General features: G+C 39.5%; 4 protein-coding genes and 1 non-coding gene across 16 annotated transcripts; 4 read left to right on the top strand and 1 right to left on the bottom strand.

Annotated features, from left to right (window-relative positions):
* The first annotated feature begins 1,575 nt into the window (after positions 1 to 1,575).
* ltv1 (LTV1 ribosome biogenesis factor) lies at positions 1,576 to 10,854 on the top strand. The gene is made up of 11 exons (XM_008122799.3): positions 1,576 to 1,916; positions 2,500 to 2,631; positions 3,367 to 3,558; positions 3,809 to 3,896; positions 4,387 to 4,531; positions 4,662 to 4,911; positions 5,339 to 5,466; positions 6,578 to 6,711; positions 8,505 to 8,557; positions 9,282 to 9,482; positions 10,494 to 10,854. The coding sequence occupies exons 1-11, from the start codon at positions 1,914 to 1,916 to the stop codon at positions 10,605 to 10,607; spliced, it is 1,440 nt and encodes a 479-aa protein (XP_008121006.2). The 5' UTR covers positions 1,576 to 1,913; the 3' UTR covers positions 10,608 to 10,854.
* A 132-nt stretch (positions 10,855 to 10,986) lies between these two features.
* zc2hc1b (zinc finger C2HC-type containing 1B) lies at positions 10,987 to 37,315 on the top strand. 12 transcript variants are annotated; one of them, XR_010005258.1, is made up of 10 exons: positions 10,987 to 11,649; positions 13,301 to 13,365; positions 13,752 to 13,868; positions 14,165 to 14,303; positions 16,755 to 16,885; positions 18,991 to 19,063; positions 19,653 to 22,227; positions 32,115 to 32,173; positions 32,685 to 32,754; positions 32,844 to 37,315. XR_010005258.1 is itself a non-coding variant. In XM_062977852.1 (8 exons), the coding sequence occupies exons 1-7, from the start codon at positions 11,646 to 11,648 to the stop codon at positions 19,056 to 19,058; spliced, it is 630 nt and encodes a 209-aa protein (XP_062833922.1). In that variant the 5' UTR covers positions 10,987 to 11,645; the 3' UTR covers positions 19,059 to 19,063; positions 24,951 to 26,281. The 12 variants fall into 12 exon arrangements, 5 of the variants coding, with proteins under 5 accessions (XP_062833922.1, XP_062833920.1, XP_062833925.1 ...); XR_010005257.1 differs by having other exon boundaries at positions 32,685 to 37,315; XR_010005253.1 differs by having other exon boundaries at positions 32,115 to 32,754.
* On the bottom strand, positions 21,048 to 21,834 carry sf3b5 (splicing factor 3b subunit 5). The gene has a single exon (XM_008122808.3). It carries the CDS (start codon positions 21,832 to 21,834, stop codon positions 21,574 to 21,576), a length of 261 nt encoding a protein of 86 aa, XP_008121015.1. The 3' UTR covers positions 21,048 to 21,573.
* A 3,126-nt stretch (positions 37,316 to 40,441) lies between the features above and the next one.
* stx11 (syntaxin 11) lies at positions 40,442 to 52,508 on the top strand. The gene is made up of 2 exons (XM_008122813.3): positions 40,442 to 41,278; positions 50,457 to 52,508. The coding sequence occupies exons 1-2, from the start codon at positions 40,946 to 40,948 to the stop codon at positions 51,327 to 51,329; spliced, it is 1,206 nt and encodes a 401-aa protein (XP_008121020.2). The 5' UTR covers positions 40,442 to 40,945; the 3' UTR covers positions 51,330 to 52,508.
* Positions 52,509 to 57,694: 5,186 nt separating this feature from the next.
* trnal-uaa (transfer RNA leucine (anticodon UAA)) lies at positions 57,695 to 57,777 on the top strand. The gene has a single exon. It is a non-coding gene; the product is annotated as a tRNA-Leu (tRNA).
* The last annotated feature ends 3,171 nt before the right edge of the window (positions 57,778 to 60,948 follow it).

Raw genomic sequence — 60,948 nt, 5'->3', positions numbered from 1 at the left:
TTGCAGCTGTTTCAAAGAACATCAGGTCAGGTCATGAGCTTGGAGGCCCAGAAAAGATCTGTTTTTATAACTACAAGTAACACATTTCCACCACAGCTGTTCGCTATAATTGTTAATAAACAAGAGCATTCAACATGGAAATATTATGTTGTTGTAGGTCCGACCTATGTTTTCTAATAGCTAACTCTGGCTGCTGTGTTTTATTTTCACTAGTATATGTACTCAGCGTTGCCTGAGTCTATCACCCTGCTTTCATCCCTTCTTTCTCTTTCTTTCTTCTCCTCCCATCTCCTCATACCTTTTCCCCTTTCCTTGTGGCACTTTCCTCCCACTCTTCCCTTCATATACAACCACCATCTTTCTTTCCCAGGACTTTACAGAGGGCCACTTTGCCTATTTCACATCATCTCCATTGCAACATTGCTCTCTATGCCTTAGAACAGCATTTCTCAATCTGGGGATCAGGACCTCTGGGGGGGGGGGGGGCGTTGCGAGAGGGTGTCAGAGGGGTCTCCAAAGACCACCAGAAAACACATGTATTTCTGATGGTCTTAGGAACCCCTCTGGCAGAGAAGGCTGAAGATTTCTCCGCCTATCATGGGGGTTCTGTGTGGGAAGTCTGGCCCAATTCTATCGTTGCTGGGGTTCAGAATGCTATTTGATTGTAGGTGAACTTCCAAATGTCAAGGTCTATTTTCCCCAAACTCCACCGGTGTTCACATATGGGAATACAGTAGAGTCTCACTTATCCAACATAAGAATTTTGGATAAGCGAAAAGGTTGGGTAACAAGGAGGGATTAAGGAAAAGCCTATTAAATGTCAAATTATGTTATGATTTTACAAATTAAGCACCAAAACATCATGTCTTACAACAAATTGACAGAAAAGGCAGTTCAGTGCACAGTAACGTTATGTAGTAATTACTGTATTTACGAATTTAGAACTAAAACATCGCAATGTATTGAAAACATTGACTACAAAAACATTGACTACTAAAAGGCAGACTGTGTTGGATAATACAGAACGTTGGATAGCGAAGTGGGCTGAGGGAGAAAAGGAAGGGGGCTGAGGCTGTTAGGAATGGTGAGAGTTGAAGCCCAAAACATCTGGAGGGAGGGCCCAAGTTTGCCCATGCCTGCTCCAGAGGCCCCCAACTTCCCTCAGTCAATTCAAGCACAGTTGAGGGATTGTGGGAATACGAGGTCCCTTATCTGGAATGTTGGCATACGATGACTGACTGCCCCTTTGTGGTGAAATGCTGTATAGGAAGCGCCTGGAAGTAGGCTTGGCTTCCTCAAAAGCCATAGAGTCGGCCACCAAGGCTGGTCTTGTCCCTTCCGGCGAATGTCCGACATCTATTTCGTATACTGAGAAGCTACGGGAGAGAGCGACACTTCTCTAACACACTGGTCCGAAACATAAATCCAGGACTTCGGCTCCCAGAATTCCTGGCTGTTAACTAAGCCAGAGAGCGCTTCTGGGAGTTGAAGTCCACACCTCTCCCACAGGAAAAACTCGCGTCTGGTTTCACCGGAAATTCAGACATCTCTTAATCACCTTCCCATACCAAGTGGAGTAAACTACCCTTGCGATATTTTTTTTCAGGACAGCCTTTAGCTTTGGGGAAATCTTTCCTTATCATAACTCCAGCTTGATTAAGAAAAAAAAAGGCTGTTAGAAATATTGTTAGCGTGAATTTCCTGTTTCCTCTCCCCCCCCCCCCAGTAATCATTGGTTTCTCCCAAGACGGCGGCAGTGAAGCAACAACACACCGGAAGTTGGGGGGCGTGATGTTTTTTCTCCCGGAAATGCGTGAAGCCGCAGGTTGTTGGTCTAAGAAGGAGTCGGGCTCGCGGCATCCTTGAGGGCGTCGGGCGCGTGAGGGTCGTGTTGCTCGTGTTCTCCGGTCGCCATGGTAACTGACGTTGAAGCGGGAGGAAGGGGCGCGTGCGTGCGTTCTTTGGCTAGGCGGTCCAGGCCCTTTGAGAAAAGTGTTTCTTCGAACTACAACTCACAGCTCTCTAGGGAGACCTATAGTCCAAACCAGGTGTCCCCAAACTTTTTAAACAGGGGGCCAGTTCATGGTCCTTCAGACTGTTGGAGGGCTGGATTATAGTTTTTTTTTAAAACTATTAACATATTCCTATGCACTCTACACATTTCTTATTTTGAAGTAGAAATAACAAAATGGAAACAAATACAGCCTCAATGTTAATCATCATCGCCATCATCATAAAAATAATGAAAGGTTGGAAGAGACCCTTTGGGCCATTTAGTCCAACCCTCATCTGCCTTTGTGCACCAAAAGCACAAACATCAAATCTAGTTATATATATTAAGATTTTTTTTTGCATGTGTGCCTTCAAGCCATCTTGATTTATAGTGACTGCATGAATGCCATGCAATCAATGATAGCCCATATATTTTTGCATGCAAAAAACGGTTAACTTCTAGTTGAATAACTGCTCTGGTTCAAGTAACTCTTTCTTGCCTTACAGCCCCACAGGCGGAAGAAACCCTTCATAGAGAAGAAAAAAGCTGTCACGTTTCATGTGGTACACAGAAGTCAGAGGGATCCTTTGACAGCAGATGACACTGCACCTCAGAGAGTCCTGCTGGCTGCACAAAAGGTAATTTAAAAAGATAATGTAAGAAAATAGCTTTTTTTTCTTTTGCAAGTGTGAACCTTCCAGTGGATGACCCCAGGTTCTCCTGTTCAGAGAGAGAAAGAGACTACCTCCTGTTCTCTTGCCAATGTGATGCATAACTTTATATATGTCTGTCCTATGTCTCTTTACCAAAAGGAGGACTGTAGTCTTATACGGCTTACATGAGAATAGACCCCATTGAATTTTAGTGAGGAATGCATCAGATGTGTAGTAGGATTGGAGTTCACTGCCCTAAATCATGTAAATTCATAAAGAATGGAACTATTATTTCTGTACAAGATGACTCTGAAAAAGATTGGTTGTGGGGAATTGGAAGAGGGGCTATTGCAGATGGATATTATTGAAAGGTTAGGTTTTGACCTAAGACAGTCTTTTTTGTCTATACGCTTATTTATTCCTAGAGGCACCCAGTTGTCCACTGCAGCAAACAGGATGTTGGCTGACATCCTATTCAATGGGACCTATTCTCAAGTTGAGTTACATAGATTTTGGTCTGATCTATCAGGAGTCTTGAGTTCTTGATGTAATACTGTGAAATTCTCCTTTAAGAAATTCATTTAACCACAAACACTTGTTAGGAAGTACTATATTCTGCTTTTATTTTTCCTGAAAAAAACTTGTTTTTAACAACTTTAAAATGTTTCTTCCCCCCCCCCCCCCCCCACACACACACACACACATACACACAATCTCTAGGGCGATGAAGAGAAGAGAAGAGAAGAACAGAGAAAATATGGAGTGTTCTTTGATGATGACTATGACTACTTGCAACATCTCAGAGAAGCTTCTGGTCCTTCTGAGCTCGTATCAGCAAACAGACCAGATCTACAAGGCAGGATTGTAGTGACCAGAGAAGGGGAGATAGAAGAAGAAATTCAACATATTCCTGTAAGTATAAACTTGAATGCTTATGTAAGGTATGCTTTCAGTTCTTTATTTTTCTCATGTGGGCATTCTGCAAATATAAAGTGTTTTAATAGTGTGTTGAAACTGTTAAAGCCTTCTAGGAATGTGTTGCTGATGGATATTTATTCTCAGATTTCAAAATAAAGGGAAATATGTCAAACTGTATCTGTCTAGAAAGCAAGTTATGCAGGTACTATTCAGTCTTGTGTTCTTCTCTTTTGCTTGTTTTTAGGCTCCCACAATCAACCTGCCCTCATCAGTGTTTGCATCAGAATTTGAGGAGGATGTGGGGCTACTAAACAAAGCTGCTCCTGTTTCAGGTATTATATATATATACAGTGCGGTCGTCTTCTGTGTATGTATATTCAGATTTTCCACTGTTGTGTGAAGCTTACTCACTAGTGTGCATGTCATGACATAATTTTTTCTTGTAAAGTTGTCATCCATGTGACCAAAGGAAAAAATGTTCAGGTTAACATTACATAGATTTCTTTATTTAAAAATCAAGTTATAAGTATTGAGTGCATGCTTGCTGCAAAACCATGGCAAGTACTAGGTCTCTGGTTTGCTTCTTTTTTTAATAAGCCAGAGATTTAGTGCTAAGCAATGTATATAAGCACTTTCAATAGGAAACAATTCTGTAAGTAAAACTAGCCAAATTGGATAACTCCTTTTGTTTTGTTAAGGGCCAACTATCATTTTGGTTTTGTCAGTTTCTGATTTTGGTTTTCAGTATGTTGTTGCTTACTATTATGGTATGAGTATTTCCATATATAACACATATCTGTTTTGGATTTTTTTTTTCTGTAGGGCCTAGGCTAGATTTTGACCCTGACATTGTTGCAGCACTGGATGATGACTTTGATTTTCATGATCCAGACAATATCCTTGAAGATGATTTCATTCTAAGAGCGACCAAGCCAGGGACTATAGATGAGGAAAAGGAAGCTTATTGGTAATGTAATGAATTGTAGAAGAATAATTCCTTTTTTAATGGATTAAATAATGGCCACTGAATAATAACATGTACCATAGTGGTATAGGAGATTTCAGTACATTTCAGGAATTTTTCTTAATATATATAGGGAGCATAAATCTGGAGATGGAGATGAAGATGAATGGGAAGACATGGAGGAAGATGGAAAAAGCATAGAGGGTGATGAAGAGTATGATTCTGAAGGTCCTTTGTCAGATGACACTGAAGTCAGAGGAAAGATGAAAGAATTCTTTTTCATGGAAGAAGAGACAAAAAGCCGTTTCACAGAATACTCCATGACTTCTTCTGTAATGAGAAGAAATGAACAACTAACCCTACTGGATGAGCGATTTGAGAAGGTTGGTAGCATCATAATAATGATTTTTATTAACCCAAGGTATCCTTGAGAAATATTATTTAGCTTGAATTCATTGATCTTGTTCTCTGATTAATTTGTACCAGGATGGGAGAGCCCCATAAATGGCTCAGGTGGCATATTTTGGGACCACTTGAGCCATTCTAGACCCAGGAGGGCCCTATTTCTAAGTAGGGAATGAACTGGAACTTGGCCTTTAGTAATTGTGTAATTAATAAAGGCTTATCCTGATTTTTTTCCATGTCTTAATGAGCTGTTATCATTGAAAATTTTAGCTCGTTATATAAAGAAAAGTAATTTAGAGGACTGAAATATAAGCATTCTAAAAACAATTCCTCGCTGTAGTTCAAATTTGTCATGGCATTTACCTCATCAGTTTCAGAATTGAAACATTTTTTTTTCATTTTTAGTTCTTTGAGCAATTTGATGATGATGAAATTGGAGCATTGGATAATGCTGAATTAGAAGGTTTCATTCAAAGCGACAGTACTCGGTTACAGGAAATCTTGAATGACTACTATAGAGAAAAGGCAAAAAAGTATGTAAAATATTTTAATGCTATGCCCTTTAAAAAAAAATAAAGTGTGCAGCTTGTCCAGAGGCACATTTTTACTTCTCAGTTCAACACCTTTGCTTTTAACACTCACTCATCTTCCAGCTTATTAATGAGAATCCAATTATGATAGGTAGTGCATATAGAAATTGTGATAGCCAGGTTAATAACGGGAGCGGCTTACAGGGAGCGTACAACCCCCCTGTTAAGCCAGCTCCACTGGCTGCCGATATGCTACCGAGCCCAATTCAAAGTGCTGGTTTTGATCTACAAAGCCCTAAACAGTTCTGGTCCTGCCTATCTATCCGAACGTATCTCCTCCTATGAGCCCGTTAGAACCTTAAGATCTTCCGGGGAGGCCCTGCTCTCGATCCCACCTGCCTCGCAGGCGCGGCTAGTGGGGACGAGGGACAGGGCCTTCTTGGTGGTGGCTCCTCGGCTGTGGAACTCCCTCCCCAGCGATATCCGGCAAACCCCATCCCTCCTGGGATTTAGAAGAAAACTAAAAACTTGGCTCTGTGCCCAGGCATTCAGCGAATAAGCTCATTGGCTGACGTAATCGGGTCGCAAATCTGTAATTGTAGCAGTATTGAATGACTGAGGATGGTGCAACATCGCTGCCTTGCAGTGTTTTAATTTTTGTATACTTTTTATCATGTTTTAATTGTTTTGTTTTATAGTATATTTGTTGCTGGCCCTCGTGGCAGAATGTAAGCCGCTCTGAGTCCCCTCGGGGAGAAGGGCGGGGTATAAATGCATGTAATAAATAAATAAATAAATAAATAAATAGACTTTTGCATGGAATTGAGCTGTACTCATGAGTTGACATAGCTAGACCTGAGCTATGCTTTGCATGCTTAGTAGACTAGCGACACGGCTCCCACTTTGCTTTCGTCTTGTCCACTGCAGAAATGTTGTTCCTGAGACTGTTCCTAAATTAGAATTTTTTCTCTGGATATCAGAAGATTGCTCCCCATGTTCTATTGGATATTAAACTATTGGGGGAAGTGGGGCAGGAAGCTGAAAGTTATATAAAAGTGAAAATTACTTGTTCATATATCTTCTTGTTCATGTACCTTCTTCCTTCCTCCAAAAGCTGTGTAAAACTTAATGAACTTGAAATCAAAGAAGATTCAGAGCTTCCTCCAGACGAGGAAGATGGGAAAGAAGATCTTGTAACATTGGTTATTGAAGAACCCAAAGAAACATGGGACTGTGAATCAATTCTGAGTGGGTATCTAAAGTTACATATGCTTTTGTCCAATTAAAATCAGGGGTAATAGTGATGCTTTTGTTCAGACTAAGTGATTTTTCCTCATGTCTTTTATGCATAATACATACCTTAATTATTCTCAAAGGGGTTAACTAACAATTATTTCACTCTACACTATTATAACACAACTAGCTGTGCCCGGCAAAATGTGGTGGTGTTGGAAATAAAGTACCAAGGCTATTTGTAGAAAATTGCAAACTTGGGCCCTCCAGGTGTTTTGGACTCCAACTCCCACAATTCCTAATAGGGTGTTAGGAATTGTGGGAGTTGAAGTGCAAAACACCTGGAAGACGTAAGTTTGCCCAGGCCTAGAGTAGAGGCACACAATGAGGCTGTTTTTGAAGTGCTTGTGCTTCCCTTATAGGGGACAACACTTGGGGCGGCCTACCTCCCTCCCAAGCTGGTGGCGGCTCCTCCTTCTGTTTTTTGGGGTGGGATTATGGCGCCTAGTCCTCCTCCTGTCCCTCTCCTTCTGTGGGCTGGGCAGGGGGACTTTGAGCAGCAGCAGCAACACCTGATGGATTGGGAGGAGAGGAAGAAGAGCCAGGGAGGAGGGCGCGCTTCAACTTCTCTGTAAGCAGCCTCTCGGCGAAGGACATGAGGGAGCGCTTCCTTGGCCGAGGGTCCTTCCGAGGTTCACAGCAGAAACTTTTCCTCGCACTCCCTGGGGAACCCGCGGCCATGTTGGGATAGGATCCTGCTGCTCGGGGTATCTGTTTCCGTGAGGGGGGAAGAAAGGAGAAAGCGAGGCCGGTTGGTTGAACGACGCTTTGGCCCAGGCATGGGCAAACTTGGGCCCTCCGGGTGTTTTGGACTCCAACTCCCACCATTTCTAACAGTCTACTGGCTGTTAGGAATGTTGGGAGTTGGAGTCCAAAACACCTGGAGGGCCCAAGTTTGCCCATACCTGCTTTTGCGCGGGAGCGACGGTTGTGGGATGTGTTGGGCGTGCGCCTGTCCATGTGTGGCACATGCGCAAAGCGTTCTTTTCTGTATTTTGTGTTTTGTGGGTCCCGGTTTGGATCCAGATTTTTAATTTTGTTTTTCGAACCTAGAGGCAAGGACGGTGGATTTTATTGGCAAATTTCTAGGTTCTGGGGCTTGTACTTTTGTTGTTTAGCGGCAGGGGGCGGCACCATTTGTCTTTTATATATATAGATGAGTCAAACTGCCATAAAAGCATGCTGTCTAGTCCTGAGGTTTGCAGTTTGGTCAGGCACTAAACCTTTCTAAACTGCCAATCCCAGCATTCCATAGGAAAGAGTAGTGGCAGTAAAAATGGAACAGTAGTTCTATAAATACGCTGTGTAAATGGACCTCAAGATGAAAGATTATTAATACAGTAGAGTCTCACTTATCCAACATAAACGGGCCGGCAGAACGTTGGATAAGCGAATATGTTGGATAATGAGGAGAGATTAAGAAAAAGCCTATTAAACATCAAAATAGGTTATGATTTTACAAATTAAGCACCAAAACATCACGTTTTACAACAAATTTGACAGAAAAAGTAGTTCAATAGGCAGTAATGCTATGTAGTAATTACTGTATTTACGAATTTAGCACCAAAATATCACGATTTATTGAAAACATTGACTACAAAAATGCGTTGGATAATCCAGAACGTTGGATAAGCGAGTGTTGGATAAGTGAGACTCTACTGTATATAATTTTAAATCATTAAAAATATGATTTGATGGGGTATCATTAATTCCTCAGTTGGTCAGCCTTGTTTCTTTTTTCTTTTAAGGTACCTATTCAAATTTGTACAATCACCCAAAAGTTATTGAAGTTCCACAAAAGGTAAATATGGTTTTGTTGTAGTTAGGTGCCTTCAAGTTGACTCTGACTAATGGAGACTGTCTCACTGGTTTTCTTGCAAGTTTTGCTCAGAGATGGTTTTCCATTATTTTTTTCTAAGGCTGAGGTTGTGATTTCTGTGGCTTAGCAGCAATTTGAACCCTAGTCTCCCAGCGTCCCAATCCACTATCCCAGCCTGGCTCAAATGGGAGGTATATTTCCATATAATCTTTACTTAAGGAATATAGATGAATAGTACATCAGAACCAAAAATAACCTGATTTAATTGCTTATGGAGATTCTTAACCTAAAGAAAAATCAGTCACTAGATGCTACAGTGTCATAAACTCCTCTTGAAAGGGTTAGGATAGGTCAAGCTAAAGCTAAAGGTTGCATAGAAGATTTAAAATAATTCCAGAGAAAATGTTTAAACAAAGGACTGCACTTTGCACTCCTCCTTAAAGTGTCTCAAGAATCTGTTTCTCATGTTCAGAACACACATTTTTAAAAAGGAGGGGGTGAAACACAATTCCCACATCTTCCTCAATATTCTGCACTGGAAGTGTTCATGGGCCTCTCTATAAAAATATATAGTCTGCTATTATCTACAGCTTTAGGTTTCTATGGGAAGTCATGGAATATATCCCCTATAAATACCGAGAATGTGTTTGTAGTATTTTTCTTTCAAAGTTGGTTTATTAGTTCTTGTGTGTACTTGTTTTTTTAGGCCAAACCAATCAAAGTGTCTAATAAGACAGGAATTCCTCTAGCTGTTTTGCCGCAAAGAGGACTTACAGCCAAGCAAGTAGAACGTATGCAAATGATTAATGACTGTGACCTGCCAAGAGTATCCACACAACCACGGTCTAAAAATGAGAGCAAAGAAGACAGGAAAGCCAGAAAACAAGCAATCAAGGAAGAGCGAAAGGTAATGTTAATTTTCCTACCGTGTTTCCCCGAAAATAAGACAGTGTCTTATATTAATTTTTGCTCCCAAAGTTGCGCTAGGTCTTATTTTCAGGGGATGTCTTATTTTTCCATGAAGAAGAATTCACATTTATTGTTGAACAAAAACATGAACATTTATTATCTACTGTACAGTAGTTGTCATCACAAACCAGCATAACCTGACAAACTCTGAATCCTATCAAGAATTTCTTGTTACTACCAATATTTCTATGTACAACACTCTATGGTACGTACATTTACCGATCCTGGATGCTCTGGTGTTCTGTTTGGCGGGCATGCTTCCAAACAAAAACTTTGCTAGGGCTTACTTTCAGGGGAGGCCTTATATTTAGCAATTCAGCAAAACCTCTACTAGGTCTTATTTTCTGGGGATGTCTTATTTTAGGGGAAACAGGGTATACCAAATGTATTTTTTATTTCATTACAGATTTATTTAACTTTGACGAAAGCAGATATCAGTTGTATATAAGACATAACAGAACAAATTGCAGCAACTTCTAAAGATGAATGTAATGTTATTATGTGTCTTCAAAATATTAATTTTCTTGGTAAAATTTAGAAGTTTGCTTTTATCTTCCTTTGAGGCTGAGAGAATGTGACTTGTGAAGGCCACCTAGTGGCTTCCTGTGGCTAAATTGGCATTTGAACCCTATTCTCCAGAGTCATAGTCAAATGCTCAAACCACTGCATCATGCTAAAAAATATAATAGATTACATGTTTTTTTCTGTCTTATTTAAAGCTTTTACACTGAATTTTTGGCCTAAATACAGGTGCTAGTCCCAACTAAAATAAACACAGTGAATAAAGATTTATACAAGTGTTGAATTACCATTCAATTATACATCCAGTAGAGCTGTGCTAGCCTTTGCTCTTTTTTACTATGATTTAATGTGCATAAATGTTGCGTGTACTTGTGTGAACCCCATGAATTTCATTATAAGTAAATAAATATGCAAATCAATTTTACAGGAACGCAGGGAGGAGAAGAAAGCTAACAAGTTGGCCTTCAAGCAAGAAAAGACAAGGCAAGAAAAAGAACAGTTGAACCTGAAGCGGAATATTCAAGGACTCAAGTTGTCATAACAGAAGAATAATTATTTTGTATTAAAGATACTGAATTCTTGTTGCTACATATGGAAAAGACCATGGACATTGGTTTTCAAAATTCAGATTTATTCATTAATGTTTGCTAAAATATAAACTCGTTTTTGTTGCCACTAAAATAAAATTATATTTTTCTTGCATACAAATTATGGCAGCTATTTATTAACTTATCCTGAATTGGGAAAACATTACTTTAAATAAAAATAAAATCCCCCTTTAAAATGGCTTCAATTTGTTATACATCTTAAACTGAAGTTATACTTCTATTTTTGTTTGCATGAGTGATGTTTGAAATAAATATATTATTCCTGAGCTCAGAAGACAGGTGTAAGCCTTAAAAATATTTTTATAAAAGTCATTATATGGTATTTAATAATTAGAGGCTCATGTTCGTTATGATTTGACAGATTTCGTATGAGTTCATTAAAAAGTATGAGATGAAGTGTGCCATATACTGTTTTCAGTAGCAGCAAGCCAAATTAGTGTAATTTTTAAAAAATATTTTAGTATCCACTAAAAAGGATTGAAGGTGGCTTAATATAGCTATTACTAAGACAATCAAATAGAACTATTTAAAACAGCCCAGTAAAAAGTTTTAAGAAGGATCATGGCTTACCAGTCGCATCTTCTTTTGCCTCACATTTTCTTATATTAATAGCTATCTATGTTGCGGTTCCTATTATATTTATTCCTGTAACTTCTTCAAACTTCTGTTATTCTTTGGCCTCTATAACCAAGACAAATAGAAGTGTTTATGTTGCATTACCAAATGTTAAAGAGACTCATTAGTCCTTGTATAAAAGGCAAGCAGACTTTCATGTGCATCATTAAATGATGCAGGGGGCTATGTGTGTCACAATTGTTTAATCTGCCAGCCAATGACATTTAACCAAGGATATTGGAGCAGGACAACTGGAGGTAAACCCCCTTGGGCTTTAATCTCCGTGAAATTAAAAAAGGGAATTGGAAATCAGTATACTATGAGATCAGTTTGGTTGCTGGAACAAAGCAAGTGCCATGGGTATGTAATATTCACCACAGATATTTTCGACTACAGGCAGCCCTTAGGTTACGAACAAGATAGGTTCTGTAGGTTTGTTCTTAAGCCGAATTTGTAAGTCGGAGCAGGCACATTTTAAAATGTAACTCAAACCCATTGCAGTGTTTGTTTTGCTGTCTGCCCCTCTTCAGAAGATTTCACCTCACTTTCTGTCCTGTGATAATTGGATTTTGAAAAAAATGCCTTGTTGTGGAAACAAGGATTGGTGATACAGCTTCAGTGGAGACACCTTTTCCCCATGATAACTCTTCCAGGAGTGAATTTCCCTTCCAAGGGGTAGATTTCTCTCACTTCCTGTTATCTCACCCCTATTCTTAACTGTGAGTCGTTTGTAAGTCAGATAGTTGTAATTCGGAGACTGCCTGTATAAATAAATTTCTCCCTCTTAGCCTAGGCTTTTTCACTCTTCCTTAAAACTTAGTTGAACATTGAAGAATAGAGGTGTGAATAAAAGGGGAGGAGGAATAAGAAAACTCAGCATTTGATTAAAACCTTGCTTATACCATGCTGAATGGTCTCATTGATTCAAGCTGTAAGGGAGAGACTCACACTGCTTTTAATTTTTTGAAATTGTGGTTTGGATATTGGAAATGTTGCCTGAACTATCCCTGCATGGCCAAATGAGTATACAGCCCACTTTCATTTGCTGCAAAACATAGCTATGTTGAAAATCAGTTTTACTCCCAAAATAACATTCTGGAAATACACTTTATTATATGATGCAAGGAATTAATCTGTTTTCTCAATAGCACTAAAATGAATTAACAGCAAAGTAATGTACTCTACACCTTCCCTGCCTCTTTAGGTATGTGCTTATACATTTAAATGCAGTATTGTTATGAACATTTGTTTATTCATTCAGTCACTTCCGACTCTTCGTGACCTCATGGACCAGCCCACACCAGAGCTCCCTGTTGGCCTTCAAGGTCAAGTCAGTCACTTCAAAGATACCATCCATCCATCTTGCCCTTGGTCGGCCCTCTTCATTTTTCCTTCCTTTTCCCCCAGCATCATTATCTTCTCCAAGCTTTCCTGCCTTCTCATTATGTGGCCAAAGTACCACAAAGTAGGTTCATCTTTGCCGCTAATATTCTTCCCTCCAGTGAGTAGTTGGGTTTGATTTCCTGGAGTATGGACTGGTTGGATATATATACAATATACAATATAATTTACAATAATATATAATAATTATAACGTATTGTATATACATATAATATTCATAATATTATATTGTAATACAATATAATATTAATTATATATTATATTTTACATGTAATATTACTAATAATATTACAATATATTGATACAGTACAATATGGTAATTTATTACCAGTATTGTACTATGCTAATAATATAATATTGTATATAAATATAATTTGTAAGCTGCTCTGAGTCCCCTTCGGGGTGAGAAAGGCGGCATATAAATGTAGCAAATAAATAAATAAATTGGATCTTCTTGTGGTCGAAGGCACTCTCAGAATTTTCCTCCAACACCACAGGAATGAGCATATAATTTATAAACTATTGGTTTTGTGCATTCTAAAAATTAGATTTGTAATTAATTGAAATAAAATAACACTGGATGAATAATATTATTCTTGATTTCACACAGATGCTGGAAGCCAGAATATGATTAACTGTGAAACCTGTGGAAGACATTTCACACAAGATGCATTGGTAAAATAATAAAATGTTGAATGTATTTAAGTGGCATAAATGTTAAGATAATTGCTCAAATACACAAAAAAGCAACCCATGTGTGCCTATTCAGAGGCATGCCCTAATTCGTTATATGGGATTATACCAAAATAAAGGGGCATAGGGTCACAGCCTTAAGCACCAATAAAATTAAAAAACCATGTATTGATTTAAAACAAGCTTTCAATGATGGCAACCTTCATAAGGTGTTTAAGTAAAACAAGGTGCAGGTATTTCATGGTCATTTATGCTTGCCATCAGTGCTTTCAAGTACTGTATGTTTAAAGTTTGAAATATCACTACTGATAAATGGAAGCTATCTTCTGTATATCCCATAACTATCAATTTTCTTATTTATGTCTTAGGCAAGACATGCACCAATATGCAAAAAAGTCTTCAACAAAAAACGCAAACCATTCAATTCCTTGAAACAACGACTTCAGGGAACTGAGATTCCAACAGTAAAGAAACAACCTATAAAGGTAATTTTAAGAAACAGACATGTGCATTCATTTACAGTGCATTCTTATACACATCACATTCTTCCAGTATTACAAAAACCGGGGATCAATCTCAATGCCTTTATCCATCCAGACATTGTCACATCCATCTGTCTTCCAGTTCTCCTACTCGCTTGGACCATTATTGTTTTGTTATATTTTTATAAGTGTCAATTAATTTAATATCTTAAAATTTTCTTTCAAGTTAATGTAGGATGACATCTTTATGATTAATAAAGTAATGGATCTGATGTAGGTTGAAATATTTCTTATTTCAGCGCCAGCCAGAAAAAAAATCTAATTGGAGACAACAGCATGAGGACTTCATTACAACTATCCGAGCAGCTAAACTTGCCACTATAGCTATGAAAGAAGGCCGTCCCCTGCCTCCTCCTCCACCGCCTACCATTAATCCAGGTGATATACTGAAAGTGTGCATCTTGATTTAGAAACAGAATATTTTGTCCTAAACATAACATAACATTGGAACCCCGGTGGCGAAGTGTGTTAAAGCACTGAGCTGCAGAACTTGCAGACCGAAAGGTCCCAGGTTCAAATCCCGGGAGCGGAGTGAGCGCCCGCTGTTAGCTCCAGCTTCTGCCAACCTAGCAGTTCGAAAACATGCCAATGTGAGTAGATCTATAGGTACCGCTCCAGCGGGAAGGTAACGGTGCTCCATGCAGTCATGCTGGCCACATGACCTTGGAGGTGTCTACGGACAATGCCGGCTCTTTGGCTTAGAAATGGAGATGATCACCAACCCCCAGAGTCAGACATGACTGGACTTAACGTCAAGGGAAACCTTTACCTTTAAACATAACTAAAAAAAGTTGCAATGGCAAAACAGGACTTCCACTTGGAAGAATACAGTATTCTGGCTTAACCATAGTTCCTGAATAGTCTTGCCCAAAAGTCTGAAAACAAGAGTGGCACTCAGTCTCATTCCTCTACCTGCATCATGGGAATTATAGTAATCTGAGACTGCTAGCATTGTGTGAAGGCAAACAAGGAATAAAGGATATATCTAATCCAGAGCAAGATCCTAGTTACATTGACACCAAAGCAAAATCCTGTTTAAATCCCATCTACAAAAAATTCTGTTTTAATTGACAACAAATCAGTTCCCATTGCTGTCTGCTGAGCAACCTCCGTTTGAAGGCATCAGGATTGTCCCAGCCAATGAGTGACTTAAGGGGGGAGGGGGGGGGCATCTAGCTGGAGTTATATTGCTCAGAAAAAAGGAACAGTCAACACTCCTGGACTACAAAAATGCTGCCTTGGTTACAAAGGGAAGGTGTGCACTAAAGCTTTCAATGTTTGTCTGGTTTAATGAGATGTTATACCAGAATATGTTGCCAGTCAAATTCTAGCCTCAAAATGCAACCTTAATAACCTTAACAATCAACTTTGTTTCTTTCTTGACAATACAATATAAGGTTAACATAAAAGAATTTTTTCTTGGCAATATACCTTACTTAATTTGAATAAAGCAACATTTTAAGAATGGATTACCTTTCTTTTTTAAAGACAAGGGCTTTTGGAACACAGTGGCATTGCCAGAAAACTGGGAGCCATGGGGGAAGAGGGATCAGGTCAACTTGGCTAAATTGCGTTACCCTAGTGTTAAATGCCATTGAAATTACTGTGAACAATCATGCATGGCTGACATCACTCATTTCAAATGACCAGTTTTTACTGGTATCATTCCAGCTTTTATAGTCATCATCATTTAGCATCATCATCACTGTTTCCACAAGCCTAGGACGCAAGGTGGTTCACAAAAATTCAGTCAGGTATAGATAAGAGTTTTTTCTTGGCAAAATGGGTCTTATAGAGCACAGTAATCACCCCTGTTCAAAATTTTAAGTATTTAACTCTGACGAAATGTGTTGTGTAATTCTTCCCTAAGGTTAAAATAGCAAAGAGATGCATTACTTTTCAACAGAGCTAGTATTGGATAAAATGCAATTGTTTGTCTCAACTTTAATATTTTATTTACTTTATTTATACCCTGCCTTTCTCCACGAGGGGACTCAAGGCATTCAAAAATCATACACCTTGATCAATTTAAAAGAAAACGAATACAATTTTTTAAAAAAACAATTAAATAGTACTGTGTATTAGTTAAAATACATTTAAATATAACAAATATGCTTAAAATATGCTTTAAGACTTACAGCCCCCCTCCCTCAAATCCCACCTACACTTTCCTAGCAGCCTGCCCTTTATTCTAATCCAAATGCCTGCTAGCAGAGGAAGGTCTTGACTTACTTGTGGAAGGCCAGCAGTGATGGGGCCATCCTGATCTCTCTTGGAAGTTCCACAGTCTGGGAGCAGCCATCAAAAAGGGCCCTCCCGTGTTCCCACCAAACTTGAGTGGGTGGTGGGACAGAGAGATGGCCCTCCCCAGTAGATCGTAGATGTCTACTAGGTTCATAGAGAGATATGATCCTTCTATGGACTGGAACCATAGAGGGCTTTGTAGGTCAAAACCAGCACTTTGAATTGTGCCCGGAAACATGTCAGCTGCAAATGGAGCTGTTGCAACAGTTGTCCACTCCCTGTCGCCAGCCCGTTAGCAGTCTGGCTGCTGCTCTTTGGACCAGCTGAAGTTTGTGAACATCATTCAAAAGCAGCTTCAAGTAGAGTGCATTATAGTAGACCAGCTGGGATGTAACCAAGGCATATAACACTGTGGCCAGAATAGATCCATCCACTGAGTCAATGCAAACTTGGTAAGCTGATAAATATGCAAGTTTCACTGATTCCGTAGAACTATTCTATTTTGAACTGACAACTGGATTTAAGCCATTATCTCTCACATATAATGATCTCTTGATTTAATAACGTTTTCTGTATTATATTCAGATTATATCCAATGCCCTTACTGCATGAGAAGATTTAATGAGGCTGCAGCAGAAAGACATATAAATTTCTGCAAAGAACAAGCTGCAAGGCGTGCCTTTGCTCCAGCTCAGAAAGGAACCAAGATGCCCTCAGTAAGTGTTTTATCCATGTTATTTTTTTTTTGTTTATCCCAACATTCTCTCATGAACTCAACAGCACTGAATCAAGTGTTTGACAGAGTAACATGAAAATATAACTCTTACTAAAGGACATTTCTTAATGTTTTTACATTCCCACTCCTAAGCATTGTTAGTTCAAACCAGATGTAAATATAGGGAGCCTCGATATGTTGGGATTTGGTTTCAGGGTCGTTGTTCCCCCGCCCCCGATACTAGAATCCATAAATGCTCAAGTCCCATTATACAAAATGGCATGTCTTATATATAAAAAAGTTGTTCCCAACAGTTCATTCTTCTGGACCTAAGGAGTGACGTATAACTGAGCTTGATAACACTCTGCAAACGTTTTTTCCTTTTATTGTTTTTCTAAGGTAATGTGAACCAGTACCTTACAACCTTAGAAGGAGATGGGATAGAGAGGTGGTTTGTTGTTTTTTATATTACTTGGAAATACCACAGGGTGTTTAAGGAGTTGTGCAATCTTCTTACACCTTTCATTAGGATTTGTTCAGAGGACTTGTTTTCTTCTTTGAGTAATCTTGCTACAACATTACAATTCTTTTCTTACACCTTTTAAAATATCAACTTGTAGAACTATGCTACCTTTTATACTTCCTTTTTAGTCATAAATTCACATTATTCAGGTGGAACATTCGTTACCCAGAATTTCAAAATTCAGAATATTGAACTTCAAAATCCAAAACTGTCCGTATGGATGGGTGAGATAGTGACTTTTGGTATCTGATGGCTCATTATACACACATTTTGTTTCATATAATTTTTTTAATTTTTTGCATAAAATTATAATCAGGCCACATATATACGAATCCTAAATGAGGTTCATGTTTAGACTTGGGTCCCATCTCCAACATATCCTATTATGTACATAACATGTAAATAGAAATATCTAAAAACCTGAAACAAAAGACAAAATCCAAGACACTTGTGGTCCAAAGCATTTTGGATAAGGGATACCGAAATCTATGTTATTTCATCATCACAAACGCCTGTACATTCAAGTACTTAAACTAAATTTTCTGCTAACGCTTAAAATTGTATTTATAAGCTCATGGCCAGTGACATACATCTCCTTGAATTCCTTCAACACAACAGTATTACATTTGGTAAATCTGCTGAAGTGGGCAGTTTGAGTGTGGGACTGGGATATAAGAGACCAGAGATCAAATCCCCACTTGGCATGGAAAAACACAGGGTGATCTTGAGGAAGTCATACTTCCTTGGTATCAGAGGAAAGCAAAGGCAAACTACCTGTGAACAAACCTTGCTGAGAATACCCCATGGTAAGGTCAGCTGTAAGTCAGGAAAGACTTGGAAGGGATACAATTACAAACCGATGCTGAACAGATGGTTTTCCCCTTTAGAGCAAACAAGCAACTCCCAAAAAAGACCCAACTTTAACAAGTGCTGTAGGAACACTGCTTCAAAACAAGGTACAAGAAGGCAACAATCCAAGTCAGGAAGTAACAGGTAAGAAGCAGTATGAAGTGAAACAATCTTCACGTATAGGAACACAAAAGATTCTATTGGTTCATTACACTGCCCCCAGTGGCGCAATGGGTTAAAGCCTTGTGCCGGCAGGACTGCTGACCGAAAGATCGGCAGTTCCAATCCAGGGAGCGGAGTGAACTCTCGTCTGTCAGCTACAGCTTCCCATGCGGGGACATGAGAAGCCTTCCACACGATGGAAAAATATCAAACATCTGGGCGTCCCCTGGGCAACGTCTTTGCAGTCAGTCAATTCTCTCACACCAGAAGCGACTTGCAGTTTCCCAAGTCACTCCTGACATGGAAAAAAATTACACTGCCTGACTGGTAGAAGTGGTGGCTGGAGGAGAAAGGCTGCAGATATTGCAGCCACAAAGAAAGGAAAGCATTTAAGAAACAAATTGGTTATTCAGAGTTAAACTACAAAGACATATTTTAAAATCATGTTTAATTTTATGAAAGTTTTGCCAGTGTAAAAGCCTGTTGCTCAAACCAACAGGATCTTGACATTTTGGTGTTGCTTGATCAAGCTTATATGTTTACAAAGGTCTTCACAGAATTGTTATTGTTAGGACATGCTGCTGGAACTTCCGAGAGAGCAGCACCAAAGAAAGCACCTGCTGGCCCTTCTGGAAAATAGTCCAGGTAAGAAAAAATAACTAGATATGAAGGCTACAATCTAACTCCAAGTTCAATACTACTGATAAAATCAAGCCTCTGCTGAAATATGACCATAGAATATCTTATTGATTCATGCTTTATTGACTAAATAACCAGCATATTCAAAATATTTGGCTTATGAAGCTGTAGCATAGTTGCTACAATGACAGGCTTGTACTTGTAGATGCAATATTCCTTCTATCCTATTCTGTATGAGGGTTTTGATGTGTTTAATTTTGCACACCCAAACCCTACATGACACAAAAATTTCCAAACACCCAATACCGTAGTCTTTGCTACATAGAATCAGTATTAGAAGAGACCACGTGGGCCATTTAGTCCAACTCCCTGCCATGCAGGAAAAGCAGAAAGTATCACAATGCTTGTGTGATTTCCAAATGGATTCTCCAAATGGATTCTCTTAGCGTTGCTTTTACTCAACATAATCCAAATTCCACTGACCAGGAGCTAAGCCCTACTGTGCTCAGGAGCTTAGTCCTGGCATGTGTAATTTAGCTGCACTCAAAAACACTTATTATTTCAGAGCCTGTCTAAATTAATCTTTTACTCCTAGAGCTCTATCACAGAACAGAAGATAATGATAGAATGCCTCACCAAGCATTTGAAAAGCAGTATTTACTTTTTACGGTATTGCTATCAGAGACCAGCAAGCATTCATCTCACAAGATGGATTGAAATAAAACAAGTAAGATCATATTCCAGTTAATTGATTTTTTCCCTAAGTACTAATCTTGAACAAATTATTTATCTATTTATTACATCACTTCTACCCCGCCCTTCTCACCCATCAGGGGACTCAGGGCGGCTTTAGAATACCACAATGAAACTATAGTTTTCTATTTGTTGTTATTAAATGTTTTCCCTAAAGTTTTGTCTATTTCTTACTTGGTAAATTGGTAGCTGTGTATAAATCCTTCAGTTATGCCACTATCTATAATAAAAAGAATTCAGTAAGAATCCAGAACTAGTAATACTTGCATTAAGAGAGAACCCTCTGTTCCAGCTCCTAGTCCATTTAATGTAAACTGAGCACCAATTATTAAAAGCCATTATTAATTTTCCCCATGCATCTACAAATGTGCAACTAATTTTCCAACAGCATTCAACACTGCTTTATGTTTGCCATATGAATTAAGTATCCATACAAACAGGCCAGAAAACACCTCACATGGTATTTATTAAGTTGTTAAAATGCAACTAATTCTATAGTGGCATTTAACACTCAAAGTATTTCTTGGTTGATGTTCACTATATGAATTAGCCATCCAGAGAAATGGGCTAGAAAATGTCACTCTGTGAGGTGTTCACTGTTGAAATGCAACTAATATGGCAATTGCATTTAATGTGATGTCAAATGCTTTCATGGCTGAAATCACTGGGTTGCTGTGAGTTTTCCAGGCTGTATGGCCATGTTCCAGAATCACCTTGATTAGCATTGAAAAGACTTAGAGCTTCAAGTCCTAGCTGATTCCTGCCTGGGAAATCCTTTGTTGGGAGATGTTCAGCAGAAAGGAGGAAACCATGAAAATGAACAAAATCTGGCCACCTGTATTAAAACTCTAAAATCAGGTCAGTAAATAAAGAACAACACTCAGAAGACAGGGGAATTCCAGACATGAAACAATCAGCACCAGCTAACACCTCCCAACAAAAGATTCCCCCAGGCAGTAATCAGCCAGGCCTTGAAGCTGCAAGGCTTTTCAATGCTAATCAAGGTGATTAATTGCAACATTCACACTTGCCTCCAATAGAAAAGAGTTCTTTCTCCCTTGCTTAGTTTCAATATACCTCACAAACTCTGAGGATGCCTGTCATAGATGTGGGCAAAACCTCAGGAGAGAATGCTTCTGAAACATGGCCATACAGCCCGGAAAACCCAACTGCATTTAACGGTATAAATGTATTTCTTTGTTCATGTGTACTATATGAATTAATGCAGACAAATGGGTTAGAAAACACCTGGCAAGGTATTTATTAAATTGCTACAACAGCTGACTTTATAGAACTGCGTTTCAGTTCATGTTCGTTAACCATCCAGACAAAAAGGCAAGAAAACACCTTCCATAGAATTATTTCTGGCGTCATGTCTGCTATATGAATTATGTTTGGGTGGCATGTGTCAAGATGCAACCCATTTTTAATCTGTTCGAATCAAGCATCCAAACAAACGAGTGAGAAAGCATATCGCGTAGCATTTAGTAGCGGCTAAAACGCTCCGGAGTCAGAGGAATAGGAAAGGTGTTCTGGCAAGTCCGGAAAGCAAGCCACGTTTGTGTCGGAAAGCAGAAGAAGGGAAACGGCCGGCCTTGGGTTTCTCCCGGTGCCTGGGAGGCGGATTTTCAGAGTCCAGGTGGCTCTTGAGTGGTGCCTGCTGTGAAGAGTGCAGTCGAGGCAGGAAGATCGGGGGCAAGGTGAGGCCTCTCTTCAGCTTCGCAAAGGGCGCCGCTTCCCTCCATCCCGCTCTCTCTGCGAGCTCAGGACTCGTCGGGCTTGTCTGCGGGGGGCCCGCAGGGCTGCAGCATCTTCTCCATGAGGTTGAAGCGGACGCGGGCCTTGCTCTCGTCCTCGGCGATGGCGAAGTAGTTGAGCAGGTCGAAGTGGCCCATGTAGGAGCAGTACGAGTCCCGGTGCTGGTTCACCAGCCACTCCCACTTGGTCGTGTCCGCGTGGCCCGTCCCGATGTACTTGGACTGCAGGTGCTCCAGCTGGCTATGGATGGTGTAGCGGTCCGTCATGGCGGCGGCAACGGCAACAACAGCTTCACGAATCTGGCAAACACTCCGCGGCCTTAAGCTACCCGCCAAGCGTCTCTCAGGAGAAAAAAAGGAGCCCGGAGGAAACGGACAGACCTTGCGCGCGAGAGAGCACTTCCGCTTCCGGATTAAGACACACTCACACACTCTCTCCCGTCTTCCATTTTGCTCGTTTCCGCTTCGTTGGAAGGCGGGACTTCTAACCCTCGCAGCCAATAGTATTTCTTGTCCTCTGCTTTCCTTCAACAAATGAGAAAAGAGATTTCGTTTCACGTTTCTCGGGGGACGGAAGGGCGGGAACTCGGAAGGGAGGCCGAAATGGGCGTATTTAAACGTCTCCCGTTGGGAAGGCGTTGTTGGACATCAATCTCTGTAGTAAGTGGCTCTCTCAAAGCTTTATGCGGTTTGGCATCGCTGTCACCACCTTGGCACAGTGCTGTAGAGCCCTGGGAGACGGCAGTTGAGTTGCTATGAGTTTTCCGGGCTGTATGGCCATGTTCCAGAACCATTCTCTCCTGACGTTTCGCCCGTAACTGTAGCAGGCATCCTCAGAGGTTGTGAGGTCTGTTGGAAACTAGGCAACTGGGGTTTATATATCTGTGGAAAGTCCAGGGCGGGAGAAAGAACTTTTGTCTGTTTGAGGAAAATATGAATGTTGCAGTTGGCCACCTTGATTGGCATTGAATGGTCTTGCAGCTTCATGGTCTGGCTACTTACTGCCTGGGGGAATCCTTTGTTAGGAGATGTTAGCTGCCTCTGATTGCTTCATGTCTGGAATTCCTGTATTCTGAGTATTGTTCTTGATGTTCTTTATTTACTAACACCTCCCAACAAAGGATTCCCCCAAGCAGTAAATAGCCAGACCTTGAAACTGAAGGGCTATTCAATGCTAATCAAGGTGACAATTGAAATATTGCCTGCCTCAAACAGGCAAAAGTTCTTTCTCCCACCCTGGACATTCCACAAATATATAAACCCAACTTGCATAGTTTTCCAACAGACCTCATAACCTCTGAGGATGTCTGGCATAGATGCAGGCGAAATGTCAGGAGATAATGCTTCTGGAACATGGCCATACAGCCCGGAAAACTCACAGCAATCCAGTAATTCTGGCCATGAAAGCCTTCGACAAGGCCCTGGTAGTTGTAGTTTGGTGAAGCAGCAGCTGTTTGGAAGAGAGAAGGCTAAAGGCCGTGTAAAAACTATAACTTCCATGCAATTGAGGCATTAATTTGACAGTGTAGATATGCACCCAGTACACCTGGAAAGAATGATAAAAATGAATGTGTACCTCCACAAAATACACTCAATCCAGGATTGGCTTTGAACAGGACAGGGCATGTTTTTGAGGCTACTAAATTTTTATTACAACCAGGGCTCATGATGCACCTCAATGAAAAACAGCATTTGAGGAAATGAGTTGGCTGAGCAGGCTATAGAGCACTAATGTGCATTAAGGGCTTTCTTCCACATGCTTTCGTAGGAGTTTGCTGTCTGGTGTCCGCAGCTTAAAGCCAGTTCTGAACTACATTAAAGGGTCTTTGTAGATAGGGCCACTGTTACAATTTTGAATTAAGTAGATCCACAGGAGTAATGGTGCTGCAAACAGGATTCCAGAAAAAGCTGGCTACAAAAGGTTATTGAGGAAAATGTGTGATTCTCAGCCAGGCTTGCAAACAATAACAATGTGTTGTCGAAGGCTTTCATAGCCAGAATCACTGGGTGATTCTTTTAGCTTGAGTCAAGTGTGAATGTTGCAAATGGCCACCTTGATTAGCATTGAATGGTCTTGCAGCTTCAAAGTCTGGCTGCTTCCTGCCTGGGGGAATCCTTTGTTGGGAGATGTTAGCTGGTCCTAATTGTTTCATGTCTGGAATTTCTCTGTTTTCTGAGTGAATGAGAGTTATTTCTCCCACCCTGAACATTCCACTGATATATAAACCCCACTTGCTTAGTTTCCAACAGACCTCACAACATCTGAGGATGCCTGCCATAGATTTGGGCAAAATGTCAGGAGAGAATGCTTCTGGAACATAGCCATTCAGCCTGGAAAACTCACAGCAACCTAATAACAATGAAAATTACCAATATCTTAAGAAAGTGGCTTTAAAAGGATTGTGGGCAAGTTGGCTTCTGCAGTTAATCTGATCAGCCACTGGGTGTCAAGAGTTATCTTTTCCAAGTATGGTATGAGGAACCCAGAGTATTCCTAAGCAGTTCATAAAGTGAGGCTTGTGACTTTAGAACTTAGAAGACTCCCGTGTCAGTCTTTTCTAGAGTAACTAACTGGCCTCATAATTTGATGGACTAAAAACAACACCAACCAGTCCATCCTCCAGGAAGTAATGCCCTGCTGCTCACTGGAGGGAAGGATATTAGAGGCAAAGATGAAGTATTTTGGCCACATCATGAGAAGACAGGAAAGCTTGGAAAAGATCGTGATGCTGGGGAAAGTGGAAGGAAAAAGGAAGAGAGGCCGACCAAGGGCAAGGTGGAGGGACAGTATCCTAGAAGTGACTGGCATGAACTTTGAAGGAACTGGTGGTGGCAACGGCCAACAGGGTGCTCTGGCGTGGACTGGTCCATGAGGTCACGAAGAGTCGGAAACAACTGTGTGATGGAGCAGCAGCAGCAAAAACAACACATCATCGGATGATCCTAGGTCATGAAGTGTTCCCATGTCAGTGGGTCACTTAACCTTCTTTGTCATGTGTATTTTAATATATACATTTTAATATATTGTATTTTATTTCTATGTTTTACCTATGTTGTACCTTTCCTTGGAGCCATGAGAAGAGGAAGGTAACAACTAGTTGTTGTTAACACTAAACCATTCAGGGTGCTGGAATTGAACACTCTCGGAACTTTCCCCACCTGTGTTTTGTTGACTGGGAATTTACTGAAAGAGATTATTAAACATTGGTTGACATCACAGTCTTCAGTTTACTTTTGCCTTGTTTTTGGAACCGACTTTTAATAAAAGGGCTTTTAGTTCATTTCCAAGGATTTTACCAACAAAAATAAAAACTGAAATAAATAAAATGCTCTTCAGTAGTGGGATTGACTGCCTCAATAATCAATGGATTTTTCTTCACCAGGTGTTTTTAACCTATATCTGAATGGCCACCTTCAGGTATGCTTTAACTGTGGGGTCTTCCATTGACAGAGAATTGGACTAGATGACCTTCAATACTATTCAGCCACTAACAGTTCTACAATTCTATATGAGTATTATCAGTCAGCAAGGGCTGACTCATACAAATGAGTTCCCTGCTACTGCTACCAGAAAACTCGACTTCACCAGGTTTCAGAAGAACATCTGCCATAATAAAAACATCTGCCATAATTCATCCTGGCTAACACTGCTTCTTTTTCTTTGTCTGCTTTAGTTACAATATGAATACATTGGGGCTAAATGTATTTCTTTCCTTTCTTGGCTTTGGGTTAAAAAGTGTGTGTGTGTGCCTTCAAATCACCAGTTGACTTATGGCAAATCCATAAATTTCATATTTTTAAAAATTGATAAAAAATACTCGAAGCTGATTTGTCAGCTCTGAAATGTAGTGTACACTTCCCGGTGTTCATTGGCGGTCTCCCATCCAAGTATTAACCAGCCTGCTTAGCTTCCAAGATCAGACAGGAACTAGCACTTTGAGGATATTTATACTGTTAAAGGAGACAGATATATGTGCCCAGTTTTCTCATACATTCTCATGAGTCCAGGTGTCTGTTTGGTGAAATGCCTTGTTTGGATTAAATCACTGCAATGATTTTTGCTATGGAAGCCAGGGGTTTGGCAGAGAGCCTTGCTCCCAAGAACACCTATTCCTGGTGCCCCCAAGTGCTGTTCTTACCAAAACCAAAGTCTGGACCACAGCTACATGGCCTTTTCCAAGATCTCCTTCCCTGAAAAAAATCACAAGTTTTTTAATACCAGACCTGTTCTCAGGATGATCATCACACTTTTTGTAAAGTTATGTTTACTTAGCACTATGTTCTGTTCTCTTAAGGTTTTTCTTTTAATGTGTCTAGAGAAGTTTGTTCTAACTTTACCTTAGCTTGTGATTAGAATCTCAGACACTGAAGACCAACCCCTGGTGTCTGGAATAACAATTGAAGCCAAGCTCCCATGTTTGGTCTTCCCTGTCCCTCCTTACAACTCCTTTCAAATCAGCTGCCTCTTTGTACAGGTTGAGGAGCCTGTCTCCAAACTGCTTGGAATCAAACCTATTTTGGATTTCTTTTTTAAAATTTTGGAATACATGTATTTGCATCTACAGTCATAATAAAATGTCTTGAGGATGGCACCCAAGTCTAAATATAAACTGTCTTTAATATGCAATCTGGGCATATAAAGGTAATTTAAAGCAATGTTTTACATTTACGCATACAATAAAGTTTGGGTCCTTTGGACTATGTGAAAGCAAAAGTATTACTACTTCAGCCATCTTTTGAATTTCCCAATGGCCTTAGAAACCCAAATTTCCCTAGCTTCAATATTTGGATTCCAGCTTTCATCTGCCCCACCATATCCAAAAGGGAAGGCTGGAGCTGTGATCTAGCAGCTCCTGGAGGACCATGCTTTCCCTCTGCTAGTTGTAGACAACCGATATGGAGAAAGATTATGGAGAAAAAAGCTGGAAATTATAGTATGACCTATCCCTAATTTTCAGTGAGTCACTTTGTGCTGTAAGCTTCACATTATCATATGATAATCACAATTATGAATTATGAATACTGTAACATGACATAATAGAAAACTCAGCGTTGTTAAACCAAACTCAGCAGAATGTGATTTCAAGAGGGACTAGTCTAGTCAATGCAGATAGTGTGCCATGTATATCTCAGTGGCAAAGCTGCCTTTCATCATTAAAACTCTACTAGAACATTCATTCTAAGAATTTACTGATAATAATAGGGTCATACGATTCTTATCTTGTCAGTCTAATATCTTTACTCTGCACAAGGCAAAATCCAACTGTAAACATAAAGTATGTCAGTAGATAAGACTTCTGAGAATATTAATAAAAGATTTACATACATGCTAGGAATATCCCTTTAACTCTGTCACTAATGTGAGGAACTAGAACAGCTTAGCTGGAACATTCTCCTTTCAACAGTAGGTTACGATTACCACTTTTCACCCAAAATATAATAATTAACAATCTCTTTTAATAACACGGTTAAAATTAACTAATAGCAAAAATGTAATGCACTCATATAAACCAATAGACCAGAAAATGCCTTTCTAAAAAACCTATTGCATGATGAAATGTAGGTCAAAAAACTGATTAAATGGGACCTCTTTGTAAGTAAGACAAATATATTTCCTGTGTGCCTTTAAATCCACCACAAAGCAACTTCTAAAAATCCATATGGCAGGAAGAGAACAATTAATTGAACGAAAAGCAGTCAGTCAAGGGACACGTGGACATTTCCACCCTGTCCTGTGAGTGACCTCTGATACAGGGAAGGAAGAATTGTGAAAGGGATCCTCTTTCTGATTATTGCACCAGAGATGCTGTGCCCTGGTCAACAGGAGAACAGCCCTCTCTTGCGTGCATTGACTGTTGCCTGATAAATCAGGATATTTAGGGGGAAGCATTCAAGCCAGGAGACATTATGTAGTTAAACATACTTAACTAAATTGCATACTTTTAACTGAATAGCAGGTTTAGGATTTCAGCTCCCACAATGAAGTTTAGCATGGCCCAAGAATTATTATATTACAATATCCCTTTAATGGAACAGTCATATTAAATAGACAAGAGGAAATAAAAGTAGACCAAACTATTGCAAATTTCTACAAGAGCAACTCCAAGTCCCTTTGTGGAGACAGGGCGGTCTACAAATAAAGTTTTATCATGCAAGTTTTTATTAAAATGAAAGCTTTTTTCATGTTTTCTATGTTCTTGTAATGTTGAACCATCCAGACTCTAGAAATATAGAAATAATCTATTTATGCAAAACATTTGGTCCTTTAAAAAGTATTCTTAGCAATAAAGCCCTCTAGGATGTAGCTCTTTATAAGTTATTTTCTTCAGAAAATATTCTCAAAGGTTTTCTGGCAATGCAACCACCTGTCATCTATTGACACAAGTCCATCACAACCCCACTAACAATACTGTGAAATGTTACCACTTACTTTGTGAAATTTTGCTGATGTTAAAATCATCTATGAATTATCTGCAGTATATATTCACTGATCTCAATTTATAAGATGGCAATTGCTTTATAATGAGCAGCATTCAGCTTTTTGTCAGTACATGCCATTTCATTGGTAAGAATATAAGACAGAATTCTTCCTCTTCACTGTTCTGGCACTTAATGCAGTTTGAACTAGTTGGGAATCTAATATAATTCCTTGTTCAAACTATGAATCTCAAAAGCCCTGGAGAGATGCCAAGTTGTGTTTCAAAGAATTCAGAAGCACTGAACCTATTCCTTACAGTCAATGCCTTTAGGGCATAAATGAAAATACAGAAATTGAATGTTGTTTCTAAGTAATCAATGGCTAGATTGTTAGTGTTGGGCTGGCTTGATCTATGTATGTATGTATATATATATATATATATATATATATATATATATATATATATATATATATATGCTTGATCTATCTATCTATGAGGCAAACATTAATTTTGCTAAGTCCTTTGGAATATATTGTATACAGCTTTTTAATGAGAGCAGGAAAAATGCTTTTTAAAATTTGAATATATCCCCTATTCTATACAGATGAATGGGATTGATGAGCAAGGCACAAGTTTCTGCTGTGGCTAGGAATGCTTTTGCATATTTAAAGCTTGTGCACTAGTTGCTACCAATGATGCCAGATCTGGCCATGGTGGACATGCCTTGGTTGCATTTTGTTTAGACTACTAAATGGGGCTGTCCTTTGAGTGCTTGGAAACCTCAACTAGCTCAAAGAGCTGCAGCCAGAGTGCTGACTTGGGGTAGGTTACAGGGATCTGACTATTCCCATTAAAACATCTACAGTACACTGACTCTCAGTTTGTTTCCGAACACAATTCAAAGTGCTGGTTATGACCTAAAGATTTTCTGGCAGATTGTACTGCCGTATGCCTGCTTTGCCCCTGAGAACATCAAAGAAGGCCTTTCTTTCAGTCCCACTATTTTCTTAAGTATGGTGGGTGGGAATGTGAGAGAAAGCCATCTTGGTGGCTGCCCCTCTACTTTGGAACCCCCTTCCCTGTGGACCTTCCACCGACAGGCATCCTCTTTTAATTCAATAGGCTTTTAATGAAGAAAGTTTGTAAAGAATGGGCTAGAGCATGCTGTACTGTTTTAAATTAACCTGTTTTAAATAGATTTTTAATCTTTTAAATTGCATTTTATCTTTTAAGGAGGAATTCAAAGTTTTAAAAAATGTGACTCTAATTCTATCTTAAGGTGCTCTTTTCTTATGTTTTAACTGGATTGCTCTTTCAAACTGTAAACTTGTTGATTCTCGATCTTGGGAGGAAGGTGGTATGGTGATGATGACAACAATCACCACTACCTTCCTTTTGTTTAAGTTCCTCTTTTTGCAGTGTTACCTCTTCCTCTTCCTTCTGAAGCCCAGAAGCTGTGGAAGAAAAGTCTAAATAAACCCAGTGTTACATTTCAGCTATGTGCTTGATAAGGTAATCTGTTCTACATAGACAATATCAAGGGCGTGTTTGTATGTCAAATGCTGAATTCATCTGAAGAAGGGCACAAAATTGGACTACACAAAACTAGTTAAGTAACATTAAAGTCAAGCTCTTTTACCAGTGGAGGATTAAGACAACTGGCGCTAGTTGGGAAAATCTGGAAATGGTAGATAATGAAATCACATTGAAGGCCCTCAAAGGAGTACAATCTTGTGTAAGAAATACACTCTTTGAAGTGAAATACATATTTTAAATCAAAACAGAACTATGCCAGGATGATGCGTATCTCCATCTCCAGCTCTGCAAGATGAGGCAAAAGTAAAATATATCTTGAGTACATTCCCGAGGAACCTGCCACTTCTCAAGTTTTATTACTATTTGTGCAAATGTAGCAAAAAATTGCTGGCTACCACAATACTCAGTGCAATAAGGGAGGAAAACTCAAATAATCACAAATTGTTTGAGTATATTTGAGGATATGCAGAATGCTTGCCCATTCTTTATCAAGTAACACAAGCTGCAAGGTTAAAGCCCATGTTTTGCTCTCTTAACTTGGACTTACTTCTGATTCAATTTTTTAAAAGAAAAGAGTGGGGTGGCAATGGAAGCAGGGAGCCAAGAAAGAAGGAAAGCAGGGATGGTTTTATTTTTTTCTTACCTAATCATATAAATACTTGGCATCAACACACAATTTTGCAAAGAGGTTGAATGGGATTAACTTCTGAGAAGACTTGGGGAGGGCATGTGTTTAGCTAAAATAATTTTTTTGTTCCAAAATTACAGATTCAACCTTCTCAAATCCATCTTAGTTTATGAGCCTCAGAACTGGAAATTAGAGTGAGGGTAGAAATGTAAAGACTAAAGAGTAGAAGAGATTGGGAGTGCAATTGAGGGAAAAGATTCACTTTATTATCTACCACTGTGTAAGCAACAATAAAAACATGGGAATTGAGTGAATACAGATGAGTTAGTTGCAGATCACTCCAAATCAATGGTTCTTAATGTTTTCTTTACCATGAACCCACTTTAAAGACCTTTTATTGTTGCAGACCACTAAGATCTAACTCATTATTTAAGAGCTGACCTAAGGAGAAAGGGGAAAAACATTGCTTCTGTTAATAATTGCATTTGTCCCATCATGCTGCTATACAGATTATCCCCAAAGGAATGTGATTGTCAACAGAAAAAAATGTTCCTAATACCTTTGTTGAATTTCTACTGAGTTAATTATAGAAACATGAAGAGATGTAATCCTTAATTTAAATCTAAAGTATGCTCAGAATCTGAATACTGTGATCCAAATCATCAAATCCTAATATCTGCTGCAATTCTGATGAATGCCAGTTTTCATCTTCATTTTAACAGAAACAGATGTTTAAACATTGCTCTTTACTCACACACACATACATATAATTGCAATTAATGGTGTATGGAGATTAATGAACACAAGATATATGTTTATATGCCTATATGCATCATTATGTATTATTTTTGAAGCAGCAAAAAGTATACCAACTGTGACTATAAGCAAGCATTAAAATCAGTACAATGTGTGGGTGGGAAATTACCCAGTATCTGGCTTAGTCATATATACTGTCAAAAGGCGAAATTACTCAGCAAAGTATGAGGAGTGGTTGGAAATGAAACAAAAAGATTGTTCAAAGACTTTTCTGGGAAAATAGGGGCTATTTATAACTACTATAAATACAGATATGAATGTAAAGTTCCTTATAAAAATTAGGTTATTTTCTGTTTTAGAAAAAGGCTAAAACACATCAAAATTTGTCATTTTCCAGGGTTTTTTTTATCTGTAGGAGCTTTGAGTTCCAGCACTGGGAAACTCATGAGGCCCACAAGACAGTCTGCTCACTTCTGGTTTAGAGATTTGCAGCATGACTCCTTGGTAGAGATTATGCTTCCTGTGCAGAATACTTCTGGTTGAATACTTGTCATCTCTTGAGAGAAGGATCAGAGAGCAGATGATCAGGGGGAAAGATCTCTCTTTGCTTGACAATCCAATGATTGACAGCTAAGACAGCCACTTTAAGTCTCCTTTGACAGAGATAAAACGGGGTATAAATAAATAGGAAGAAGAAGAAGAAGAATCAGAGCATAATATCTAGAATAAATAGGATGTCCTACTATGACATAGTTTCCAACTGAACCTGTGTTTAAGCAAAGTAAGTTGTATAAATATTGTGTTGTAAGAAGCCCAAAGCCTTGCATACTGTATTGTGACATATTTCTAAGACCTACATATGAAAAGTGAGAAAGGAACTGGAAAGTTGCCTTTCCACTTGTCAACAATAACAAAAGGAAAGATATTTCCTGTAATTTCATTAATGAATAGTAATTAATTGGAAGAAGAAAGATCCCCAATTTAATTTCCTAGCAAATCTAGTTAGAAGGGTGAGGTAAAGAGTGGAGTCAAGGATCCTGAAGACTTGATGCCAATCAGACCAGACGGACAAATATTGTGCTACATGGCAATATTCCCTGTTCCTGAAAGATTCTCATGACAAGGAGGAGGTAAACCTAGAGCAGTGACTCATAAAGAGAGGCAACAAACAGCTGCTTCTGTGATTTGCGTAACTACTGTTTCCCTAGGTCAGGAGTGACTGAATTATCTACCAGATACAGAAATGACTGGCTTCCAGGAGAAGCAGGTAATTATTCTAAGTGCAGCCACCTCCCTGGATGGACATTTTGAACACAAAGGAGTTTCTGAAATGTTTGTTCCTCATCACAGTTTCCTTGAGGTGCTTGTGTATAACCGGTACCTGGTTTAATTTACTTAAACTGCATTTTATGGGGGTATTTTGGGAGATGTGTTGTCAGTATTATTTATTTTTAGTTACTGACTTCATTTTGTTTTCCTTGTGAAAAAATTCTGGATGATGTGTCACATATATAACCTACTGTTTTAGAAACAGAGGACAAAGACTGTCAATTAAAATTGGTTAACGGCATGCATCAACAAGTTAGTACAGGATCCTAAAAACACAATAGAAATGCAGTGACAATACCAAACAGAGCTAAACCAGGAATTTACAAAAAGCACAGTCAATGAATTCAGGAACTATACAGAACAAAGAAGCAATTGGTTAAATAATCTAGAACATATTACAATGTTAGCCTTCAGAAAGTTTTTTTGTTTCTCCTTCCCCCACATCTAAGGGAACCTAAGCCCAGCAACACTGTCCCTGGAATTCCCCATCACATGTGTAAGTGGGAAGCATGCAATACGGTACAGTATTACTCTTCTAACTCATTTCTGCTTTTATTTTTTCTGATGTCTTGACTTCCAGTAAACAAAGCAATTTATTTTCTCTTTAGAGTGGAGCTGGAGAAAGTACATTGAAAAGATAATAAAATGTTGTGGTAACTCATCTTCCTTAAGAAATGAAATCTGAAGTTGAGATAACAATATGTGAGCAGGAAGAAGACAATAAACTGATAAATAACTGATGGACCCATAGGTGTAAGTTGGTGTGTTCTAGGAAATGTTATTCACTCTTATGTTGGGAGTGTAAAATTATTTAGAGAAATTGACCGTGACAGCTTTTTTTTTTTTTAACCCTATAGAAGTAGCCTAAAATTTCTGCATACCTGGCTTTAAACAGATTGTGACGGAACCATCACCATCCATCAGTTTTTATAACCCCCTGAGAAGGATACAACATAGAAAAGGTTACAAATAAGAACACAAAAAACAGTAATTAAAATATTAAACTTTCAACAAAAGTGAATCTATGTAAAACAGTAATGTAAAAGAAATATTAAAAACCGTACAGTGCAAAGTCTTTTTCTTGCAAAACCATCCTCTCTCAAAAGCCTGCTGGTGTTTAAAATGTTTCTTTCACCTATGAAAAAAACAGGAGAGAGCAAGTGAGGTAGTCTCCCTAGAAAGGGAGGTCCAGAGACTCAGAGTAGCCACGGAGAATCCTGCTCCATAATCAACCCTGTCTTTGAAGATGGTAGGATCTAGAGAAGAGCTTGCTGAGAAGATCTCAAAACATGGGCAATCTCATATGTCAAAATATATGATCTTTCAGATAGCATGCACCCAAATCATAGCCAGCACTTTAAATTATATACTTCTACAAAAAACAAAAAAACAAAACAAAAAAAAACAGTGGAGAGTTGGTAGGCATCATCTAAAGGGCAACATACACCACACTCCTGAACTCATGAGAAGATAAAGATGGCCTTGCTGGATATTTAGTATGACATAACATGAACATCTCCCCTGCTCTGTTCATCATCACTACTTCATCACACAACCGTTAGGTCCGTTTCACAACAAAACTTACAGAATTGCATACTTGCCACATGACTTTTTGCAGATTCCCTTGAAGAATTTGCAAGAAATCATGATCATTAGAAGAAAAGGTTGGGCTTTCATGGTTTCATAATCTTCTTATGGTTTTGTGATGTATAATCAGAAGGACAAGAAAATCTCACATTTGGGCTTTGTTTTTGGAAATTATTTTAATGGTTTCATAATCTTCATATGGTTTCAGAAGAACTTTAGAAATGTCTGGACAAGAAAATCTCACATTGCTTCAAGACTCACCAGTGCATGAACTATAAACATAATAATGCCTACATGCAATCAGCTAGCAATGTGCTCTAATGTCTTGAGATGAGCTCTCAGTCAGCTAATCACTATTTTACAGTGACCAGTGATACAGAAACCCATGACAAAGGCATTTCTACTGAACAATTAACACTTACCATCATTTAAAGAGACAAGCAAACATCCACCTGTCAGTCTCCTGTATACAGTACTTTCACTACAATGATATAAAACTGATGTGGATGCATGTGCTTGGTAACGTTCCACACACAAACACATCTACCAGTTCCTAGGGAAGTAGGGTTCCCTCATTATTTATTTCAGGTTCAGATCTGTTTCAGAAGATGGAACCAAATTGTGGATCACCATCAAAATGTGCCTCTTGGAGCAAGAAATGCAGGTTCTCTACCTGAAAAAAGATCAATTTGTAATTTTTGTTGAGTCAGACTGATTCAAATTCCCTTTAATTGGTTTCAGTAGGAGGAAAAGTGTAAGAAAAGAAAGGGAAAAAATAGAGTTTACTGGGAGAGTGATTAAAATGGCTTAATCTTACTTCTGCCTAGCTGGGCTCATGCTGGCAAAGGTTTGGTTTTATGTGAGATTACAACATCAACAATGGGAGATAAGATGACTCGGGCTGGATCTAACTGTCATATAATTCTATTTCAGAATATAGATTAACTACTTTGAACTGGATTATAAGAGTCTATACTGCCATATAATAACCCAGTTCAATGCAGTTTATCTGCATTCAGAACTGCATTATATGGCAGTGTAGATGGGGCCTTGGTTAAGATTTCCTTTCTCCTATAACCCTCCTGAATGAACTGTACTACTCTATACCATATAGACCCTCTTTCAGCATCCATATAATGGAATTAACCTAATTTTATCCTGCCCTGTAGTAAAGAGTTAACTTGTTTATTGCAGTACTAAAATTATTTTTTCACTGGACTGTGCCTGGTTAGGATTCTCTAGTAGACCATGTCCAGCACTAGAAACCTTGCTCAAACTCTTAAGAGAGCAGAGCTCTCGATGTCATTCTAACAAGCATCAAAATGCACTAGTACTGCCAAGCATTAAAGTCCACTCGTGTGAAGTCTTGGCTCTGCCTTTTCCTCTCCTTTACTTTAGATCCCCTGTTTATAGGTTTTCCCAATAGTGTAGATACCTCCTTTTTTATTAGTTTTTGGGCGGAGCATAAAAAACCCCTAGAGGCCAGCCTTAGTTGGTCTATTTCATTTGTCTGTACAGAGCAATCTTGCTAGACTTCTCCTTTCTGCAGCAGAGCTACAGTGACTAGAGGCTTGGGCATTGTCTGGTAATCCTAGGCCCAAGCAATCCAAAACAGGCATCCTTAGCACCTGCATTCAGCAGTATTCATATACCACCATTCCCAGAGACAACAGAAGCTTTTGACCAGCTTAAGTTTCACAAGAAAGAAGGTTGAGACAATTTATGAGCACCAGCTTGTAAACCATCACTTTGCATCAGAGGCAAAATCTCCTTTCGTAATGTATTGTTCTAAGTTATCTTATAATATTCCTGGGTGGAGTTAACCCTTTATTCATCTTGTTCTCAGTAAAACTCACTTTGGTTATCTTTTTACCTTGCCTAAAGTGCCTCTGTATGTTAAGGGTCTTGATCTTAACAGAAGGTATACAGATAGCCTCTGAGTAAAGCCAGACACAATAGTTTTTACCAAAGGCTCGGGCATGCCATCACAACTTGTACCTCCAAGATTCACTTGGCTCCCACCCTAAAATTTAATCACATTTCTAGATATGCCCTGCCATCAGGCAGTTTGACTACTTTTCTGTTTCCGTCCCAGTTCCTGGTCTTTAATAACTTCATAATCTCTGTTCTGACTTAATTGCCCCTCTCTTTTTAGCTGCTGCTTCTGACAGAGCGGTGACTACAATTGCCTTCAGAGAAAAAGCCAAGCTGCCTTAATTAGAAACATGGGCTTCTCAACATCTTTGTTGCAAACCTGGAACTGGTTGCCAAGCTGTGTTTTCCCCTAACAGGACATTCTAGGGGAAGTATATCTCAAGTTCAGTGGAAGGACCAAAAGCCTGCTACTTACAAGAGGGAAAACCCAGCAAAACGTAGTGTGAAAGTTCAGTTTATGATCTGCAAAGAGCTATGTGCCTTGTTCTTTCAGAGTTTGCATAATCAAAAAAATTTCCAAGTGCAGTTTATGCCACACAGTGAGAGAGATCAGTCAGCTCAACAGCAAGGCTAAGAAACAAATCAACAACAGCACCACCCACCCAGAACAGTAAAGTGGGTAATTCTGACAATGGGGATATAACCAACAATATTTTAAAGGTGAAAAGGAAAAGTAATGCTAAAACTGCCATTACTGAAGAGATGAAAAGTGCTGTGTAGTAATTAAAAACTGACAGCTTCATCTCAGTCAAGGGTGGGAAATGCAAAAATGTGTTTACTCACAACTAAGTTTACATACCTTATTGCCAAATAAATGTAGGTAGAATTTGAGACTTTGAAAATGAAGCCTGCATACACTCCAACATTTCACAGATGAAATCTGGGATACTTCAGGGTGAAATCAAGATTATTAACGAGAAAGAACAAACAAACTAGCAAAGGTTGCGGCAGTTTTCTTTTGCATGAGTCTACTAGGAAAGGCAAGATTCCACTCTCCTCCTCTTTGTCCAGCTGAGTAATTTTGATGAAATATTTTAATTTTTGATCCTAACTTTAACGATGGTTTCCTTCCTATTGTACAAAGTTCTGGGTTTGTTTTTGTTTTTTTTAAAAATGAAATCAATGTGGTATGTTATTAAATGAATAGTTTAATGATTGCTTGTTAGACAGGGATTCCAGATTAAAGTTGAGATCAGGCCTCCATCGCAGTGTGAAAATTGCAGGCAGACGCGGAGAAACAAGAGTGCACAGGAATGTGTTTATGTCTTGCAAGGAGGGTAATTTGGGAAAGATTCCAGTCAAAGCAACCTCGCTTTTGGAGAATCAACTCTTGTCTTGTTCAAGCCTTGTCTTATGCCTAGAATCTGTGTTTGGGTTACTTTTGAAGCTCATATATTCATGTTACCTTGGATTTACTGTGCTATATTTGGGATTTTGGACTAATATCTACAAAATCATTTAACTGTGCTTAAGGATTGCACTTGCAATTGGTTTTTACGTATTTTTCTGCTTTCTAATAAGTTTTGCTATCTTTCTTCAATAAACTGAAAAGACTCAAGCCTGCTGTGGTGGAGTTTGTGTGTTGGAGCAAGGTGAACCAGTGCTGAGGTGCGACATTAATCCACTGTGCCACCGGGGGCTCTTATGAATTGTTAGCAGCCGGGAAATAAAGCATGTGACAACTATCATTTTATGAACTGAGATAGCTACTAGACTCACCCAAACCAAATAAGGGCATTCTATCCCAGTAATTATTCATCCAGTGGTTCTATCTTTGGTCATCCATATGGTTTTGAAATTTTACTCTCAGAAGCCCTGTGCTACATGGACAATTGTCAAGGATTCCAGGACTTCTAGTCCAAAACAAAATGTTGGGAATCACTAGATTAGTTCAGAGTGTAGGACTTTAACTTGTAACACATCTCAGTCTCAGCCAACATTTTTCATGGAAAGGTTTTCCAAAGTCCAAAACTTGGGACTGGATCCAAACTCAGGCATGTGCAACTGGGCTTGAGAAAGTGGATTTCATTGTCCTCCCTGCCCTGCTTTAAATACTGAACCCATTAGTGCTCCGGATGGGAAATAACTTCTGAGTGGAATGGGCTGCATAGTCCCTAAAATTCCAGTAAAATGAACATAGCAGTAGAGTTAGCAGAGGGCACATTTTGATACATCTCTCAAGAATGGGTCATGAAGTATTCCAGGACCTGAGAAGATATCTTTGCCATTACTTTAGCTTCTTAATAGCACATGCTGGAACTGAGACCTTCTAGTCTGTTGTTTCATAAAGCTGTCAAAAACTAAATACAACACCCAACCCAAATTTAAAGTTCAGATGTTTTGCTGAACATCCGTTCTGGCTCTGCACTTAGCAGGGTGTGGCAGCTTTCCTAGATGGAAAATTTTGTTTATTCTGAAAAGGTGGCCCATTTCTTCATGATTTTATTTGATGCCGCTTTATCTTTATTGCTAAAGATGAAAAGAGCTGCCTACGGATTTCCTGCTCCATGGGCAAAAATAATTTACTAGTAGTACTATGCAATTTGACCTGAAGGTGGGGTGGGGTGGGGTGGCATTTGCTACTCAATCTCAGGCAGCAAAATGGCCCCATATCTTCAAACAAACAACAGCTGTTTAAAAAAGAAGGGGTAGACATGTGAATTATTGGGAGCATGTTTTTTAATGGATTGTACCTATGTTGGGTTTAAGGTTCTGGTAGAATCATAGAGTTGGAAGAGACCTCACAGGGGCCATCCAGTCCAACCCCCTGCATGCAGAAAAAGCACAATCATAGCACCCCTGACAGATGGTCTTCTGTTTAAAAGACTCCAAAGAAGGAGCTTCCCCCGGATTCAAGGCAGAGTTCCACTGTTGGATAGCTCTTACGGTCAGGAAGTTCTTCCTAATGTTCAGGTGGCATCTCCTATCCTGTAATTTGAACTTATTGCTCTCCAGGTCAGCAGAAAACAAGTATGCTCCCTCTTCGTTATGACATCTTTTCAATTATTTAAACATGGTGATCATGTCTCAACTTTCTCTTCTGCAGGCTAAACATACTTAGCTCTTTAATCTGCTCATTATAGGAATTCATGGTCTCCAGACCTTTATAATTTCAGTTGCTCTCTTCTAGACACATTTCAGCTTGTCAATATCCCTCTTAAATTGTGATGCCATGAATTAGACACAGTATTCTAAGTGAGGTCTGACCAAAACAGAATAGAGAAGTACGATTACTTCCCTTGATCTAGATACTATACTCCTTTTGATACAGACCAAAATCCCATTGGCTTTTTAGCTGCTGCATTATGTTATTGGTTCATGTTCAACTTGTGGTCTACTTAGGCTCCAAGATCTTTTGCACATGGGCTGTTGTTGAGTGAGGCATCACCTATTCTGTATCTGTGAATTTCATTTTTTTCTGCCTCAGTGAAGTATCCTACATTTCTCTTTGTTGAAATACATTTTGTTAGTTTTGTCCAGCTCTCTAATCTTTTAAAGTCATTATTAATCCTGATCCTGTCCAAGAAAGGAGATATGTACAGACAAATGCTGAAAGTAATGCATTTCAGTACCTCCTAGGAAAATGCTTTCCAATCTTCTAGGTGTTTTGAACTGATGCTATTTTCTTAGAAATACAACCTAGCAGACGATTTTGTTTGCTTTATCTATTGATGCTCAAAATCCACACAGCGTTGTCCAACATTTTAATGGTGTCAAAGGCAGCTGTTCCCAACCTTTGGTCCTCCAGGGGTTTTGGACTTCAGCTCCCAACATTCCTGGCAATTGACTAAGGGCCCTTCAGACAGGGCAGAAATTCAGGAGGAAGTGGGTTATTTTAACCCACTTCCTCATGGGTTTGTGTCCTCGCCCCCAATCCAAACCCCGGGCTTTCCCTCAGGTAGTGGTTAGATGCCATCCCAGGTCAACCAATAGTTGACTTGGGATGACATCCAGTGTCCCTCCAGCCCTCCAGTTTCCCCAAAACCCTGTACCCAAGGGGCCTGCCAGCAGTGCAGGCCCTTTTGCAGATTATTCCTGACATGTGAAAATGATGTGTCAGGAGAGGGGGGGGGGGGGGAAGGGAAATCCAGAACAAATTAAGTACCTCAGTTAAAAGCAAGACGGGTCTCACATTTTGGGCCTGTCTGGAAGGGCCCTAAGGGCCCTAAATTGGCTGCAGCTTCTGGGAGATGATGTCCTAAACATCTGGAGGAACAAAGGTTGGAAACCACTATCCTAGGAGACTGGTTCTAAGGGTGTATCTACACTGACTAATTAATGCAGTTTGACAGCCCTCTCATTGGCATGGCTCAGTGCTATGGACTTATGGGAGTTGTAGTTTTAGAAAGTCTTTACCCTTTAGAAACTCTTTACCCAAGAGTTCCAGTGCTTCACCAAAGTTCAGACCCAAGAATTCCATAGCATTAAACCAACAATATAGATACCCTTGCAGTCAGCCAACTACTAATCCCATGACTCCATAGCATTGATCAATATAGATACCCCTGTAGTCTTAGAATCAGAGCGTTGGAAGAAACCTCATAGCCTAACCAGTCCAATCCTCTGCCAAGAAGCAGGAAAATCGCATTCAAAACACCCCCCGACAGATGGCCATCCAGTCTCTGCTTAAAAGCCTCCAAAGAAGGAGCCTCCTCCATACTCTGGGGCAGTGAGTTCCACTACTGAACAGCTCTCACAGTGAGGAAGTTCTTCCTAATGTTCAGGTGGAATCTCCTTTCCTGAAGTTTGAAGCCATTGTTCTGCGTGTTAGTCTCCAGGACAGCAGAAAACAAGCTTGCTCCCTCCTCCCTATGACTTCCCCTCACATATTTGTACATGGCTATCATGTCTCCTCTCAGCCTTCTCTTCTGCAGGCTAAACATGCCCAGCTCTTGTCACTCCTCATAGGGCTTGTTCTCCAGACTTTGATCATTTTGGTTGCCTTCCCCTGGACACATTCCAGCTTGTCAACATCTCCCTTCAATTGCGGTGTCCAGAATTGGACCCAGTGTGATTCCAGGTGTGGTCTGGCCAAGGCAGAATAGAGGGGGAGCAAGACTTCCCTGGATCTAGACACTAGACTCCTATTGATGCAGGACAAAATCCCATTGGCGGCCGACTACAAATCCCATGTCTCTACAGCAAGGAGCCAAGGCCGTTGAAGTGGTGTCAAGTTGCATTGATCAGTATGTGGATGCACCTGGCTGTAGTCAGTCCCTGGCGATGCGCTGATGCTTGGGGCAAAACTTCCAGGAATGCGGGCAGGAGGCACCGGCGTCACCGTTCCTGGAGAAGTGCCCTGGAGGCAGAGTCCTTTCCCAGGCAGCCGAGCAAACCCGTCAGCCTTCTCCTCTCCGCCTGCCTCATCCCCTTCGAATGGGCAGAGCCAGGGACAAGGGGATCGGCGGCGACCAATGGCCTTCGCGGAGGAGGAGCTGGGGCTGGGGACGCGGGAGGGAAAGGGCTTGGCAGCCCGGTCAAACGCGCCTCTCGGAGCGGAGTCCCGGCGGCGGCGCAGGAGGTGAGTGCTTGCCTTCGGGTTTCCACGCGTAGGGTCCTCTTCTTCTTCTTCTTCTTTCCTTCCAAGTTATATGGAGATCTCTTTGCTTCAAACTATTTGCTGGGGTGCAAAACTTGGGGTGCATCTAGGCCAGGCGTGGGCAACCTGGACCCTTGAGGTGTTTTGGACTCCCACTCCCACCATTCCTCACAGCCTCAGGCCCCTTCCTTTTCCCCCTCAGCCGCTTAAGGGGCCTGAGGCTGTGTGGAATGGTGGGAGTGGGAGTCCAAAACATCTCAAGGGCCCAAGTTTGCCCATGCCTAATCTAGGCTATAGAATCAGTGGAGTTTGACACCCCTTTAATTGCCTTGGCTCAATGCTGTGGGAACCTGGGATTTGTAATTCAGTGAAGCACCAGCACTCTTTGGCAGAGAAGGTAAAAGACTTGGGAAACGACAACTGCCCCAATTCCATAGCAAGGAGCCATGGCAGTTGAAGTGGTGTCAAAACTGTATTCATTCTCCAGTGTAGATGGTTGTCTGAACTCAACTGCTCTGCTATGTCCATAAGGTGTATGTGGAAGTGAATTTTGTGTTTTAGGTTTGGAAGCCATTTCGAAGATATCCATTATGAAAATAGAAGGGTACCAGAATCTAGAAAAATCCGGTATCCTAAACACTTCTGCTTCCAAGGATTTCAAATAAGGGATGCTCAGTATTTTACTCATTTATGTGGTGCCTTGGCCTGAAGGAGGATCCCAGAATATTGAAATAGCAGATTAAAAACAAGAACAAAGTCTGGTCAAAGGCTTTAATGGCTGGAATCACTGGGTTGCTGAGAGTTTTCCAGGATGTATGGCCATGTTTCAGAAGCATTATTTCCTGATGTTTCACCCACATCTATGGCAGGCATCCTCAAAGGCTGTGAGTTATGTTGGAAACTATGCAAGTGGGGTTTATATATCTGTGGAATGTCCAGGGTGGGAGAAAGAACTCTTGTCTGTTTGAGGCAGGTGTGAATGTTTAAATTGGCCACCCTGATTATCATTTAATAGCCTTTCAGCTTCAAGGCCTAGCTGCTTGTTTCCTGTGGGAATCCTTTGTTGGGAGGTGTTAGCTGGCCCTGATTGTTTCCTGTCTGGAATTCCCTTGGCTTCTGAGTGTTGTTCTTTATTTACTCTTCTGATTTTAGAGTTTTTTTTAAAAAAATACTGGTTGCCAGATTTTGTTCATTTTCATTGTTGTCCTCCTTTCTGTTGAAATTGTCCACATGCTTGTGGATTTCAGTGGCTTCTATGTGTAGCGCAAACACAGTACCCAAACACGAATCAAGAAATATGAAAGACACTGCAGACTAACTCAACCAGAGAAGTCAGCCATAGCAGAGCACTTGATGAACCAACCTGGACACAGCAAATTATTTGAGATCATAGAAATGCTGGACCACTCTCACAACCACCAGGTCAGACTACATGGTGTAAGGACAATATAATTTCAGCTCCTTTGCCCATCTGCTGAGATCTATGTTTTTCCTGGTGATGATGGGAATGAGAGTTCTGCCATTCCCATCCACAGTACTTTCCACCAAAAACTGTTATTGAAATGCTCTTAACTACGAGAATCCAGTGGGCAGTATTAGAAAGTAACTCTAACAACCACCATGTCAGACTACACGGAGAAGCCATTGAAATCCACAAGCATGTGGACAATTTCAACAGAAAGGAGGAAACCATGAAAATGAACAAAATCTGGCTATCAGTATTTTTTAAAAACCCTCTAAAATCAGGACAGTAAATAAAAAACAATATTCAGAAAACAGAAATGCCATACAATAAACAATTAGGGCCAGCTAATCATCTCCCAACAAAGGATTCCCCCAGGCAGGAAGCAGCCAAGCTTTGAAGCTGCAAGGCTTATTTAATGCTAATCAAGGTGATTCATTGCAACATTCATACTTTTCTCAAACAGACAGACAGTATGACATTCCACACATATATAAACCTCACTTGCCTAGTTTCAAACAGTCCTCACAACCTCTGAGGGTGCCTGCCATAGATGTGGGTGAAACATCAGGAGAGAATGCTTCTGGAACATGGCCATACATCCCGGAAAACTCACAGCAACCTAAAAAACAACTGATGAGGAAACAGTGAGCTTGGAGACCAGGAACGAATACAGACCTGGGAACAGTCAGGTAAAGCTGGAGGAATCTGATAGTCGAGGGCTCTGTATTCTATTCCTTGATAGGATCTCATGTACTTTAAAGACAATTTTATAGTGAAGCATCTCTTAACCCACAGTATTAAACTTAACTTACACCCCAATAAGATCAATGGGACTTACTTTTCAGCAGGTATGTATAATCCTCCCCCCCCCCAATATTTGCATTAGGTTTCCAAAAAGATGCAGCTTAAAACCTCTTCCCCGCAGCCTCCCTCACCTCTGTAGTTTCACCCTTTAAAATAAAATGAAATAAAATATATTAAACATGTTTATAACATTATTGACATCTTCTGCAGGCTTGCATAATTTTGTGTTGTAAAAGAGTCACGTGTCCCCTCCCAATATGTTGTTGAACTATAAGCATTATCATAACTAGCATAGTCAGGGATGAGGAATGCTGGGAGTAGTAGTCCAGCAGTATATGAAGGGCCACATGATTTTCATTGCAGTGTTAACAATATAAAAAACAACATCAATATTAACTGAATAAGGACTTAATTTGAATGCTTTTTGAACTTCCTGTGACATAACTCATTGGTTTCCTCTAGCTTGGCAATTCATTTTATACATTTGTCATATTTACATATATTTGTTTTATTTTACATTGTCTTATTTTACATAGATTCCTGATTATAAATGATTATATAGCATTTGCATGGTAGTGTCTCATATATGTTTGCACAGACATACATCATGGAAAATTTGATTATGAAAATGAATTGGAGATACCCTAGGAATTTCTGATTAGTAATAGAAAGAAATGTGTGTTAGGTCCCATGTAGTAACCTGAATTTCATAATGTAATTACCACCTGTGTGTGCCGTCATGAGATTTCTAATCACTTGATAGAATATGCCTTATAGTGATGGTGTCATGAATACCTAGATAATGTGGTTATAGGACTCTGAATGTGATACAGTGTTGTTCTTCTTAGTAATCTTGCCTACATACCTAGCTGTTATGACTCAACCAGTAGCTGACATGAAAATGTACAAGATATGTCTTATGATTGGCATTTCACTGATAATGGATATACATTCAGATTTTAGTAAAGCAATAGATTACACTAAAATAAGAACAATCAGAAGGGTGTGTTTATATTCACTTGTTCTTTCAGTATATGTATTAGAATTAAATACTGTATCTGTACCTCATTTTCATACCTTTTCCCTAATTGTTGTGTTCATATTGGGGATGGGTTTGGAGAGAAGATAGGCAGAAACTTGTCCCATCTCCCTATATTGCAGAAAGCAAGAAAACTATGAGCTTCTTGTGTTCCTTCAGTCTTTTGCTGGATGTAAAAGAATCTTAGAGAAAGATTTACCCATTTCCCGGCCCTTTGATATTCTGTTGCACTTGTTTTGCCTAGCGCTTTATAGTTGGCCTTGCCCATTCTGAAGCCCTGGTCATTATATCTGTTCCCGTTGATGGAGCATTTTGTAACTGTTTTTTTTTAATGTTTGTGGTTGTTTTGAATTGTATGTTCTTGTTTCATGTTTACTATTCTTTATTATGTTTAATTTGTTGTATGGTTTCTTTTGCTATGTTGAAAACTGCCCTGAGTCCTCTCGAGGACATAGGGCGGTATATAAATTATTATTATTATTATTATTATTATTATTATTATTATTATTATTATTTTCACCATGAAAATTTAAGTCCTCCTTGAAGCTATAGTTCTGTGTACACATCTATACACATCTGGGGGTAAACTCCATTGAATTCAGTGGAAAAATGTTTCTGTTTTGACTTAAACAGACTTTAGCACGCCATCCAAACTGTGGCTAATGTTAACTGTGGTTCACTGAAACAAGACAGTTTTATAACCTACTAGCTGTGCCCGGCCACGCGTTGCTGTGGCGAAGAATGGTGGTATGGGAAATAAAGTATTGAGGAATTGGTGGTAGTTAGGGTAAAGGGTCAACGTTTTCCCCTGACGTTAAGTCCAGTCGTGTCTGATTCTGGGGGTTGGTGCTCATCTCCATTTCTAAGCCGAAGAGCCGGCGTTGTCCGTAGACTCCTCCAAGGTCATGTGGGATGACTGCATGGAGCGGCGTTACCTTCCCACCGGAGCAGTACCTATTGATGCACTCACATTTACATGTTTTTGAATTTCTGGGTTGGCAGAAGCTGGGGCTGACAGTGGGGGCTCTCTCCGCTCCCCAATTCAAACCTGTGGCCTTTCGGTCCAGAAGTTCAGCAGCTCAGCGCTTTAACATGCTGTGCCATCAGGGGACATTATTTCCTAAAGGTTGTGAATATACAATATTTCTGATTGTTTTTTTTTTGTCTGTTGGAGGCAACTATGAATGCTGCAATTAGGAAAAATGATTAGGATGTAATGGCCTTGCAGATTTAAAGCCTAGCTGTTTCCTCCCTGAGTGATTTTTTTGTTGGGAGGTGTTAGCTGGCCCTGATTGTTTCCTGTCTGGAATTCCCTTGTTTTCAGGGTGGTGTTGTTTGCGATATTTTATATGCTTCTACTGTCTGTGGCCCTGAGAAAACAGAGGATTGGCCAGACTTTGATGATGGGAATCCTTTGTTGGGAGGTGTTAGCTGGCCCTGATTGTTTTCTGTGTGGAATTCCCCTATTTTCAGAGTGTTGTTCTTTATTTAGTGTTCTGATTTTAGAGATTGTATTGTTCTGTTTTATTATACCACATTAATTTTTATATATTCTGATTTTAGTGTTTTTGAATACTTGGAGCCAGATTGTATTCATTTTCACGGTTGACCGCAACACAATAATAATAATAATAATAATAATAATAATAATAATAATAATAGTAAGGATAGTAATGATAGTAATGATAGTAATAATAATGACTTTGGTAGTACATAGTGCTTCACTGCCTTCTCAGCTTCCTTTCTGGAAGAATCCTTTCTTGGGAGGTGTTAGCTGGCCCTGATTGTTTCCTTTGTGGAATTTCCAATTTCCTTGCTTTATTTACTTTCTTTATTTCTTTATTACCGTCCTGGTTTTAGAGATTATATTGTTCTGCATTATTCTATCCTAGAAATTATTTCATATCAAAGTAGAATCTCACTTATCCAACATTCGCTTATACAATGTTCTGGATTATCCAACACAGTCTGCCTTTTCATAATCAATGTTTTTGTAGTCAGTGTTTCAAATTCATTGTGATATTTTACTGGTAAATTTGTAAATACAGTACAGTAGAGTCTCACTTATCCAACATAAGTGGGCTGGCAAAATGTTGGATAACCGAATATGTTGGATAATAAGGAGGCGTTAAGGAAAAGCCTATTAAATATCAAATTAGGTTATGATTTTACAAATGAAACACCAAAACATCATGTTAGACAACAAATTTGGCAGAAAAAGTAGTTCAATACGCAGTAATGCTATGTAGTAATTACTGTATTTATGAATTTAGCACCAAAATATCACGATATATTGAAAACATTGACTACAAAAATGCGTTGGATAATCCAGAACGTTGGATAAGCGAGTGTTGGATAAGTGAGACTCTACTGTAATTACTACATAGCATTACTGCGCATGGAACTACCTTTTCTGTCAAATTTGTTGTATAATATGATGTTTTGGTGCTTAATTTGTATAACGATTACCTAATTTGATGTTTAATCAGCTTTTCCTGAATCCCTTCTTATTATCCAATATATTTACTTATCCTGCTGGCCTGTTTATGTTGGATAAGTGAGAGTCTACTGTATATTGATCATCTTATATTATCTGCTTAGAACTGGATTACATGAGGCCCCTTCTTCACAGCTGTATAAAATGCACACTGAAGTGGATTATATGGCAGTGTGGAGTCAAGATAATCCAGTGCAAAGCAGATAATATAAGATTATAAATGGGTTATATAGCTGTGTGGAAGGACCTTGAGTCTACACTGCCATATAATCCAGTGCAAATTAGATAATCTGTGGAAGAAGTCTAAGTGAGGCCTAAATCTGCCTGTCCCCTAACTGAAACCTGGCTGTCCCTTGGTCGCTAGGCAACGAAGTGGGCAGAGATTAGCCCTCTAAACTGGCAGCAATTGGATAAAAACAATTATTGCTCTCCCTCTAATTAGGACTTTATTTTTCTTTTCTTTTTGTTGTATCAACCTAGAGGCGTGGATGATGGGTTGTGTTGTCAAATTTCGAGGTTGGGGGGCCTGTAGTTTTGTTGTTTTGTCCACTGCCCTGATGCCATCACTCTTTTATATATATAGATATTGGCTAGTTTCAGATAAAGCACAGTAGCCAGTTTGCCAAATCCAGTTATTTTAACAAGTAATGTTTGTTAAAAGGGAAGAGAAAACTTCCAAACTGATTCTCAGAAAAGGAGTGGTGTGAGGGAAGCATGCAAGCCTAAATAGAGGCTAGGTTCAATCCTGTTATGATTATCCATAATTTAATACAAAGACTGAACACAACCATTTTATTGAAAATCAGGATCTCAGTGTGCTAAGATGCTAATTGTTTAAATTATAAAACACTGCTTCTCCCTTGATTCACTTAGATTTATTATATAGCATCTGACAAACAGAGAATAATGCCATTGCTGATTCTCAAATGACCTTGCCCTTTTCATGTTGTATGTGAAAGTAAAATAAAAAAGGATGTGTGGTTGGTGACTGTTATTGGGAAATCTGAGAATTAGGCAGATACCAAGGACAGTTTCACACAGGAGAGCAGAAGTGATCGTTTTGTCTTGATTGCGTAACTTCAGACTTCAGATGATATTTTGGAAATTTGAAAAATATTCCTGTGTCCAGAAAAACTCATGCCACAAGGAAATGTGTAGACTAGAATTCTTTTCCATGATGCCCAGTATTTTTTTATTTGTCTCTCTCTGGTAGAACATTCAATCATATGAAGCATCACTTTGCCTATAATTCCAAATGGTAATTTTGACACTAGAATAAATCTTCTGCTATTGTTGTAAATAAATTCATAGCATAAGTTCACACAAATGCATCTTTAATTCTTTGCAACAGAAAGCTCTGCGGCTATATAAATGCATTTCAACGCTTTCTGCAAGGGGTTCACAGATATTGTACAACTGTAATGGCTGTAGTAATAGATTTTATTGATTAGCGCTTAGGCTGTATCACAATACCAACCAAACAACAACGCTTGATAGGACATGATTACACCCTATGTAATCATGTTCTATGTAAGTTACAATAAGACACTTATAACAATACAGTAAATAAATATGATAGTACTGAATATATAAATCAAATTTCCTTATCACCCCTACTACAATTTACCCTAATCGGTCGTACAGCTGTAATGGAAAACACAGCTTCTTCTGACATAAATGAGCTGCAGTGAACTTCTGGTTCTCGGGCTGCCATGTTTCCTTTCCATGTAGCACATTACAAAACAAATAAGTTAAAAATTTGACTGGCCTCAGCTTTCCATGGTTTCCTGACCTAGGATAGTTTGGTTTAGATAGAAAAACAAACAATACATTCAATCACCAGCTACATTATGACCCCAATATTCATGATAGAGCATATGTATTCCCAGACATAGGTGGATATGTTAACATATGCATAACCTTATTGAAATGGGCTTTTGGCCTAAGAATATTGAAGATCTAGAAAATGCCTAGAGAAAGCATATTTTGTCAGACACTGGAAAGGTGCTGGGGTGTCTTATTTATAGGGGATGGACATCGTAGCATGAGCCAGAAATACCTAGTGGAGCCATATAAGCAGAGGGAAACTTATAAGCAGAGGGAAATAAAATTTCTTCTTATTCCAATGTCCTCCCAACCTTTATCAGTAATAAGTGTCCAGGGTTTGGTCAAGTAGTCCTAGCCACCCCCATATTTGGATATCCTACCTCCCTGATTTAAGAACTTCATTAAGAAAAAAAGAAGGCCTGTCTTTCCACATAAAGCTAGGCCCTATGGCTATTCATATCATGGCTCATCCCGTTTACCAATATAATTATAGATATTATGATGTTTCAATTTTATTTGGATGTTTTGAATTTTTCAGATTTAAAGTGTATAACATGAGAAATATGATTAAAATAGATGAAACATTTCAAGCCAGCCCTGCCTGAGGCAGTTTACTAAACAGGAAAATCAAGATTTTTTTGGTTACAGACTTATTACAACATTTCCCTCATCAGCTTCTATTATAACCATTGCACAAATGATGCTAAAGCTGGGCAAGCCTTTTTGGACTATAGCTTCCAGGATCCTTACGTAGTTATATTGGTTCAGGAATCTTGAGAATTGTAGTTCAAAAAGTAACATTTTCAGTCTCTAAAAGTTACTTATAGTTATTATTCATATTTCCATGTAGGAAATATGTATTTATCAAATCTTGGATAGATAAACAGTAATCTCCTACAATGACCATACCACTACACAAGTGAATTAAATATACTATATCTGATGTATGCACTTTAAAACACAGCTTTCTCCCTCTCCTACCTTAATTGATAAAGGACACAAATCTGTGCCATATGATTTTAGTGAGCAGAAAAGTTGAGATGTTTGAGGAGATTTAGTAATATAAAAAATAGCAAAACAAAAATCCCACCCAAAATGAAAAAGATCCTAAAGAATTTTGATGTCATTAATATATTTCACAGATGTGCCCTTTAACCATAGCCATACTGGAAATTGTGCTTCTGAGTTCAGGCATCATTTAAATCCTTGGGTGAAAATCATTTAAGTTTAGACACTAATTAGAACTTCATTTTTTAAAATTTGAATAAAGATCTCTGTTTTACGGATGATATAAATATTTCCTCTTTGTTCTTGTAATAGCATACCGTTAAGTACAATATTTTGAATTATGACATGGGCTTTACAGTGTGCAGTAATGTATCAAGAACATTACTGTGCTCAGATATGCTCACATGTAAGTTTCAGTAAAGATATTTGGAATATGAAACCTATTATCTTGTTCAAACCTACTTAGATTAGGTAAAAGAAGTTTGCTGTTTTCACTTATTTCTCTTTTCTTTTCCCAAAGGCAAAAATGAGAGACCGACTCTTTGAACTTTACGAGCAAGCTAGGTTTTACAACCAGCATTCTTCTACAGCTGCGGACAATGTACAGTCATCACATGAAAATCTTCTATTTGAGACGGATTATGCCTTAGCAAGTCTTTACAAAGACATTCAAGGAATTCGAACAAACAATCACCATCTGAATGAGGATGTCAGGAGGCTGGGTAAACAAAATACTCGCTTCCTAACATCCATGCGCCGCTTCAGCAGCATAAAACGTGATGCAAACTCAATAGCTAAAGACATCAAAGCCCGTGGTGAAGATATCCATAGACGACTTCAGGTCTTGAGAGATTTCAGTGAAGATGCAGAAACCAAATATGGTTCAAATTCAATTATCTCCCGTGTGTCAAAGGATCACTACGTAGATCTTATGCATGCATTTCAGGAAGCTATGTTTGAATATAACAAGATTGAAATGAATCAGCGGGAAAACTGCAAAGTGAGGATCCAGCGGCAGCTAGAGATCATGGGCAAGGATGTCTCTGGGAACCAGATAGAGGACATTATTGAGCAAGGCAGGTGGGATGTTTTCTCTGAGAACCTTCTGTCTGATGCAAAGGGAGCTCGCTCAGCCTTGAATGAGATAGAGACACGGCACAAAGAGCTGATGAAACTGGAGTTTCGGATAAAAGAAGTCCACGAACTCTTCATGCAGGTAGCCTTGCTCGTAGAAGAACAGGCTGACACCTTTGATATTATCGAACTCAATGTGCAAAAGGTTGAAGATTTTGTTGGAGAAGCTAAAGGGGAAGTGAGAAGAGCTCTTGAGTACAGACGGAAACATCCTTGCCGAACAATCCTATGTTGTTGTTTATCGTGCCTTAAATGTTGACTTTCTTCTTTAAGACAATAAGATCAGTGTAATGGGGCACATTCAAATTACACTTACAGCTTGTGTTAATTTCATTTCTTTTGTTGACTTAAATAAATACCGAAATAAAAGCACATAGGGAGTGATGATGTGCTTCAGAGTAACAGAAGGAAAGATTTGCCTCCCAGCCCACATTGCTAGCAGAGTTTCTGACATAGTGGTGTTATATACAAAATCTTGGGAATATGGATGAAATGAGCAATAAATTGTTTACAAATTAGCACTTTAAAAGCAAAGATAAATGGTGTATTATGAACTTAAATTAATAATTTGACCTGGAGAAAAGTGAATTCTACATCCATAATGAATGCAGTCTGGATACTGCAGTCAGGGCAACTATCCTGCAAGCATGACTCAAAACTTTTGATATAATTGTGTTGTAACTATAAAAATACTTATTTTTATAAATGTACTGATGTTTCTATGTGTTATATTAAGTAAAGCTACAGGAGTATCTGTTCTGTCTGTACTATATGAAAAAACGTAGTTGAACTTTATCATCTGTCCAATAGTTCTAACCATCATAACTGCTCAACTGCTTATAACTAAAATGCCATAGCTCAAGAGCAGCAGCCTTTAGTCTAAGAACACAAGGGTATGAGGTGGGGATGAACTGAAGATTAAGCACTGGCAACTGAAAAGCCTTGACAAAGTGTGAACCTAAGAAACAAAAAAGTGGTAAATATAGTAAATGTTTGTGGAGATCTATGAATCAAATACTTGGAGCCCTGAAGAAAGTTGATGGGAGAGAAAGGGAACAGAAAATCATCAATTAAGTCCCATGGTGTTCTGATCTGTGACAAATATCATTTACCATATCGTAACATATCATGGACAGAAATAAATTTTCAGAGAGAATGCAACTTGTTTCAACCATACAGGGACATCTGCAAGCAAATTCTGTAGTCACTTAACTGTACATCTGTTGACTTCACAAAGGATAAACTTCCATTGCACATCTGGAAACTTGAGTATTTAACTGGTGCTTTAGATATGAGATGTTTATTTCTGAAAATATGTATATAATAAACTTGCACTGTTTTATAACTTTACTGCAATTCCAGTTTCCAAACACTGAAAGTTTTTTTATATTTATATTGGTATTTTTATTTTTAATAAATATGCAGCACTTCAGACTTACCTCCATGGTCACTATTTTTGTCTAGTACCAAATGTTGAAACCATTTATAAAGTGGTTAGTTTTGTTTAACACTTTGTTAAACACTGCTTATGTTTTGCCACTAATCCAATTGGAATGAAGTATAAAACATAATAAAATGTATGCTAAATCCGATAGTATGAGTCTGTGTGGCCTTCCATGCCACCTGAAAACTGGCCCCAGAAGTACTTCCCATCCATTCTGGGCTTGTTTTGGAGCACATGGTGATGAAGGGATACTTAGAAAAGGAGTGATTCTCCTTCCTGGTTCTGTCAAACTCCATTTACCAATGGAAATCTACCACTGGATCTTAACCAAAGTCATCAATTTTCTGGGAAGTTCTAGAATGCCGGAATTTTATCTGAACTTGTGTCCTGCATTTTACTAAGTGTAAAGTGAGCTATAAAATGATATAGTGAATATGTATTGTGTTCTGATGGACTCACCAGTTATACCTGTGCATTTCAAAATAATGCCTCCTCTTTAAAAATGACTTAGGAGAAGTGCCACAAGAAGCTCTACATCTGTGGAGATTGTATTTCTTGTTCATACTCTTTAGATCTCCCAAGATAAGAAACAGACAGAAGTACTAGGAGATGGTTACAAATGAATGATTGTCTTGCACAGGCTGCCTACACATCAATGAGATGAATTATAGTTTTACACAAAATGTCTTAGAATCTTTAAAAGATAGCAGTAAAATTTAAGATTTCAACAATGACTGAATAAGTATATACATAGAAATACAGATGTACCTGATTGGAACTGATCCCAGATTTTAATGGTTTCATGATAAAAGCAAGGCAGAATCAATACCCTTCTGCATTTCCAAATCACTTTGCAGATGGATGGAATCAAAACAGAAATACAACACACCAAATTTAGACTGGTTCAAAAACTGAAACCTGTTGTAAACTAAAATGATGCCTAAGGCGCCTTTTGGAAACAGTCTCCATGGACAAAAAACACTTTATTTATTTTATTATAGTTATAGGCTGAACTACTGCTCAATATTTTTATCTGCAATAGCCTTTCTTGAAATTAAATGACCAAACTGCATACAATTCTGCATGTGAGTCCCAGTTTGAGCTGTTGGATTAGTTGTCTCAGTACTTTAGGTCATTTCTAAACGGTTCTTCACTTCCTTAACAAAACCACAATTTTGCCAGGAAACATATTACACCACATCTTGTTACTATTACCAGCCTTCAAATAGAAGAAAAGAAAGTATACCAAGAAAACTTTTAATAGCACTCAGAAAAGAATACTGTGAATGAAATTCTGGCTTTATTAAGCTTCAATCCTTAAAAAGAAAATATTTCAAAATACAATTGAAATGAGATACTGTTTAAATTGGCATGGAGGAAAAGCAGCCTGCAGATGTTGTTGGACTTCAAATGCCATGTGTGAAGCCCACTTCACAAAGGGGGGGATCTTTTTCTTTATATCCCACCTCTGTCACCAATTTAAACCTGGAACTCGCACCTATTCCTAATCAAAGATTGCAGGGATCTTCTTGGACTCTTTAAATCTTATTCAGTGTTTTAGAGAAACAGTCTTCATACTGAACAAAACAGTAACTGAGTTTATTTACTGAGATCTTGCAACAAAAGTGTGTTGGTTACATTTGTATATTGCTTCCTTGGTTGAATAACAAGGTTTCATTACAGAAGGAAAACTGTACTTTTATACAAATCTTTATATACAGAAAGATCCACTTGTTTACTATGCAGGAGCAGACTCTCAACTATTTTCCATTTACTACACTGCCTGTTTCTTCAAATACTTTTTGTTAACATGCCCCGTGACCTATATTCACTGACAACTAACTTTCACGACCTAACAGTTGGCTTTCCTCATCTTAACAGACTTTAGAATGTTCGTTTTTTTTCTCCAACTGCCATTCTTGACTATCTCCCCTTTCAAATGCTGGCACCCGCTCATTTACATATGACCAATCAGATCATCCCTATGTAAATTAGCCCCCCCCCCCCCCCCCCCCGGTGCTACCTTCTAAGAATGACAAAATGGCTGTTCTCACACTTGTTTCCCAACATCTGGAGAGCAACACTTTATCCCAGACATGGGCAAACTTAAATTCTTCAGGTGTTTTGGACTTCAACAATTCCTTTTTTTATAGTCTTATGACTGTTTTTTTTTAAAAAAAATAATTGTAGACACAAGCAGAGTAATACAAAATTACTCTGCTTAAATTTTCACTCAATATAATCTATCTCTTGTATTTATTTATTTATTTATTTACTGCGTTTATATCCTGCCCTTCTCACTCCGAGGGGCACTCACAGGGTGGCTCGCAAAAAAAGGTCACAATTTGATGCCATATATGCATACATAAGATAATTCTAAAACAATTAATTAAAATCACGGAATCCAAAGGCATGTTCCAGGAGCCATTCCAGTCATCAAATTGCATTATTCCATAATCACTTATTGCACTGAGAATTATTGTCCAAAGGCTTGGTCCCACAATCATGTCTTCATCTAATTTTACTGGGGAGGGAGTTCCATAGTTACATTTACTTAACCTTACCAATCCGAATTCCACCCTTATCAACCACTTGATAAGGGCAGGGCCACGGTGTAGTAAATGCTCATAGAGAACTAAGAGAAGATTGAATTATTCAACACTTTTTTTGCTTCAGTCTTTTCCTAAAATGGAAAACAGTGCTCTTACTGATGACAGTTGAATAAATCATGCAGTAAGCAGTGGTTCTCAACCTGTGGGTCCCCAGATGTTTTTGCCCTACAACTCCCAGAAATCCCAGCCAGTTTACCAGCGGTTAGAATTTCTGGGATTTGAAGGCCAAAACATCTGGGGACCCACAGGTTGAGAACCACTACAGTAAGGGGACTATAATCAAAAGGTAAAGAGATCGTAAAGGAATAACTAGCTATTCAGAATTATTTCAAGTCTCTAGGGCCAAATGAACTGCATATAAATATACTAAGGAAACTTGCTGGCCTAACATCCAACCTTTGAGAATTTCTGGAGAAGAGGAGATGTCCCCATAGTTTCCTCCTATGAGATAAATATTACTATTTTTAACTAGCATATATACCTGATATTGCCTGGGTATGCATTTTCTAATTCTATTTATTAATAGTAGTACTCTTTGTCCACTCTATGATTTCATGAATGGTTAAATTAGAGAGGTGAAGAAAAATATTCACATTTTTTTCTGGCTGACGATTCAGGGTTAATGTTTTTCACTGTACAATTTCCTGGTGCATAGGCAACCCATCAAGCATAGTTGCCTTGCAGGTTTGCAAACATAAATCCAGTACAGACATCTAATCTTGTTTTTGTTATTTACCAGATACAGATTTCAGTTTTCTTGAAAATGTTGCCTGTAAAACAAAATAAAAATACAGTGTTTTACCACGGTTTAAAACCAGGCATGGGCAAACTTCAGCCCTCTAGGAGTTTTGGACTTCAGCCCACATTATTCCTAACAGCTGGTAGGCTGTTAGCTTTAAGCCCATCTTTAAATCTCTTTTCCTGTCCACCAACATTCTGTTTTCCGTTATTGAGTTGGGAGTAGAGTAACTGCTTTGGGAGACGGTGATCGGGTATTCGGACAACATGGCCAGTCCAGCGGAATTGGAGGCATAGGAGCATCGCTTCAAGGCTGGTGGTCTTTGCTTCATCCAGCACACTGACATTTGTCCTCCTGTCTTCCCAAGAGATTTGCAGGATTTTTCGGAGGCAACACTGATGGAATCGTTCCAGGAGTTGAGTGTGACGTCTGTAGACAGTCCATGTTTCACAGGCAGATAGCAGGGTTGGGAGGACAATAGCCTTATAAACAAGCACCTACGAATGTCTCAATCTCAAACATTCTCTGCTTCATTCAAAGAAATGCTGCACTTGCAGAGCTCAGGCGGTGTTGCATTTCAGTGTCAATTTTGGCTTTTCTGGAGAGGCGGCTGCCAAGGTAGAGGAAACACTGTATGTTGTCACTAACAGATTTGTGTTCAAAAACCTTTTACCAATTTTTGGACCCCCAACATGGAGGATCCACAATTTAAGAAACAGAGCCCTCTTCCATTTGCCATCTCTCCCTCTGAGGTAGTTTTTCTATCTAGTGCCCTCTTGGAGGTTGCATGGGCTGCCAATGTAGGTCACTTTTAAAATAAGGAAACAAATAAACAAAGATGCCCCTGATGGCACAGCGGGTTAAACTGCTGAACTTGCTGACCAAAAGATCAGTGGTTCAAATCTGGGGAGCAGGGTGAGCTCCTGTTGTTGGCCCCAGCTTCTGCCAACCTAGCAGTTTGAAAACATGCATATGTGAGTAGATCAATAGGTATCGCTCTGGTGGGAAGGTAACGGCCCCCAGAGTCAGACATGACTGGACTTAATGTCAGGGGAAAAACTTTACCTTACCTAACAAAAGTGTCGTGTTTTTTTCCAACTCAAACCCCACTAGTATTTAAATTAGGATCATGAAGGGTATGTTTACCAAGTTTGTTCCAGATCCATCAAACCATATAGGAATCTTTGTGGATCAAACACACACACACACACCCCTTTTCTCTCTGGATCCAGACCTAAAGTGGCTCACAACCTTAGTGTGTTGTTTGTGTTTGTTTAATAATGCTCAAGAGGAGTGACTCAACTTTAAAACTGGATGATACTGAAACAATCCTTCCACATGGTGGGTTATTATTCTTCTCATTCCAACTTCCCTGTGGAAATGAAACCTTCACACCAGACCTGACTTCTTGTTTGAAGTCAAAAGACCTGTCAAAAATAAGGTTTCTCTTCCCCACACTGGCCCGGGGTGCGTCTAGTTCTCCTTTGGAGGCCGCAAACTGGCCGTCTCCCTTGGCAACGCAGCCCGCCCGCCTGCCTGCCTTTCCCCTTTAGTGTTTCTGTTTCCACTTTCTGTTTTGTGTTCGGCGCCCTCCCGTGCTCAAAATGAGAAATGCTTCCAAGCCAGCCAGGAAAGGAACGGAAAAGCAAGACCCGGCGGGAACTACGCGAGCTTCCCTTCCACCTCTCTCTCTCTCTTTTCCTGTTTTTCTATCGATGGGTGGATTCCAAGCCGTTCCAGCCCGATCTAAGGAAAAACAACGCGAAGCAACCTACGCGCCGCGCCTTTTGTTCCTTGTAGGAGTGGCTGCGTGGTGGGCTTGCAAGCACACCAGGATGGCCGAGTGGTTAAGGCGTTGGACTTAAGATCCAATGGACGCATGTCCGCGTGGGTTCGAACCCCACTCCTGGTAGACGGATTTTTTTACCCTCCTAAATTGAAGAGGACTGCAGGGAGAGCACGTCCGAGCCGAGCTGTGCCCGGGTGACGCTCTCAGCCGCGGCGGGGCTTGTCCGCAGCCCCGCACGGGACGGACGGGGAGGGGGCGGAGCCTGGCGGGGAAGGGGCGGGGCCAGGCAAGCCTCTCGCGCCGCTCTGCTGAGTTGAAGGGAAAGGGAAGCGCGAGACGTTTGGCACGGAAGAGTCTCGCGCCTCCTGCGTGCACACTGAAACAGTCCCAACACCTTCCGTGACATGTGTTTCGTTTCAATTAATACGTCAATTAATAAAAAAAAATGTACAGGTAGAGTATCCCTTATCCGAAATGTTTTGAATTTAATTGTTTTGGGAATTAATAATAATACTGCAATCATATGTTGTTGAAGGCTTTCATGGCCGGAATCACTGGGTTGCTGTGAATTTTCCGGCCATGCTTCAGAAGCATTCTTTCCTGACGTTTCGCCTGCATTTATAGCGGGCATACTCAAAGGTTGTGAGGTATACTGGAAACCAGGCAAATGGGTTTTTTTATATCTGTGGAATGTCCAGGGTGGGAGAAAAAAACTTGTCTGAGGCAAGTGTGAATGTTGCAAGTGGCCAGCTTGATTAGCATTGAATGGCCTGGCAGTTTCAAAGCCTGGCTGTTTCCTGCCTGGGGGGAATCCTTTGTTGGGGGGTGTTAACTGGCCCTGATGGTTTCTTGTCTGGAATTCCCCTGTCTTCTGAGTGTTTTTCTTTATTTACTGTCCTGATTTTAGAATCTTAACAAACACCATGTCATATTATACTAGTGGTTCTCAACCTGTAGGCCACACGAAAATGAAAATCTGGTCCACGAACCTCCTTCCTCTATATTTATTTTATTTCCATTCCTTTCTGCAGAGCTGACCATCGCATTGGATAGACCACATCAACTCTGGATTATTAAATATGGTTTTTGTGGGAGAGGTTGGTGACTACTGGATAGCATTATGTTCTGTATCAGAAACTAGAGCTGATGTGGTCTATCCAATGCAGTTTTCTGAATCAGCACCCCAAATAACCAAACCGAATCTAAAGTTGACCAAAAACTGATTTGTAACCCTTTTGGTATTAATGTTGGAGAGCGGGCCCTGACCAAGTGGGCCCTGGTCAAAAAAAGGTTGGGAACCACTGTGCTACACAGCAAAGCCATTGAAATCCACAAGCATGTGGACAATTTCAACAGAAAGGAGGAAACCATAAAAATGAACAAAATCTGGCAACCTGTATTAAAAAAAACCCCTCTAAAATTAAATAAAGAACAACACTCAGAAGACAAAGCAATTCCAGATAGGAAACAATCAGGGCCAGCTAACACCTCCCAACAAAGGATTCCATCAGACAGGAAGCAGCAAGGCTTTGAAGCTGCCAGGCTCAGGGCCGTAGCCAGAAAAAAATTTCGGGAGGGGTTTTGAAAATTTCGGGGGGGGGGGGGGGGGTTGAACCCCTAGCACACACCTCTCCCCACTACAAACCTGTCAATATCTGCTTGAAATAGTGCCTGGAGGGACTCTTAATGTTTTGCGTCTCATAGACTTAGCATGGGGATTTGGTTAACCAGTTAAAATTCATGAGTAAACCAGGTTTTTTTTTATAACCTGAAAAATTTCGGGGGTGGGGGGTTGAACCCCTAAAACCGCCCCCTCGCTACAGGCCTGGCCAGGCTATTCAATGCTAATCAAGCTGGCCCATTGTTACAGTCACACCTCAAACAGACAAGAGTTCTTTCTCCCACCCTGAACCTTCCACAGATATATAAACCTCCCTTGTCTAGTTTCCAACAGACCTCACAAACCTCTGAGGGTTCATTTTGTGCATGAAACAAAGTTTGTACTCTTGAAGCATCAGAAAGCAAAGGTGCGACTTTGCTTTTGGAATACAGTCCAATTCTTTCAGTCATGCTGAGAAGCCTGGAGAGTTCCAGAAAGAACACAGTTGCTTAGCAGAAACAGTCCCGAAATATCAAGGAACATGTTTGCTTTTCAGTCTTACATGACTATGTAAAACATAAGCAACCGCCTCCCAATATGGATACAGCGAGCCTTTGATTTACATGGAGGATCAGTTCCATGGTTGCTCAAGCCCCTTCGTATACATGTTGAAATAATGCCGCTTATATAAAAATGGTAAAATAAAGGTTCCTTGCTTTTGGGATTAAAAAATATTTTTAAGATGTGGTTAGTTTTTCAAAAATAATGTCTGAAGTGACTTGAGAACATACTGCAAGTCGCTTCTGGTGTAAGAGAATTGGCCATCTAGAGACCTTGGCCAGGGGACACCCGGATGTGTTACCATCCTGCTAGGATGAACCGACAATGTTCAGGTCAATAACCCAACCTTTAGGTCAGCAGTCCAGCTGGCACAAGTGTTTAACCCATTGTGCCACTGTGGTTAGTTGAATCCATGGATACAAAATCCATGAACACAAAATCCATGGATATGGCAAGCCCATTATATATATGTATGAGATAGATATAATTAATTATGTTACAGAATGAAATGCAGAGAAATCAAGTCAATCTGACCACACAAACTGCAGAGCTTGCTAGCTGAAACACTGACTTGCCATTTAGGAAAATCAGACAAACATATGAAGTGTAACAATGCCATTCATCCACACATAACGGTATACTTTTTCTTATAACAACAAGATGCCAAACAGTATTGGAAATAATCTTGCAGAGGGTAATAAATTAGATAATGAGGGGGATTACTTCTCTGCTGGGAGGTTGCAAAACTGTCCACCCCACCACCCATGATCCAGAGTAATCCTGACATTTAAAACATGGCTGTCACTTAAATCATTGTGTTTTTCAGATTTACACTTAGGGTGCATCCACATTTTAGAATGAATGCAGTTTGACATCAGGTTAAGTGCTATGGAATGTTGCGAGTTATATCTTTACAAAGTCTTTAGAGTTCTCTGCCACAAAGTGCTGGTGTTACCCAACCACAAATCCCAGGATTTCATAGCATTGAGCCATGGCAATTAAACTAGTGTCAAATTGCATTACCTCTACACTACAGACACAGTGTTGGACTACTGTATTGTTTGTGCATTGATTGATTTCCGCCTAGAATCATAGAGTTGGAAGAGACCACATGGGCCATCTAATCCAACCCC

This window comes from Anolis carolinensis, chromosome 1 (genome assembly GCF_035594765.1).
Source record: "Anolis carolinensis isolate JA03-04 chromosome 1, rAnoCar3.1.pri, whole genome shotgun sequence".
Taxonomy (NCBI): domain Eukaryota; kingdom Metazoa; phylum Chordata; class Lepidosauria; order Squamata; family Dactyloidae; genus Anolis; species Anolis carolinensis.
This window is presented reverse-complemented; position numbering and strand designations above follow the sequence as displayed.

Bases quoted from the DNA above. Each gene is read 5' to 3' on its own strand.
- zc2hc1b (XM_062977835.1), top strand. The intron at 13,366-13,751 runs GTAAAATAATAA...TTTATGTCTTAG, and splicing joins ATTTCACACAAGATGCATTG to GCAAGACATGCACCAATATG. The intron at 13,869-14,164 runs GTAATTTTAAGA...TTCTTATTTCAG, and splicing joins TAAAGAAACAACCTATAAAG to CGCCAGCCAGAAAAAAAATC.
- sf3b5 (XM_008122808.3), bottom strand. From the start codon at position 21,834: ATGACGGACCGCTACACCATCCATAGCCAGCTGGAGCACCTGCAGTCC.
- stx11 (XM_008122813.3), top strand. From the start codon at position 40,946: ATGTGGATGCACCTGGCTGTAGTCAGTCCCTGGCGATGCGCTGATGCT. The intron at 41,279-50,456 runs GTGAGTGCTTGC...CTTTTCCCAAAG, and splicing joins TCCCGGCGGCGGCGCAGGAG to GCAAAAATGAGAGACCGACT.
- ltv1 (XM_008122799.3), top strand. The intron at 3,559-3,808 runs GTAAGTATAAAC...GCTTGTTTTTAG, and splicing joins AAGAAATTCAACATATTCCT to GCTCCCACAATCAACCTGCC. The intron at 3,897-4,386 runs GTATTATATATA...TTTTTTCTGTAG, and splicing joins CAAAGCTGCTCCTGTTTCAG to GGCCTAGGCTAGATTTTGAC.